Raw genomic sequence first — 72,089 nt, 5'->3', positions numbered from 1 at the left:
CACCCCCGTGCTTCACTGTTGGGATGGTGTTCGTCGGCTTGCAAGCATCCCCCTTTTTCCTCTAAACATAACGATGGTCATTATGGCCAAACAGTTCTATTTTTGTTTCATCAGACCAGAGGACATTTCTCCAAAAAGTACGATCTTTGTCGCCATGTGCAGTTGCAAACTGTACTCTGGCTTTTTTATGGTGTGGACTGTGGATATAACTGTGGATATAGATACTTTTGTACCTGTTTCCTCCAGCATCTTCACAAGGTCCTACCTGTTCTGGGATTGATTTGCACTTTTTGCACCTAAGTACATTCATCTCTAGAAGACAGAACGCATCTCCTCTAGATTGGTATGACGGCTGCGTGGTCCCATGGTGATTATACTTGCGTACTATTGTTTGTACAGATAAACGTGGTACCTTCAGGCATTTGGAAATTGCTCCCAAGGGTGAACCAGACATGTGGAGGTCTACAATAATTTTTCTGAGGTTTTGGCTGATTTCTTTTGATTTTCCCATGATGTCAAGCAAAGAGGCACTGGGTTTGAAGGTAGGCCTTGAAATGCATCCACAGGTACACCTACAATTGATTCAAATTATGTAATTTCGCCTATCAGAAGCTTCTAAAGCCTTGACATAATTTTCCAAGCTGTTTAAAAGCACAGTCAACTTAGTGTATGTAAACTTCTGACCCACTGGAATTGTGATACAGTGAATTATAAGTGAAATAATCTGTCTGTAAACAATTGTTGGAAAAATTACTTGGTAAACTTCCGACTTCAACTGTATCTGTTGCTTTTATACGTCTTACTACTCAAAAGTCATCTTTATTGTCGCTCAAAAAACTCCTGTGGCTTATTTTCAAATGGTTAAGTTTTGTTTCTAAATGTCTGCGCAAGAGTGAAGGTTTCCCGCGAGAGAGTAACTGTTAATGTGATTGAATGTTAACTACCTGTATTTGACATTGTGTTGTTATTTCACTAGATGTTTTTTTAGCACTAGATGTTTTATTTTTATTTTTTGGCAGTGAAACAAGATTTTAATTTAATTTAAATGTGAAACACATTTTTTTTGTCGTACCACCGATGGCATTACGCGTACCCCAGTTTGGGGATACCTGCTCTACAGGAATGATGGAGTCCATCCAAATCACCTTGCTCCTGGACTCTGTCCACGCATTTCAAGGCTGCGTTGAGACAATGACTTATCAATGACCCAAACTCAGTTAATACCTACCATTGTGTTGCTGACTTGTCGTAATGCAGCTTCAAATGAACATTATCCCTGGGGAGCTGGCAGACACAATGTAAGTAACTTAATTTATGTCCCCCTAACTGCCCTGAATACCTCTGTTGATCCTACAGTCATTGTATGCAGGAATCATGTGCCTATGAACCAGAGATACACTTTTAGCACTGAGTGAGTGTGCCCTAGTAGGTAGTCCACTGTGTGCAGCTCTCCATGCACTATCATCTCCAATATAAATAACATGAGCATGTCTACTTCTGATAAGCTTCCCAGTAAAGCATTACAAACAATCAAGCGTTCAAGAAAAGTGCAAAAAACAGCCCATATTAACATATGTTGCCTAAGAAATGGAGTCAATAACTTGCTAGTAACAGATGACGTTCATATTTTGACTAGCTCTGAAACTCACTTAGATAATACCTTTGATGATACAGTGTCCGCAGAATCTGATGTTGGCGAGTACACAAATGTACCACACCTGAGGTTATAATATCTACCAAAAAGACAGAAATACCAATGGGTGTGGTGATGCAGTCTATATTCAGAACCACATTCCTGTAAAGCTTAGAGAGGATTTCATGTTAAATAATGTTGAAGTAATAATCTGTATCACATAAAGCCCATACTTGTGGGAAGCTGCTATAGACCACCAAGTGCTGACAGTCAGTATCTGAATAATATGTGCTAAATACTTGATAATGTGTGTGATATCAACAGAGAGGTATGTTTTCTGGGTGATTTCAATATTGACTGGGTTTCATCAAGCTGCCCACTCAAGAAAAAGCTTCAAACTGTAACCAGTGCCTGCAACCTGTGTCATGACTGTCCTGTAAGGATCCAAATACAGTGCCTTGCGAAAGTATTCGGCCCCCTTGAACTTTGCAACCTTTTGCCACATTTCAGGCTTCAAACATAAAGATATAAAACTGTATTTTTTGTGAAGAACCAACAAGTGGGACACAATCATGAAGTGGAACGACATTTATTGGATATTTCAAACTTTTTTAACAAATCAAAAACTGAAAAATTGGGCGTGCTAAATTATTCAGCCCCCTTAAGTTAATACTTTGTAGCGCCACCTTTTGCTGCGATTACAGCTGTAAGTCGCTTGGGGTATGTCTCTATCAGTTTTGCACATCGAGAGACTGAAATTTTTTCCCATTCCTCCTTGCAAAACAGCTCGAGCTCAGTGAGGTTGGATGGAGAGCATTTGTGAACAGCAGTTTTCCACAGATTCTCGATTGGATTCAGGTCTGGACTTTGACTTGGCCATTCTAACACCTGGATATGTTTATTTTTGAACCATTCAATTTTAGATTTTGCTTTATGTTTTGGATCATTGTCTTGTTGGAAGACAAATCTCCGTCCCAGGCTCAGGTCTTTTGCAGACTCCAGCAGGTTTTCTTCCAGAATGGTCCTGTATTTGGCTCCATCCATCTTCCCATCAATTTTAACCATCTTCCCTGTCCCTGCTGAATAAAAGCAGGCCCAAACCATGATGCTGCCACCACCATGTTTGACAGTGGGGATGGTGTGTTCCTGGTGATGAGCTGTGTTGCTTTTACGCCAAACATAACGTTTTGCATTGTTGCCAAAAAGTTCAATTTTGGTTTCATCTGACCAGAGCACCTTCTTCCACATGTTTGGTGTGTCTCCCAGGTGGCTTGTGGCAAACTTTAAACAACACTTTTTATGGATATCTTTAAGAAATGGCTTTCTTCTTGCCACTCTTCCATAAAGGCCAGATTTGTGCAATATACGACTGATTGTTGTCCTATGGACAGAGTCTCCCACCTCAGCTGTAGATCTCTGCAGTTCATCCAGAGTGATCATGGGCCTCTTGGCTGCATCTCTGATCAGTCTTCTCCTTGTATGAGCTGAAAGTTTAGAGGGACGGCCAGGTCTTGGTAGATTTGCAGTGGTCTGATACTCCTTCCATTTCAATATTATCGCTTGCACAGTGCTCCTTGGGATGTTTAAAGCTTGGGAAATCTTTTTGTATCCAAATCCGGCTTTAAACTTCTTCACAACAGTATCTCGGACCTGCCTGGTGTGTTGCTTGTTCTTCATGATGCTCTCTGCGCTTTTAACGGACCTCTGAGACTATCACAGTGCAGGTGCATTTATACGGAGACTTGATTACACTTGACTTGACTTGATTTAGGTCAACATTGGATCATTCAGAGATCCTCACTGAACTTCTGGAGAGAGTTTGCTGCACTGAAAGTAAAGGGGCTGAATAATTTTGCACGCCCAATTTTTCAGTTTTTGATTTGTTAAAAAAGTTTGAAATATCCAATAAATGTCGTTCCACTTCATGATTGTGTCCCACTTGTTGTTGATTCTTCACAAAAAAATACAGTTTTATATCTTTATGTTTGAAGCCTGAAATGTGGCAAAAGGTCGCAAAGTTCAAGGGGGCCGAATACTTTCGCAAGGCACTGTAGGTCAAATCAGCTTTGCAATAAATAACTTCAACAAGACCCACTCTCACCCGCAGAGGGGGGGGAGGAGGGAACTGGTGGGGGTTAACACCTCACATCCTGTTGTAAATCAAGGACAGAACATTCAGTATCTCCCTCTCCAATATTCACACGAGGAATGTGCCTTCGCATTAATGTAAATCAAGGACAGAACATTCAGTATCTCCCTCTCCAATATTCACACGAGGAATGTGCCTTCGCATTAAGAAGACTTTTCCTGACAAAACTCTAACACGTTCAAAAGCAACTACTGGAACAACATTTCTAACATAGAATGTGGGGAATGGGCAGAGGTGATCTAAAAGAACGTGATGTCATTAAAAATGTTATGAAGGAAATACTGTAACTTGGAAAGTATACATACTACATGTATGAAGTTTCCATCCTCTACGTTGTGCATGCTATATGAAAAATTATGAAAGTGTTTTCATAAATGCCCCTTTTGAATGAACTGTATAAAATGATAGGTTAAGAATGAACATATCAGACCAGAGAGACGTAGAGCTACAGCTCACGTTTAAAGTGGTTTGAACTCTGAATCTCAACAACAGGTAGAGAAGATAAAGTCACCTCCTGGACAATCACTGGTAAGCTGTGATAAGTAAAGTATCTAGAAAAGTGAATTGAAATGGAACCATTCTACTACTCTTTTGAAACCATTGTATTCCGTTACTCTCATCACCCCACTGGGAACCATCAACATGACTGGCTAGCCTATCTTCAAAGAAGCTTCAGGAGCGAATGGAAGTAGAATGAACTTTAGCTCTGTTCAGGATTACACAACAACTCACCGGATACCGGACGACTGCAGAGGAGAACAACAGTAGAAGACGGGAAAGGCCCAACACCTTTCCAAGGCGGCAAGGTTCCGAAAGAGATACACGGTGAACCAAGGCATGTTTATGTAAATACATTCATGATTTCTTACTCCACGCGAGCGGCGGTTTGTGTGCAAAGTATAAGTGAGAGTAGTTTCTAAATTTACCAACGTTAAGTGTCTCTGTCCCTTGCTCTCTCTCTTGACATCTCCTATCCTGTAGTACTATTTAGTTAGCTAGTAAATAAATAATTAAACCAATCTGTGTCGAACTGAATCATAAGTAAGGCTCAGGTTTTGCAGATGCAAGGATATGCCTGTTGAGAATGATGATATGATACGAGGTTATGATTAATAAGTTGACTGTTTATGGATGTGATAGGTAAAGAACTTAGAGTTTAAAGGTAAAGTCACGATCAGTCAACCTACCAGGGCAGTTACAGCATAGGAATTAAATCCTCAACATGTATTGATCAAAACTTTACTAATGCTGCAAAAATTTGCCTTAAAGCAGTATCCAAATCCATAGGATGTAGTGATCACAATATAGTAGCCATATCTAGGAAAACCAAAGTTCAACAAACTGGTCCTAATATAGTGTATGAGGTCACACAATAAGATTTTTAGTGATTGTTATGTTAATGATTTAAAGCATATTTACTGGTCTGTAATGAGGAGCAACCAGACACTGCACTTCACACATTTACGAAATTGCTTATTCCCGTTACTAATAAGCATGCACCCACGAAGAAAATGACTGTAAAAACTGTTAAATCCCATTGGGTTGATGAGGAATTGAAAAATGTTATGGTTGAGAGGGATTAGGCAGAAGGTATGGTAAGTAAGTCTGGCAGCACAACCAATTGGCAAATGTGCTGCAAATTGAGAATTCATGTAACTAAATTAAATAAAAAGAAGAACAAACTATACAATGAAACAAAGATAAATTTTTATAAAGAATGACAGTAAAAAGCTTTGGAGCACCTTAATTCTTAGTACTACCCCTCCCGGATCCGGGAGAATTGTCATCAACTGACACTAATTAGCAACGGACAAAAAAATATTACGAGAAAATATTACTAGAAAATATTCATATTCATGAAACCACAAGTGAAATATATTGAAACACAGCTGAGCCTTTTGTTAATCATCTTTTCATCTCAGATTTTTAAATTATGCTTTACAGCCAAAGCAAGACAAGCATTTGTGTAAGTTTATCAATAGCCTAGCATAGCATAATGTAAAGCTAGCAGCAGGCAACTTGGTCACGAGAATCAGAGAAGCAATCAAATTAAATCGTTTACCTTTGATGAGATTCGGATGTTTTCACTCATGAGACTCCCAGTTGGACAGCAAATGTTCCTTTTGTTCCATAAAGATTATTTTTATAGCCGAAATACCTCCGTTCGTTCTTCACGTTTGGCTGAGAAATCGACCGGAAATTGCGGTCACGACAACGCCGAAAAATATTCCAAATTAGATCCATAATATCGACAGAAACATGGCAAACGTTTTTTATAATCAATCCTCAAGGTGTTTTCAAATATCTATTCGACAATACACTGCTCAAAAAAATAAAGGGAACACTTAAACAACGCAACGTAACTCCAAGTCAATCACACTTCTGTGAAATCAAACTGTCCACTTAGGAAGCAACACTGATTGACAATACATTTCACATGCTGTTGTGCAAATGGAATAGACAACAGGTGGAAATTATAGGCATTTAGCAAGACACCCCCAATAAAGGAGTGGTTCTGCAGGTGGCAACCACAGATCACTTCTCAGTTCCTATGCTTCCTGGCTGATGTTTTGGTCACTTTTGAATGCTGGCGGTGCTTTCACCTAGTGGTAGCATGAGACGGAGTCTACAACCCACGCAAGTGGCTCAGGTAGTGCAGCTCATCCAGGATGGCACATCAATGCGAGCTGTGGCAAGAAGGTTTGCTGTGTCTGTCAGCGTAGTGTCCAGAGCATGGAGGCGCTACCAGGAGACAGGCCAGTACATCAGGAGACGTGGAGGAGGCCGTAGGAGGGCAACAACCCAGCAGCAGGACCGCTACCTCTGCCTTTGTGCAAGAAGGAGCAGGAGGAGCACTGCCAGAGCCCTGCAAAATGACCTGCAGCAGACCACAAATGTGCATGTGTCTGCTCAAACGGTCAGAAACAGACTCCATGAGGGTGGTATGAGGGCCCGACGTCCACAGGTGGGGGTTGTGCTTACAGCCCAACACGGTGCAGGACGTTTGGCATTTGCCAGAGAACACCAAGATTGGCAAATTCGCCACTGGCGCCCTATGCTCTTCACAGATGAAAGCAGGTTCACACTGAGCACGTGACAGACGGAACAGAGTCTGGAGACACCGTGGAGAACGTTCTGCTGCCTGCAACATCCTCCAGCATGACCGGTTTGGCGGTGGGTCAGTCATGGTGTGGGGTGGCATTTCTTTGGGGGGCCGCACAGCCCTCCATGTGCTCGCCAGAGGTAGCCTGACTGCCATTAGGTACTGAGATGAGATCCTCAGACCCCTTGTGAGACCATATGCTGGTGCGGTTGGCCCTGGGTTCCTCCTAATGCAAGACAATGCTAGACCTTTTGACTGGAGTGTGTCAGCAGTTCCTGCAAGAGGAAGGCATTGATGCTATGGACTGGCCCGCCCGTTCCACAGACCTGAATCCAATTGAGCACATCTGGGACATCATGTCTTGCTCCATCCACCAACGCCATGTTGCACCACAGACTGTCCAGGAGTTGGCGGATGCTTTAGTCCAGGTCTGGGAGGATATCCCTCAGGAGACCATCCGCCACCTCATCAGGAGCATGCCCAGGCGTTGTAGGGAGGTCATACAGGCACGTGGAGGCCACACACACTACTGAGCCTCATTTTTGACTTGTTTTAAGGACATTACATCAAAGTTGGATCAGCCTGTAGTGTGGTTTTCCACTTTAATTTTGAGTGTCACTCCAAATCCAGACCTCCATGGGTTGATAAATTTGATTTCCATTTATCATTTTTGTGTGATTTTGTTGTCAGCACATTCAACTATGTAAAGAAAAAAGTATTTAATAAGAATATTTCATTCATTCAGATCTAGGATGTGTTATTTTAGTGTTCCCTTTATTTTTTTGAGCAGTGTATATCAACCGGGACAGTTGGCTTCTTAATAGGAAAGAGAGAAACAATGGCCACATTTGTCTATTACGCACAAATCACTCTGAGAGCCACCAGCTGACCACTGACGCAATGTTGTCGTTCAAGCACATTTTTCAAAATAAAAGCCTGAAACTATGTCTTGTGACACTAGACACATTAGGGAAGCCATAGAAAAAGGAATCTGGTTGATATCCCATTCACTGCTCATTAGGGACGCATAGGAACAATTTTGGAAACTTTAGATTGTTTTCTATCCTAAGCTGTCAATTATATGCATATTCTAGCATCTTGTCCTGACAAAATAGCCCGTTTACTTCGGGAACGTTATTTTTCCAAAAATGAAAATAGTGCCCCTTAGTTTCAAGAGATTAATAAATGACATTTTGGGCAAAAAGGCAAACAGCTCCATCATTCATTGAATTAGATGGTTAATTCATAACAAAACCCACTGATATTGCCAACTACTTTAATGATTTTTTTCATTGCTAATCTTGCCAAATTTAGGAATGACATGCCAGCAACAAATGCTGACACAAGTACATCTGACCAAATTAAGAAAGACAAGCATTTTCATTTTGAATTCTGTAAGGTGAGTGTGAAGAGGTGAAATAATTATTGTTGTTTATCAACAATGACAAGCCACCGGGGTCTGACAACTTGGATGGAAAATTACTGAGGATAATAGCAGACGATATTGCCACTCCTATTTGTCATATCTTCAACTTAAGCCTACTAGAAGGTATTTGCCCTCAGGCCTGGAGGGAATCAAAAGTCATTCCTCAACCTATGTATAGTAAAGACCTCTTCACTGGCTCAAATAGCAGACCAATCAGGCTGTTACCAACCCTTAGTAAACCTTTGAGAAAAATGGTTTGACCAGATATAATGCTATTTTACAGTAAACAAATTGACAACAGACTTTAAGCATGCTTATAGGGAAGGACATTCAACAAGCACAGCACTTACACAAATGACTGATGATTGACTGAGAGAAATTGATGATAAAAAGTTTGGAAGGGGGCTGTTAGACTTCAGTGCGGCTTTTGACATTATTGATCATAGTGTGCTGCTCGAAAAAAAACATATGTGTTATGGCTTTACAATCCATGCTGTATTGTAGATAAAGAGTTACTTGTCTAACACAACACAGAGGGTGTTCTTTAATGAAAGCCTCGCCAACATAATCCAGGTAGAATCAGGAATTCCACAGGGCAGCTGTCTAGAACCCTTTCTTTTGTTCAATCTTTACTAACAACATGCCACTGGCTTTGAGTAAAGACAGTGTGTCTATGTATGCGGATGAGTCAACACTATAAATGTCAGCTACTACAGCGACTGAAATCACGTATAGAAGAGCTGCAGTTAGTTTCAGAATGGGTGGCAAGGAATAAGTTAGCCCGAAATATTTCAAAACTAAAATCACTGTATTTGGGACAAATCATTCTCTAAACCCTAAACCTTAACTAAATCTTATAATGAATAATGTGGAAATTGAGCAAGTTGAGGTGACTAAACTGCTTGGAGTACTCCTGGATTGTAAACTGTTGTTGTCAAACCATATTGATACAACAGTAGCTAAGATAGGGAATAATCTGTCCATAATAAAGCCCTGCTCTGCCTTCTTAACAACACTATCAACAAGGAAGGTCCTACAGGTCCTATTTTTGTTGCACCTGGACTACTGTTCAGTTGTGTGGTCAGGTGCCACAAAAAGGGACAGGAATATTATGATTGGCTCAGAACAGATCAGCACGGCTGGCCCTTAAAACTACACGGGGAGCTAACATTACTGATAAGCATGTCAATCTCTCATGGCAAAGTTGAGGAGAAATTGACTTCATCACTACTTGTTTTTTTAAGAAGTGTTGACAAGCTCAGACACCCATGCATACCCCACAAGAAATGCCACCATAGGTCTCTTCACAATCCCCAAATACAGAATAGACTATGGGAGTCCCACAGTACTACATGTAACTCTATTCCACATCAAGTAACTGATGCAAGCAGTAGAATCAGATTGTTTTTAAATTATCAAATACACCTTATGAAACAGTGGAGACTGTGAAGAGACACACACAAAGGTACAGACACACGCATACGCACACAAGTGCTAGCACACACATGTACATTGTAAAATTGTTGTATGGTGGTGTTATACATTTTGCATTGTGGATATGTAGTGGCGTAATGATGTTATATACAACAATGTACTGTTTTATCTGTTGCTCCAGACTTAGAAAAAACTGCCTTTGCACCCCATGTATGGAATAACAAGTTCCTTGCAACTAGTTATATTGATGACTCTCGAGCAGTTCAAAAGATGGATTGAGGACATCTTTGTTGAGGAATGTGATTGTTTTTCTTAAGTGTGTATTTTTGTATTCTCTTGTATTTTGTCAAATGTGTGAAATTGTAAAATGCAGGACTGCCTTATGAAAGACACCGGTCCTTTTTGTCAGTGGGACTCCCTGTTGAAATAAAGGTAACATCAAATATAATCCAGTAAAAAAAAATCACAGCATTTTTAATAAAGTTGTTAGCGGCACATTATTGTGGTCTCAAACCAGTGAGCATAAAGTACATTCTTCAAGAATATGAGCACTCTGGAATTATTTACACAATGAAAGTCATAATTGCTGCAGTTATTTAAACCATAAATGCTGTGAATGACACCTCCTCACCGGGACCAATTTACTCTTCTCTCTGCATACATCTGAGAATCAGGATGAACCAACATCACCCATGGTGATGTAAAAAAGAGTAAAAAATGTGCCAAATTCATATGATGGGACAGTTACGTTTCAATTTCCATTGCGTCGCTGTAAAGTTTAAACAAAGGACATTTCAGATTCACTCTGCCAGCTAGATGCTGGCGTAGAAACAGTGGGGTAGTGGTAAAAAATAGCTCATCCCAGGTTGCAGTGAAAAAAGCTATGCTCCCTATACGTTCAATACATTTTTCTGTAAAAGGTGGATAAACGCTCACTTAAAATGAAGGTGAGTAAATTATGTTTACTCCACAACACTGTGGAATAGATTATTAATAATGTATGCCTACACAATCTTCCAATGGGATGATCATACCACTAAACGACACCACCGTTGCTTGTTTTCAAGTAGTTTACAGAACTATAGTTTAATAGTGGATTCCAAATCAATTGTGGGGAAGGGATGCGAGGCCTCATTTTCCCATTGTATTGAGAAAAACAAAAGCCATATGGAGAATGAGTGAGAGAATGCCAATGAATGCTCTGACTGCTGCGAGAGGGAAACCTTGTGGTCTGGTGTTACCATGGCCACTGGGAGAAAGAGGATGGAAACAGAAAAATGGTTCCGACATTACATTTATTTAGACACACTTTGACATTCAAATAAAAAACATTTTATTAATAATATGGAACACTAAAATACAGGACACAAGTGTATTAAAATACATTGAAAAAATCATAGCCATGCCTTTTTACATGACCAGAATTTAGATTTGAGTGTGTTCTTACATAGGGAATTTGGTTTTGTCCTAATTAAACAGTTCACATCACTGTCCGGGTGTGGTGAGGTGGACTAGGAGGAGAGAAACACATTGTGCATTGAGCCCTGTAAGAGCTTTTTATTAGTTAGCCCAACTGTGCAATATTTTGGTCTGTGTAATAATACATACATAAATAAATAGTTAATCACAATACTTGCAACCTCACCACATCAACGCTCTAAAAATCTCCCAATGGTACACTCTACAGATCACAGGCAAGCCAAGCACTGCAGTAGTCTGGGTACTTGTCTCTTTAGCTATTCCACTCCCTGTACTCTATGTCATTTGCCAAAGATGAAGATTGGCAATGACAAGGAGTGGCAAGGAGTGGAATGTTTCTAAAGAGACCTGTACTCAGACTAGCACTGTTGCACACGATTGGCAAACACCACACAAACACATACACACACACACACATTGAAGAATGAGCAACAACAAAAAAATAGATCAGATCTTCTTCTAGTCCATGGGCTCAAACAGCTTCATTCTCTCTTGGACAGAAAGACCCTCCTTCAGACTCTGACAGACAAAGAGATGACACAGATGAAAAAAAGGAAGAAATGAGGCACAAGATCAGTGTTTTGTTTTTAGTTATTGCAGTGTTATCAAATTGGGATTGAGTGAAAGTTACAGTGGCTTGTGAAAGTATTCACCCCCTTGGCATTTTTCCTATTTTGTTGCCTTACAACCTGGAATTAAAATGCATTTTTGGGGTGTTTGTATCATTTGATTTACACAACATGCCTACCACTTTGAAGATGCAAAATATTTTGTATAATGAAACAAACAAGAAATAAGACAAAAAAATGAAAACTTAAGCGTGCATAACTATTCATCCGCCCAAAGTCAATACTTTGTAGAGCCACCTTTTGCAGCATTTACAGCTGCAAGTCTCTTGGGGTATGTCTCTATAAGCTTGGCACATCTAGCCACTGGGATTTTTGCCCATTCTTTAACTTCTCTAGCGTAGGGGGCAGCATTTGGAATTTTGGATGAAAAGCGTGCCCAAATTAAACTGCCTTCTACTCAGGCCCAGAATATAGGATATTCATATAATTAGTAGATTTGGATAGAAAACAATCTTAAGTTTCCAAAACTGTTAAAATAATGTATGTGAGTAAAACAGAACTGAGAAAAATCCATTCAAGGAAGTAGGATTTTTTTGTCTGTTGTAGTTTTCTATTCAATGCCATTACAGTATCCATTGACTTAGGACTCACATTGCAGTTCCCATGCCTTCCACTAGATGTCAACAGTCTTTAGAAATTGTTTTGGGCTTGTATTCCGAAAAATGAGGGAGTAAGAGCAGTCAATGAGTGGACCCTGCCGTGTCACAGAGCTTTTTCATGCGCACGACCGAGAGAGTACCTTTCTTGTTTAGCTTTTACATTGACAACGTTATTGTCCAGTTTAAATATTATTGATTATTTAGGCTAAAAACAACCTGAGGATTGAATATAAACATCTTTTGACATGTTTCTATGAACTTTACGGATACAATTTGGATTTTTTGTCTGCCTGTTGTGACTGCGTTTGAGCCTGTGGATTACTGAAGAAAACGCGTGAACAAAACTAATGTCTTTTGAGTGCAACCATAAGAAGATCATCAAAAGTAAGGGATTAAGTTTATCTCTATTTCTGACTTGTGTAACTCTTCTACTTGGCTGGTTACTGTTTGTAATGATTTGTCTGCTGGGCTATGTTCTCAAATAATTGTAAGGTATGCTTTCGCCGTAAAGCATTTTTGAAATCTAACAACGTGGTTGGATTCACAAGAAGTTAATCTTTAAATCTATGTAAAATAGTTGTATCTTTTCTGAATTTTTTATTGAGTATTTCTGTATTTGAATTTGGCGCTCTGAAATCTCACTGGATGTTGGCATACCCTAGAGAGGTTAAGGCAAAACTGCTCCAGCTCCTTCAAGTTGGATGGGTTCACTGGTACACAGCAATCGTTAACCTGTTAAATCTATGGGGGCGCTATTTCATTTTTGGATAAAAAGACGTGCCCGTTTTAAGCGCAATATTTTGTCACAAAAAGATGCTCGACTATGCATATAATTGATAGCTTTGGAAAGAAAATACTCTGACGTTTCCAGAACTGCAAAGATATTGTCTGTGAGTGGCCCAGAACAGAAGCTACAGGCAAAACCAAGATGAAACTGCAACCAGGAAATGAGCAGGATTTTTGAGGCTCTGTTTTTCATTGTCTCCTTATATGGCTGTGAATGCGACAGGAATAAGCCTGCCCTATATATTGTTTCCCCAAGGTGTCTGTAGCATTGTGACGTATTTGTAGGCATATCATTGGAAGATTGACCATAAGAGACTACATTTGCCAGGTGTCCGAACGGTGTCCTCCGTCGAAATTGGTGCGTCATCTTCAACTGCACGTCTTTTTCCAAGCGATTCACCGGAGAAAGTAGACTACCACGAACGATATATCAATGAAGAGATATGTGAAAAACACATTGAGGATTGATTCTAAACAGCGTTTGCCGTGTTTCAGTCGATATTATGGAATTAATTTGGAATACAGTTCGCCGTTTTGATGACTGAATGTTCGGGTTTTTTTGGTACCGAAACGTGATGTACAAAACGAGGCGATTTCTCCTACACAAAACATTTGCTATGTAACTGAGAGTCTCCTCATTGAAAACATCCGAAGTTCTTCAAAGGTAAATGATTTTATTTGAATCCTTATCTGGTTTTTGTGCAAATGTTGCCCGCTAAATGCTACGCTAAATGCTATGCTAGCTATCACAAATGCTTGTTTTGCTATGGTTCAAAAGCATATTTTGAAAATCTGAGATGACAGTGTTGTTAAGAAAAGGCTAAGCTTGAGAGCTAGCACATTCATTTCATTTCATTTGCGATTTCATAAATAGTTAACGTTACGTTATGCTAATGAGCTTGAGGCTATAACTGGATACAGGTTTTTTTCATAGCCAAACGTGAACAAAACGGAGCAATTTGTCCTACACAAAAAATATTTTTTTGAAAACCTGAACATTTGCTATCTAACTGAGAGTCTCCTCATTGAAAACATCCGAAGTTCTTCAAAGGTAAATGATTTTATTTGAATGATTTTCTTGTTTTTGTGAAAATGTTGCTGGCTGAATTCTAGGCTTTTAGCTGTGCTAGCTATCAACACTCTTACACAAAATCTTGTTTAGCTATGGTTGAAAAGAATATTTTGAAAATCTGAGATGACAGTGTTGTTAACAAAAGTCTAAGCTTGAGAGCAAATATATTTATTTCATTTCATTTGCAATTTTCATGAATAGTTAACGTTGCGTTATGCTAATGAGCTTGAGGCTATAAATAGAATCCCGAATCCAGGATTGCTCGATGCAAGAAGTTAAGTCATACCACAGATTCTCATTTGGATTGAGGTCTGGGCTTTACATAGGCCAATCCAAGACATTTAAATGTTTCCCCATAAACCACTCGAGTGTTGCTTTATCAGTATGCTTAGGGTCATTGTCCTGCTGGAAGGTGAACCTTCGTCCCAGTCTCAAATCTCTGAAAGACTGAAACAGGTTTCCCTCAAGAATGTCCCTATATTTAGCGCCATCCATCATTCCTTCAATGCTGACCAGTTTCCCAGTCCCTGCTGATGAAAAACATTCCGACAGTATGATGCTGCCACCACCATGCTTCACTGTGGGGATGGTGTTCTCAGGGTGATGAGAGGTGTTGGGTTTGCGCCAGACATAGCATTTGTCTTGATGGCCAAAAAGCTACATTTTAGTCTCATCTGACCAGAGTACCTTCTGCCATATATTTGGGGAGTCTCCCACATGCCTTTTGGCAAACATCAAACGTGTTTGCTTATTTTTTTCTTTAATCAATGGCTTCAGTCTGGCCACTCTTCCGTAAAGCCCAGCTCTGTTGAGTGTACGGCTTAAAGTGGTCCTATGGACAGATACTCCAATCTCTGCTGTGGAGCTTTGCAGCTCCTTCAGGGTTATCTTTGGTCTCTTTGTTGCCTCTCTGATTAGTGCCCTCCTTGCCTGGTCCGTGAGTTTTGGTGGGCGGCCCTCTCTTGACAGGTTTGTTGTGGTGCCATATTCTTTCCATTTTTTAATAATGGATTTAATGGTGCACCGTGGGTTGTTAAAAGTTTTAGAAATTATTTTATAACCCAACCCTGATCTGTACTTCTCCACAAATTTGTCGCTGACCTGTTTGGAGAGCTTCTTGGTGTTCCAGACTCTGAGGCTTTTCAGAACAGAACAGGTGTATATACATACTGGTGTATATACTGGTGTATATACAGGTGTATATACTGAGATCATGTGACACTTAGATTGCACACAGGTGGACTTTATTTAACTAATTATGTGACTTCTGAAGGTAATTGTTGGCACCAGATCTAATTTAGGAGCTTCATAGCAAAGGGGGTGAATACATATGCACGCACCACTTTTCAAAAAAGAAAATTTGAGAATTTTTTTCAACAAGTAATATTTTTCCATTTCAACAATTTGGACTATTTTCAGTATGTCCATTACATGAAATTCAAATTAAAATCCACTTAAATTACAGGTTGTAATGCAAAAAAATAGGAAAGGGGGATGAATACAAGGGGGATGAATACTTTTGCAAGGCACTGTACCTCGCCCCTGACCTCTCACCTTTGACCTGACCCCTCTGATTTGCCTGGTGAGTGTCGACCTCTCCTTCTTCAAGAAATCAGGGTTGCTTGTCAACTTCACTATGTCTACAGTGTATGCATAGAGAGAAGTCCTAAGTCACTATACATGCCAGTAGGATTATTCGTACGTGTGCATGCAGGTGTTTGTGTGTGCATGTCTTACCGTAAGCCTGAGCAGAATTGGAGCTGTCGCCGCCACTGCCCTCATCCCTGGGAGACCCTGTTGCAGTCTGGGGCTCCTCTCGCAGTTTGGGAATGTCACATTGGACCTTGGACCGGCTGAAGCTCAGCTCAGCATACAGGGCTTTGAGCTTGTCTTTGGCGTATGCCTTATCCTGCATACACATATTGGGAAGATTGAAGTTTTGCCAGATTTCCTTTGACGGTCTATTGACAAAAAAATCTGGTGAATTCGAGTGGATACACATGGTTTCAGAACCCCCATGGAACGGGGAGCCAATCATTTATTTTAGACTACTTGAAACTAGAGATGTGCACTGTTAGTTGAATATACAAATCGAATGAATATAATTTGTCTTTGCTTTTATAAGATAAGTTTAATGCTAGCTAGCAACTTAACTTGGCTTACTGCATTCGCGTAACAGGCAGTCTCCTTGTGGAGTATAACGAGAGAGAGGCAGGTCGTTATAGCGTTGGACTAGTTAACTGTAAGTTTGCAAGATTGCATCCCCCGAGCTGACAAGGTGAAAATCTGTCGTTCTGCCCCTGAACAAGGCAGTTAACCCACCGTTCCTAGGCCGTCATTGAAAATAAGAATGTGTTCTTAACTGACTTGCCTAGTTAAATAAAGATTAAATAAATAAATAAATCGGCCAAATCGGTGCCCAAAAATACAGATTTCCGAATGTTATGAAAACTTGAAATCGGCCCTAATTAATCGGCCATTCCGATTAATCGGTCGACCTCTAGAGTGGACACACCTTGCAGTTATGGAGCGTAACAAGACTGTGAGACAGAAACCCACAAGGGACACTGAAAGATAAAGCATCAAGACAACAACAGTAATGACACAACCACCTCATTCTTCTCTCTGCAGATTCTCAAGACACAATACAGAATTCCCCTGCAAAGGGCTACTATTGACAAGAATGATCTGTCAATGGGCTAGGGGTTAACAGATAGTACTTTGAGATGAGATAGGGAGTTTTGATTGTGCAGGGTTGTGCTTAGACAGTAAATGTATTGTTGTGTATGAGAGCGATTGAGGTGCCATGCCGCCTTCCAAAGACTTTTCACACCTTCTTTAGCCCCCCTAGCCCATTCACTTTGTTGACTTATCTTTCCTCTCAAAAGCAGCTCCCAATGTCCCCTCATTGTCCCTAAACAATACTCTAGCCGGTCCCATTCGGGTGATGCATTTACCAACAAAGGTGTGTTGCCATCTGTCCCTTCCACAAAAAGTGTAAAATGCTAACACCACAACTCGTCTGCAGGAGGACCAAAAATGTGGTGGTTAAGAAGCAATTGTTTCCAGAAAACAGGATCCCCATTATAGTCAATGGGAGTATGGCGATCTTCGTGGTCAATATTTTTTGTAACACAATCATGTATGAATATTTGCTTCTATTTAACCAGATGTATGTCCTTGAACCACTTACTTTAAAATCCCACACTGAAATGAGGATATGAGGATAATTGTTTTTGCTACTGGTTTTTGCTATTTTTATGATCGCACCACTTTCCAGTGTTTGTTCTTCGGGTATGGGATACAGTTTTGATAGCAAGGACAAACATGGCTTGTTCAGGATTTAACTGCACTATTCTCTATTCCAAGGAGGACCATTTGTTTGGCAAGTCTGAAAAGATTTTCACATTCATATTTTCACGTCAACTAAGGCTAGGCTTAGGCTACTAGAGGGTTAGCTAACAGATAGCCTAGCTACTAATGCTCCAATTTTATGATTTTATGTTCCAATTTTATGTTAAATAATGAGCAACATCAGAAGCATTGTACAGTGCATTTTCTTGTTTGCTCGTAGCAAGTATGTTCATGAGTCATGAATACAGGTTTGTGACAGAGGTCTCATTTAAAAACATTTTTTAACCATTATTTAACTAGGCAAATCATTAGCTAGATAATGTTAGCTAGCTAGCTAGATAATATCATTTGGAAGACCCCATTTGCGACCAAGCTTTAACTTCCTCACTGATGTCTTGAGATGTTGCTTCAACATATCAACATAATCTTCCTGCCTCATGGTGCCATCTATTTTGTGAAGTGCACCAGTCCCTCCTGCAGCAAAGTACTCCCACAACATGATGCTGCACCCCCCCCCCCGTGCTTCACTGTTGGGATGGTGTTCTTCAGCTTGCAAGCCTCCCCATTTTTTCCTCCAAACGTAATGATGGTCATTATGGCCAAACAGTTCTATTTCTGTTTCATCAGACCAGAGGACATTTCTCCAAAAAGTACCATATTTGTCCCCATGTGCAGTTGCAAACTGTAGTCTGGCTTTTTTATGGCGGTTTTGGAGCAGTGGCCTCTTCCTTGCTGAGCGGCCTTTCAGGTTATGTCGGTATAGGACTCGTTTAACTGTGGATATAGATATGTTGTACCTGTGTCCTCCAGCATCTTCACAAGGACCTTTGCTGTTGTTCTGGGATTGATTTGCACTTTTTGCACCAAAGTATGTTCATCTCTAGGAGACAGAACAAGTCTCCTTCCTGAGCGGTATGACGGCTGTGTGGTCCCATGGTGATTATACTTGCGTACTTGTCACGATCTGACCTTTATTTCCTTTGTTTTGTCATTATTTAGTATGGTCAGGGCGTGAGTTGGGGTGGGCAGTTTATGTTTGTTTTTCTATGATTTGGGTATTTCTATGTTTCGACCTAGTATGGTTCTCAATCAGAGGCAGGTGTAATTAGTTGTCTCTGATTGAGAATCATACTTAGATAGCCTGGGTTTCACTGTGTGTTTGTGGGTGATTGTTCCTGTCTCTGTGTTTGCACCAGATAGGGCTGTTTTTGGTTTTCCACGTTTATTGTTTTGTAGTGTTCGCGTTTTTTTTAAATTATTAAACATGAATCAATATAACCACTCTGCGTTTTGGAAAACCGTTACAGTACTATTGTTTGTACAGATGAACATGGTACATTCAGGCGTTGGGAAATTGCTCCCAAGGATGAGCCAGACTTGTGGACGTCTACAATTTTTTTCTGAGGTCTTGGCTGATTTCTTTTGATTTTCCCATGATGCCATGCAAAGAGGCACTGAGTGATGAGGGAATTTATATGTTTAAAGTAATAACTAAAGGATTCCACCCTGAAATCATATAATTGTATGAAATGTGTTAGTAGTCATAATTCCATAATATGTGTGTTGCTGTGTAGTGGTGTGAGAGTTGAGAGAACAAAGGACAACAGGAAAGAGGCTCCTTCCAAGGTTACCCTAATCTAGGGAGGGAGGGAACTGCATGGAACTGCCAGATTGGTAGTGATAAATGAGGAATGTGGACTGTGGGGAAAGATACAGCCCACCTACTGTTTGTGTGTCTGTGTGTGCGTGTAAGTAGTTGGGGGGTGGGAGTTATAAAATGACATGTCTTTGCATTTTGGACTTTAGAACGTTCTCTGAATAAACCTTACGGACCTTTTGCAGAAGCTGAGTCTTTGCCTAATTATTATTAAACCCAGGGTCTTACAAACTTCGGGGATTGGTCAAAGCTTAAATAATTGTTTAGTTATCAACATTGGGATTGAAAATTCTCGTGACACTGAGTTTGAAGGTAAGCCTTGAAATACATCCACAAGTACACCTCCAATTGACTCAAATGATGTCAATTAGCCTATCAGAAGCTTCTAATGCCATGACATAATTTTCTGGAATTTTCCAAGCTGTTTAAAGGCACAGTCAACTTAGTGTATGCAAACGTCTGATGCACTGGAATTGTGATACAGTGAATTATAAGTGAAATAATCTGTCTGTAAACAATTGTTGGATAAATTACTTGTGTCATGTACAAAGTAGATAAAACTCTAGTTTGTAAAAAATAAATTTCTGGAGTGGTTGAAAACAGGTTTTAATGACTCCAATGTAAGTTTATGTAAACTTCTGACTTCAACTGTAGATATGGTTAAAGTGACTATGCATATATGCTAAACAGAGTGTAGCAGCAGCGTAAAAGAGGGGTTGGGGGGTGAGCACACAATGCAAATAGTCCGGGTAGCCATTTGATTACCTGTTCAGGAGTCTTATGGCTTGGGGGTAAAAACTGTTGAGAAGACTTTTTGTCCTAGACTTGGCACTCCAGTACCGCTTGCCATGCGGTAGTAGAGAGAACAGTCTATGACTGGGGTGGCTGGGGTCTTCGGCAATTTTTAGGGCCTTCTTCTGACACCACCTGGTGTAGAGGTCCTGGATGGCAGGCAGCTTAGCCCCAGTGATGTACTGAGCCGTACGCACTACCCTCTGTAGTGCTTTGTGGTTGGAGGCCGAACAATTGCCATACCAGACAGTGATGTAACCAGTCAGGATGCTCTCGATGTTGCAGATGTAGATCCTTTTGAGGATCTGAGGACCCATGCCAAATCTTTTTAGTTTCCTGAGGGGGTTAAACAATAGGTTTTGTTGTGCTCTCTTCACTACTGTCTTGGTGTGCTTGGACCATGTTCGTTTGTTGGTGATGTGGACATCAAGGAACTTGAAGCTCTCAACCTGCTCCACTACAGCCCCGTAGATCAGAATGGGGGTGTGCTCAGTCCTCCTTTTCCTGTAGTCCACAATCATCTTCTTAGTCTTGGTTATGTTGAGGGATAGGTTGTTATTCTGGAAAACTTCTGCAAAATTAATGATGTGTTGGAGTCGTGCCTGGCCATGCAGTCGTGGGTGAACAGGGAGTACAGGAGGGGACTGAGAATGCACCCCTGAGAGGCTCTAGTGTTGAGAATCAGCATGGCAAATGTGTTGCTACCTACCCTCATCACCTGGGGGGCAGCCCGCCAGGAAGTCCAGGATCCAGTTGCAGAGGGAGGTGTTTAGTCCCAGGATCCTTAGCTTAGTGATGTGGGTACTATGGTGTTGAACTCTGAGCTGTGGTCAATGAATAGCATTCTCACATAGTTGTTCCTTTTGTCCAGGTGGGAAAGGGCAGTGTGGAGTGCAATAGAGATTGCATCATCTGTGGGTCTGTTTGGGTGGTATGCAAATTAGAGTGGGTCTAGGGTTTCTGGGATAATGGTGTTGATGTGAGACATTACCAGCATTTCCAAATACTTCATTGCTACGGACGTGAGTGATACGGGTCTGTAGTCATTTAGGCAGGTTGCCTGTGTATTCTTGGGCACAGGGACTATGGTGGTTGCTTGAAACATGTAGGTATTACAGACTCAATCAGGAACATGTTGAAAATGTCAGTGACGACACCTGCCAGTTGGTCAGCACATGCCTGGAGCACACGTCCTGGTAATCCGTCTGGCCCCGCAGCCTTGTGAATGTTGATCTGTTTAAAGGTATTACTCACATCGGCTACGGAGAGCGTGATCACACAGTCGTCCGGAATAGTTTATGCTCTCAGGCATGCCTCAGTGTTGCTTGTCTGGTAAGCTCGTGTAACTGGGCAGCTCGTGGCTGTGCTTCCCTTTGTAGTCTGTAAAAGTTTTGCATGCCCTGCCACAAAAGACGAACATAGGAGCCGGTGGTGTAAGATTCAATCTTAGCCCAGTATTGACGCTTTGCCTGTTTGATATTTAGTCAGAGGGCATAGCGGGATTTCTTATAAGCTTCCGGATTAGAGTCCCGCACCTTGAAACCGGCAGCTCTATCCTTTAACTCAGTGTGAATGTTGCCTGTAATCCATGGCTTCTGGTTGGGGTATGTACGTACAGTCACTGTGGGGACGACGTCCTCGATGCGCTTATTGATAAAGCCAATGACTGATGTGGTGTACTCCTCAATGCCATCGGAACAATCCCGGAATGTTCCAGCCAAAACAGCACAAGTCTCTGAATGTCTTTGAGTGGCTACCCAGAGCAGGGACTTCAACCCAATCGAACATCTATGGAGAGATCTGAAAATAGCTGTGCAGCAAAGCTCCCCATCCAACCTGACAGAGCTTGAAAGGAACTGCCGAGAGGAATGGGAGAAACTCCCCAACAATTTTTACAGTATCAGTCAAAAGTTTGGACACACCTATTCATGCCAAGGTTTTTCTTTATTTTTACTATTTTTTACTATTTTTACTAATTTCTACATCAAAACTATGCAATAAGAAATATGGAATCATGTAGTAACTAAAAAAAGTGTGAAACAAATCAATATATATGTTATATTTGAGATTCTTCGACCCTTTGCCTTGACAGCTGTAACGGATTTCCTCCTCTTCGTCTGAGGAGGAGTAAGCATCGGACCAAAGCGTAGCGTGGTAAGTGTACATGATGCTATTTAATTAAAACTCAGAACACCAAACAATAAATGACAACGTGAATTTACAAAACCGAAACAGCACCAAACACTCACACGGAAACAAACACCCACAAACCAACAGTGAAACCCAGGCTACCGAAGTATTATTCACAATCAGAGACAACTAACAACACCTGCCTCTGATTGAGAACCATACTAGGCCGAACACAAAAACCAACATAGAAAAACAAACATAGACTGCCCACCCCAACTCACGCCCTGACCATACTAAAATAAAGAATAAAATAACAGAACTATGGTCAGAACGTGACAACAGCTTTGCACACTCTTGGCATTTTCTCAACCAGCCTCAATTAACAGGTGTGCCTTGTGGAATTTCTTTCCTTCTTATTGTGTTTGAGCCAATTTGTGTTGGGGTGGTATACAGAAGATAGTCATATTATGGAAAGAATAGCTCAAATAAGCAGAGAAATTACAGTCCATCATTATTTTAAGACATGAAGGTCAGTCAATCTGGAAAATTTCAAAGACGTTGAAAGTTTCTTCAAGTGCAGTCGCGCTATGATGAAACTGGCTCTCATGAGGACCACCACAGGAAAGGAAGAACCAGAGTTACCTCTTCTGCAGAGGATAAGTTCAGTAGAGCTACCAGCCTCAAAAATTGCAGCCCAAATAAATGCTTCACGGAGTTCAAGTAACAGACACATCTCAAAATCAAAGAAACCACTACTAAAGGACACCAATAAGAAGAAGAGACCAAGAAACACGAGCAATGGACAGTAGACCGGTGGAAATCTGTCCTTTGGTCTGATGAGTCCAAATATTTTGGTTTCAACAGCCATGCCTTAGGTGAATGGATGACCTCCGCATGTATGGTTCCCACCGTGATGCATGGAGGAGGAGATGTGATGATGTTGGGGTGCTTTGCTGGATTCAAGGTTTATTTAGAATTCTAGGCACACCACAGCATTCTGCAGCGATACGCCATCCCATCAATCATTTGATTTTCAACAGGACAATGACCCAACACACCTCCAGGCTGTATAAGGGCTATTTGACCAAGAAGGAGAGTAAATGGAATGCTGCATCAGATGACCTGGCCTACACAATCACCTGACCTCAACCCAATTGAGATGGTTTGGGATGAGTTGTATCACAGAGTGAAGGAAAAGGGGAATGGGATACCTAGTCAGTTGAACAACTGAATGAATTGAACTGAAATTTGTTATTTCATAGTTTTGATGTCTTCACTGTTATTCTACAATGTAGAAAATAGTCAAAATAAAGAAAAACCCTTGAATGAGTAGGTGTGTGCAAACTTTTGATTGGTACTGTATTTTTAATAAATACCAACAATTTCTAAAAACCTGCTTTTGCTTTGTCATTATGGGGTATTGTGTGTAGATTGATAAGGGGTAAAAACAATTTAATACATTCTAGAATAAGGTTGTAACGTAACAAAATGTGAAAAAACGGAATGGGTCTGAATACTTTCTGAAGACACTGTAGCTGTGCAGCAACGCTACCCATCCAACCTGACAGAGCTTGAGAAGATCTGCAGAGAAGAATGGGCGAAACTGCCTCAATACAACTGCGCCAAGATTGAAGCGTCATACCCAAGAAAACTTGAGGCTGTAATCACTGCCAAAGGTGCTTCAACAAAATACATTACTGTGTAAAGGGTCTGAATACTTATGTAAATGTCATATTTCAGTTTTTTTATATATTTGCAAAAATTTCTAAAAGCATGTTTTTGCTTTGTCATTATGGGGTATTGTGTGTAGATTGATGATTATGTTTTTATCCGTTTTAGAATAAGACTGTAACGTAACAAAATGTGGAAAAGGTCAAGGGGTCTGAATACTTTCCGAATTCACACTTGATCTCACACGCCCATCTAGAAGAGGAGAGGTAGGCTACTGAAGATGAAGCAGCGAATTTTGAGTGTGTGTGAATAGTACGACAAATATGTTTTTAATAGGTCGGCCTAGGCATACAAAGAAGAAAGATGACCATTTCCAATTAATCTGCAAGACAACATAAACATTTTAATTACAAAATCATCAGATTCAAAAATCAAGTTAAACAAAACTGAGTGAGTCTATACAACTTATTATGTGACTTGTTAAGCTCATTTCTACTCTTAAACTTACCTAAACTTATTTAGGCTTGCCATAATAATTCCACTTTGACATTATAGGGGTATTGTGTATAAACCAGTGACAAAAATCGCAATTTAATCCATTTTAAATTAAGGCTGTAACACAACAAACTTTGGAAAAAGTCTAGGGGTGTAAATACTTTCTGAAGGCACTATACATTCGAACAAAGAACACCGTGGTTAGAGCGTTGGACTAGTAACCTGAAGGTTGCAATTTCAAACGCCCGAGCTGACAAGGTACAAATCTGTCATTCTGACCCTGAACAGGCAGTTAACCCACTGTTCCTAGGCCATCATTGAAAATAAGATTTTTTTCTTAACTGACTTGCCTTGTTAAATAAAGGTAAAAGTAAAAAATTGAATTTAAAAAAACGTCACAAATAGTGTGTCCCCATTTATTGAGTACGGAGACAAATAGCAAAGGTGTCTGGGGCAGTATTTGAAGTACCTAAATATAGTGTAACCTACCAATCAATGAATATTAAGTGCCATGAAGGGCACAATCTTACAATGTTGCAGTCCAGAAATGAAAGCTTTATGATATATGCCAAAAGCCTGGGCCTCTGATGGAGACTATAGAACTGTCATAAACACCTGCTTCACTATTCCCCCTTTTCTCTAGGCGCATTTGTGTGCCCAGGCCCCATAGGCATATCGAAAGCTGACCGATGTAAAGAGAGAGAAGTGCCTTAACAGAATGCAATCTAAAGCTTGTGTGGTCCAAAGACGGGAACTCTAACACCTATGGCAAAAGAATGGGCTCCTGACGGAGACAATATAATTCTCCCAGCAGAATGTTACAATAGTAGCAATAGTCACCTGTTAAACTGATTCTACATTCAATTTAGACTTTAAGTCTAAATTAGTTGGTGTTCTTCAACCCAAAAGGCACTCGACTGTGTAAAACAAAATCCACAAAGGAAATACAACAGGCAAATGCATATGTGGTCCCAATGTCTAAGTAGTGACGGCAGGGCTAGTTCAAACTGTAGTAGGATGGTTCTCCTCACAGGTGAGTAAATCAGCCCAGGCTTGGTGAATATAGCACTTGGTTGATCTCTGGGAGCAGGACACTGGAGAGCTGAATAGAGACAAATGTGAGAGACAAGAATGAATAAAATATTTAATCACGGCTAAGGAATGTAGTTTATGATTTGAAAGGTTTTTATAGTTTTGAATTATTACTTGGAATAAACTAGGGCTGACCCCATTTAGTCAACTGGTCAATTGTTTGGTCGATAGGCTGTTGATCGTCCAAGATTATTTTAGTCGAGCAGCTGCAAATAGATTGTTCTTTTTAATGGCACACACCTTTCTGATTCAGTCTGTCTCAGTGAACTAATCCATTGTGGAAGCCGCAGGGATGGCACGGTCCAAGAAGAAGGGGAGTGTGGATAAAATGCACAAGGCACGTCTCTCTCCAGAATGCGCTCTCGCCCGCCATTTTGAACGCATTCATTGTTTCATAACTTCATTGTGTGAATTGTTTGCCATTTGATTGTTAGATTCTATCAATTCCCCCATACACTGAATATATAAAACATTTAGAACACCTGCTCTTTCAAAGACATAGACTGTCCAGGTGAATCCAAATGAAAGCTATGATCACTTGTTGAATCTACTTCAATCAGTGTAGATGAAGGGGAGGAGACAGGCTTCGGGATCGGTGTCCCTTCCACGGGACGGTTGAGCTAACGTAGGCTAATGCGATTAGCATGAGGTTGTAAGTAACAATAACATTTTCCAGGATATAGACATATCTGCACTGTCCAATTTATAGTAGCTATTACAGTGAAATAATACCATGCTATAGTTTGAGGAGAGTGCACAGTTTTGAACATGAAAAGTTATTAACTGGGGGCGCTATATCACTTTTGGATAAAAAGACGTGCCCGTTTTAAGCGCAATATTTTGTCACAAAAAGATGCTCGACTATGCATATAATTGGTAGCTTTGGAAAGAAAACACTCTGACGTGTCCAGAACTGCAAAGATATTCTCTGTGCGTGCCCTAGAACGTGAGCTACAGGCAAAACCAAGATGAGACGGCATCCAGGAAATGAGCAGGATTTTTGAGGCTCTGTTTTTCATTGTCTCCTTATATGGCTGTGAATGCGAGAGGAACGAGCCTGCCCTTTCTGTCGTTTCCCCAAGGTGTCTGCAGCATTGTGACGTATTTGTAGGCATATCATTGGAAGATTGACCATAAGAGACCACATTTACCAGGTGTCCGCCCGGTGTCCTGCGCCGAAATTGGTGCGCAAAACTCAGCTGCAAGTATTTTTCCATGGAATTTAGAGAAGAAAGCAGGCTTCCACGAACGATATATGAATGAAGAGATATGTGAAAAAACACCTTGAGGATTGATTCCAAACAACGTTTGCCATGTTTCGGTCGATATTATGGAGTTAATTCGGAAAAAGTTTGACGTTGTACGTGACTGAATTTTCGGTTCGTTTCGGTAGCCAAATGTGATGTACAAAGCGGAGCGATTTCTCCTACACAAAGACGCTTTCAGGAAAAACTGCACATTTGCTATGTAACTGAGAGTCTCCTCATTGAAAACATCCAAAGCTCTTCAAAGGTAAATGATTTTATTTATTTGGTTATCTGGTTTTTGTGAAAATGTTGCGTGCTAAATGCTACTCAAAATGCTAAGCTAGCTTAGCATACTCTTACACAAATTAGTGAATTGCTATGGTTCAAAAGCATATTTTGAAAATCTGAGATGACAGTGTTGTTAAGAAAAGGCTAAGCTTGAGAGTAGGCGCATTATTTTCATTTTATTTGCGATTTTCATAAATCGTTAACGTTGCGTTATGCTAATGAGCCTGAGGCTTTAGTCACGATCCCGGATCCGGGATGGGGAGTTTCAAGAAGTTAATAAACAAATTAGGCACATTTGGGCAGTCTTGATACAACATTTTGAACAGAAATACAATGTTTCATTGGATCAGTCTAAAACTTTGCACATACACTGCTGCCATCTAGTGGCCAAAATCTAAATTGCAGCTGGGCTGGAATACGGGATTATGTCCATTATGTCCTTTCTCTTGTATTTCAAAGATGATAGTACAAAAACAAAAAAATAGAACGGTTGTTTTTTCTTTGTATTATCTTTTACCAGATCTATTGTGTTATATTCTCCTATATTCCTTTCACATTTCCACAAACTGCAAATGGTTTCCTTCTAAATGGAACCAATAATATGCATACCCTTGCTTCAGGGCCTGCGTTACAGGCAGTTAGATTTGGGTATGTTATTTTAGGCGAAAATTAAAAAAAAAAATAATAATAATAATTTTTAAGCCTTGAGACAATTGAGGCATGGATTGTGTATGTGTACCATTCAGAGGGTGAATGGGCAAGACAAAAGATTTAAGTGACTTTCAAAGGGGTATGGTAGTAGGTGCCAGACGCACTGGTTTGTGTCAAGAATTGCAACGATGCTGGGTTTTTCCACAATCAAAAGTTTCCTGTGTGTATCAAGAATGGTCCAACACTCAAAGGAAATCCAGCCAACTTTACAATAGTGGGAAGTATTGGAGTGGGCCAGCATCCCAGTGGGATGCTTTTGACACCTTGCTCCGACAAATTTAGGCTGTTCTGAGGGCAAAGGGGTAAATACTATGTATATGGAAAAATACACCGTTTAACATTTAGACTAATCAATTGGTCGGAAGAACAGACTACTCCCAGTCGACCAAGATACTTTTTTGTCGGGGACAGCCCTAGAATAAACAGATAGCTAAAATGGGCCTTGTCCCAGAATAACATGCTAGCTAGTGATAAAGCTATCTGCTCCTGCTAGCTAGCAACATATCTACTTGTTGTAACTGGCTAACTAGCAAGCTAGCTACATTACCAAGGTTGCTGCATTCTAAGTTGGGACTCTATTTACAGCTCGCATTGATGATATCACATTTCTATAACTAGTTAGATTACAGATAAATAAAAATACTTACCTGATAGCAGCTTGTCGGACAGAACTCACCAGCTGTCTACTACCTTAGATGCGGATAATGTGATTGGCAGACTTGATCAGCAGAGATAGTACCATGGATAAGACACAAGTTTTGATTGGTTTACAGATTAGTACCTGGTGGTGTTTGCCTGTCCAGCAAGCAAACATAATAGTATTTAGAAGAATACTTTCTTTTTTTTGACACTGCCAACAAACGGAAATGTGTTCAGAAGAATATAAATATATAATATATAAAAACCAGCTCCTCTCTGGAAAAATCAATCATCTCAAAAACCAAAGCAAATAGCTTTCTACGGTCCACCACCAAGCATGGCTCCAGTCAATTTGAGTGGCTCCATGCACTAACTGATTGTGCCACAGACAAACCGTTAGTGTGATGCTCAGGCCCAGTCAATGCGACAACAAGAGCCTTCTTTTTGTTGACCAATAAGTAGACTAAACCATTATAATGCAATTTTGTGTGGGCCCAATTGAACATTTCCAGGGGAAAACTATTGTGAAACACTATCATTTCACTATTACTTTAGATATATTGAAGACATTTTCTGAAATTACAATGCAAAAATATTACATGTTGCTCCTATTTCAAATATCTGGGTGTCCGACAAAGATGTATGATACTATATGAATAGGGAAATTATTTCAAATCCCATCCCTCCTTGAAACACATTGGCCGGATCTGAATACCCATACTAGCCTACTACATACTTAAACTGCATACTAATTTCAGCGTTTGTTCTAGAATAATTCACTCAGCTTTTCCGACTCAGCTGTTTGACAACACCTGCTAATCAGATAAATTGATGGGCTGTACCAAAATTAACGAATGGTGGGAGTCAACGCAATCACGCATTAGATTATGCATTTGGAGTACTATTTTCGAAATTCCACATACTATTAAACAACTATTTAGTACGCTCTTATGGGTATTCGGACATAGTCATTGTTAATTTTCCATCGAAAAAAATGTAAAAAGCATCTGCAGAGGGCATTGATGTAGAGGGCAGATCATTGGGGGTGGTCGGCGTTTACCTCTCCTCTCCTATTTGGGCGTGCGAGATCAAGTGCCCAGGCCTAGTATATGTGCAGTCTCAATGAAATAGAGTAGGCTGTCTATGGAAGTTATGTTTCAAAGGAAACCACATATGATTTGACTGTAGTTTACTACAGTGTCTGTAAATTAATGTTGTTAATGGAAAGAAGTGGAGGGCGCTCAACCAACATGAGTCGAGGTACAATCAAAAGATTGGATCATTTCTCGGAGTATTTTCTAAATGCTAGGAGGTGAATGCATGTACCCTGTGAACAGCTTTCAGTTCCTCCTTCAGAGAGTTGGTCTCCTGTTTGAGGCACTGCAGCTCTGTGTCCCTGACCCGTAGGATCACCTGCAGCGTAACACAACAAATGGAGGTTAAAAAAATACATAAGTGTTAAGATAATGTGTCAATTGAGGTTTAATAATAATAATAAAATGTACCCTTTGGAGTGCCGGATACAATTATGGATACAATTTTGGAGGATCCAGCACATATCTACTTTTGAATAATCCGCGAATTATGTAGTATGAATAGACTGAGTGAATGTGTAGTATGAATTCTTCTATAATGTGAGTACCTCCAGTTCGTAGAGGTCTTTCCCCTGTAAGGCAGTGGCCGGTTCCTCGCTGAGAAGGGAGTGCTTGCAAGAGATCTCCTCAGTCAGCCTCTGAGTCAGCTCCTGAGGAGAGGGGGATGAGTGTCAGACACCAACATCAAAGAAGCTTCCCTTTTGCCAACCATCCATGTTGAGTCTATGAAAACTTTGGTGTCCTACTACATTCTTTTCAATGATTTCCCTGGAGATCATTTACATTTTTTATTTATTAGCCTTTATTTAAAACAGAAGAAACAAGCGGAGACAGAGTATATTTTACAGTTGTGCCCTATGATACAACAATAAAAACAACACAGCAATTAATACGAATTTAAAACCAAACAAAATTATAACATGTAAAAAGTACAAGATGGAGATTAAAATGATTAAAATAAATAAACTTCAAGGCAGACCTGGTGTGTTTTTAAATACTTTGTGCTAAGTGCTCTCAGAAAGTATTCACATTCACATATTTGTTGTGTCACAAAGCGGGATTCAAATTGATTTGTCATTTTTTTTTGTCAACAATCTACACAAAATACTCTGTCAAAGTGGAAGAAAAAGTATAACATTTGTAAAAGAATTAAGAAAAATAAAACACCATATCTTGATTAGATAAGTATTCAACCCCCTGAGTAAATACATGTTAGAATTACATAGGGCAGCGATTACAGCTGTGAGTTTTGAGGTTAAGTCTCTAATAGCTTTGCACACCTGCATTGTACAATATTTGCACATTATATTATTTCAGATTCTTCTAGCTCTGTCAAGTTGGTGGTTGTTTATCAATGCTATACAGACATGTTCAATTCTTGCCATAGATTTTCAAGCCAATTTAAGTCAAAACTGCAACTAGGCCAATCAGGAAAAGTAAATGTTGTCTTGTTAACCAACTCCAGTGTGTATTTGGCCTTGTGTTTTAGGTTATTGTCCTGCTGAAATGTGAATTTGTCTCCCAGTGTCTGTTGGAAAGCAGACTGAACCAGGTTTTCTTCTAAGATTTTGCCTGTGCTTAGCTCCACTACGTTTCTTTTTACCCCTAAAAAAAATCAAGTGCAGCTACCATCATGCTTGAAAATATGAAGAATGGTTGTCACACCCTGACCTTAGTATTCTTTGTTTTCCTTGTTATTTTGGTTAGGTCAGGGTGTGACATGGGTGATGTATGTGTTTTTTGTCTTGTCTAGGTTTTTTTTGTATGTTTATGGGGCTGTTGCTCTTCTAGGTATATTGTACAGTGCCTTGCGAAAGTATTCGGCCCCCTTGAACTTTGCGACCTTTTGCCACATTTCAGGCTTCATACATAAAGATATAAAACTGTCTTTTTTTGTGAAGAATCAACAACAAGTGGGACACAATCATGAAGTGGAACGACATTTATTGAATGTTTCAAACTTTTTTAACAAATCAAAAACTGAACGTGTTCTCGCACACCCCGAGAGCTTCTGGCCAGCGGGGTGGTGGCACCGGGATCCTCATCTCTCCCAAGTGGTCATTCTCTCTCTCTCCCCTTACCCATCTGTCTATCGCCTCCTTTGAATTCCATGCTGTCACAGTTACCAGCCCTTTCAAGCTTAACATCCTTATCATTTATCGCCCTCCAGGTTCCCTCGGAGAGTTCATCAATGAGCTTGATGCCTTGATAAGCTCCTTTCCTGAGGACGGCTCACCTCTCACAGTCCTGGGCGACTTTAACCTCCCCACGTCTACCTTTGACTCATTCCTCTCTGCCTCCTTCTTTCCACTCCTCTCCTCTTTTGACCTCACCCTCTCACCTTCCCCCCTACTCACAAGGCAGGCAATACGCTCGACCTCATCTTTACTAGATGCTGTTCTTCCACTAACCTCATTGCAACTCCCCTCCAAGTCTCCGACCACTACCTTGTATCCTTTTCCCTCTCGCTCTCATCCAACACTTCCCACACTGCCCCTACTCGGATGGTATCGCGCCGTCCCAACCTTCGCTCTCTCTCCCCCGCTACTTTCTCCTCTTCCATCCTATCATCTCTTCCCTCTGCTCATACCTTCTCCAACCTATCTCCTGATTCTGCCTCCTCAACCCTCCTCACTTCCCTTTCTGCATCCTTTGACTCTCTATGTCCCCTATCCTCCAGGCCGGCTCGGCCCTCCCCTCCCGCTCCGTGGCTCGACGACTCATTGCGAGCTCACAGAACAGAGCTCCGGGCAGCCGAGCGGAAATGGAGGAAAACTCGCCTCCCTGCGGACCTGGCATCCTTTCACTCCCTCATCTCTACATTTTCCTCCTCTGTCTCTGCTGCTAAAGCCACTTTCTACCACTCTAAATTCCAAGCATCTGCCTCTAACCCTAGGAAGCTCTTTGCCACCTTCTCCTCCCTCCTGAATCCTCCTCCCCCTCCTCCCTCTCTGCAGATGACTTCGTCAACCATTTTGAAAAGAAGGTCGACGACATCCGATCCTCGTTTGCTAAGTCAAACGACACCGCTGGTTCTGCTCACACTGCCCTACCCTGTGCTCTGACCTCTTTCTCCCCTCTCTCTCCAGATGAAATATCGCTTCTTGTGACGGCCGGCCGCCCAACAACCTGCCCGCTTGACCCTATCCCCTCCTCTCTTCTCCAGACCATTTCCGGAGACCTTCTCCCTTACCTCACCTCGCTCATCAACTCATCCCTGACCGCTGGCTACATCCCTTCCGTCTTCAAGAGAGCGAGAGTTGCACCCCTTCTGAAAAAACCTACACTCGATCCCTCCGATGTCAACAACTACAGACCAGTATCCCTTCTTTCTTTTCTCTCCAAAACTCTTGAACGTGCCGTCCTTGGCCAGCTCTCCCGCTATCTCTCTCAGAATGACCTTCTTGATCCAAATCAGTCAGGTTTCAAGACTAGTCATTCAACTGAGACTGCTCTTCTCTGTATCACGGAAGCGCTCCGCACTGCTAAAGCTAACTCTCTCTCCTCTGCTCTCATCCTTCTAGACCTATCGGCTGCCTTCGATACTGTGAACCATCAGATCCTCCTCTCCACCCTCTCTGAGTTGGGCATCTCCGGCGCGGCCCACGCTTGGATTGCGTCCTACCTGACAGGTCGCTCCTACCAGGTGGCGTGGCGAGAATCTTTCTCCTCGCCACGCGCTCTCACCACTGGTGTCCCCCAGGGCTCTGTTCTAGGCCCTCTCCTATTCTCGCTATACACCAAGTCACTTGGTCTGTCATAACCTCACATGGTCTCTCCTATCATTGCTATGCAGACGACACACAATTAATCTTCTCCTTTCCCCCTTCTGATGACCAGGTGGCGAATCGCATCTCTGCATGTCTGGCAGACATATCAGTGTGGATGACGGATCACCACCTCAAGCTGAACCTCGGCAAGACGGAGCTGCTCTTCCTCCCGGGGAAGGACTGCCCGTTCCATGATCTCGCCATCACGGTTGACAACTCCATTGTGTCCTCCTCCCAGAGCGCTAAGAACCTTGGCGTGATCCTGGACAACACCCTGTCGTTCTCAACCAACATCATGGTGGTGGCCCGTTCCTGTAGGTTCATGCTCTACAACATCCGCAGAGTACGACCCTGCCTCACACAGGAAGCGGCGCAGGTCCTAATCCAGGCACTTGTCATCTCCCGTCTGGATTACTGCAACTCGCTGTTGGCTGGGCTCCCTGCCTATGCCATTAAACCCCTACAACTCATCCAGAACGCCGCAGCCCGTCTGGTGTTCAACCTTCCCAAGTTCTCTCACGTCACCCCGCTCCTCCGCTCTCTCCACTGGCTTCCAGTTGAAGCTCGCATCCGCTACAAGACCATGGTGCTTGCCTACGGAGCTGTGAGGGGAACGGCACCGCAGTACCTCCAGGCTCTGATCAGGCCCTACACCCAAACAAGGGCACTGCGTTCATCCACCTCTGGCCTGCTCGCCTCCCTACCACTGAGGAAGTACAGTTCCCGCTCAGCCCAGTCAAAACTGTTCGCTGCTCTGGCCCCCCAATGGTGGAACAAACTCCCTCACGACGCCAGGACAGCGGAGTCAATCACCACCTTCCGGAGACACCTGAAACCCCACCTCTTTAAGGAATACCTAGGATAGGATAAAGTAATCCTTCTCACCCCCCCCCCTTAAATGATTTAGATGCACTATTGTAAAGTGGCTGTTCCACTGGATGTCATAAGGTGAATTCACCAATTTGTAAGTCGCTCTGGATAAGAGCGTCTGCCAAATGACTTAAATGTAAATGTAATGTAAATATTTCCATAAACCTTTTAACTAGCTATAGTAAATATAAGACAAGGTTAATAGCTTGGCTAGCTAAATACACTACATGAACAAAAGTAGGTGTACACCTTCTCATTGAACATCTCATTCCATATTCATGGGCATTAATATGGAGTGTGTGTCCCCTTTGTCCCCGCTAAAACAGCCTCCACTTTTCTGGGAAGGCTTTCCACTAGATGTTGCAACATTGCTGCTGGGACTTGCTTCCATTCAGCCACAAGAGCATTAGTGAAGTTTTGCACTGATGTTGGGCGTTTAGGCCTGACTCGCAGTTGGCGTTCCAATTCATCCCAAAGGTGTTCGATGGGGTTGAGGTCAGGGCTATGTGAAGGCCAGTCAAGTTCTTCCACACCGATCTCGACAAATTATTTCTGTATGGATCTCGCTTTGTGCACGGGGGCATTGTCATGCTGAAACATTAAAGGGCCTTCCCCAAACTGTTGCCACAAAGTTGGAAGCACAGAATCGTCTAGAATGTAATTGTATGCTGTAAAACTAATTAGCTAGCTAGCTAATGAACCAATTTTAGCTGTCTGGCAGCGAACATGTTCTTGTTGTGTTCAATAACTTTAGCTAAATAGTAATTACATATTACACCTAACATCACATTTTGATAACATGCACCAAGTGTAGAACAACTTTGCGACAGACGAGTAGGTAACTAGTTTCCTGCGTCACATGTATTGGGCGGACTGACTAATCGGATTGCAGAAGTGCTGACAAAAGCGGGCATAGCTAGGATCTATTGTCCATCCGATCAGAGACACTGTGCTCACAACATCTATCTCCTAAATAGCGTCGCTGGTGTATTTTTTTCAAATCTTTGAACAAATTGCGCAATATATGCCATTTTTACCAGGTGCTACTCATCAAACAGACTATAACAAGAATGTAGCCAACTTTCAACAACCTTTTAGATAAGAAAATATCTGCTTACCATTCTGTCATGTGTCCTCCTTTTGCCTTTATATATGTGTCTTCACACATGATATGGGGGTAATCCCGGGCCAGTTTCCTAATGGGAATTGAAACTTGTGCAACTTCAGTTTAAGTTTTATGTCCATATATATATAAATTGCAAAAAAGTTCAAATGATTGAGTGACAGGTTAGTGCAAAATATGTTTATCTGCTGTGCTGTCAGCACAATGGACAGAGCGTGCCGCGGTGTGTTTAAGGGGGCTATGGAAAGCCACTGAGGCGGTTATTTATGACTCCTTTGGGTTGTCATAAAAAGAAAAAAAGAAAAGCCTAAGTGAACAACGTGATTTGACTCCGCCTGTAATATTTGCCACTGCCACGATGGATTTCAGAAATTGGCTTCGCCAAAGTAACCAAACAAAGTGAAAGTAAAGGGAGACAACTGGCTACTGTGTCAGTGGTTGTTAAATGTTATGACAGCATTGTGACATTCCTCTCTGACATCGAATGCACGCAATCGTGCAAAACAGAAGTAAGACTCAAGGCTACAGGGATACTGAAGGCAGTGACTGACCCCGGCTTTAAGTTTACAGCCACCATAGTGCACAGAATCCTCAGTCTTCTTGATTCTGTAAACAAATTACTCCAGGCAAAAGCAACAGATCTTTACACTGGAGTCAAAGTGGTCCACAGTGAGTTGAGAAGCTGAGGTGTGACAATGAGTTTGAAGTAATTTAGCCAATGTTTAATGCAAGTGACGCACCACCAGCTCCAAACAAATGATGACATTATGTCAGTACAAATCTCTAGCAATACGTGGTGGACAGGTCAGCAAGACAGATGAGAAGAGACTGAGTGTAAAAGACTGTTCTTGGATGCTGTCATTAGTGAAGTGTCAGGACAATTTTTTATTTTACCTTTATTTAACTAGGCAAGTCAGTTAAGAACAAATTCTTATTTTCAATGACGGCCTAGGAACAGTGGGTTAACTGCCTGTTCAGGGGCAGAATGACAGATTTGTATCTTGCCAGCTCGGGGATTTGAACTTGCAACCTTCCAGTTACTAGTCCAACACTCTAACCACTAGGCTAACCTGCCGCCCAAGTGGAATTCTGCTAACTTAAACTGCCAAGTGGTGGAGACCCTGTGTGCCCTTGACCCAGAGAGCCATGACTTTCTAGATGTGAAAATGGTGAAACATTTGGTGGTGTTGGGTTCTGAGAATATGAAATGTTACTTATTCATGTCACTGATGAGGTTGAGGGTCTTCACCAATAGTTAACGGTTACATAGTGGGTGCAACTAAGCTTGGAATGTGTTGAGTGCAGGGAACCGATTACATGTGGCAGGCATTGATAAGGGGAGACGGTTGGAGATCTTAGAAACTAACAATGTCACTGAGGGAGAGAGGGTAATATATAACGTTTACATTATGTCAGGATATGTTATTGTTAGCCATCAGGGATCCTCTGGGAGAAGAGACAGTCTGGTATCAATAACCATGACAGACTTGAGTTGGGGAGGAGTGAGCACTTTGGGGTAGAGGTCAGGTCAGATGTGAGGAAGAACATATATAACTAAGGTTCTGTCTAGCCAACAGGGATGCATTGGCTGTTCGATTGTGGAGGAGGAGACAGCCTAGGAGAAAGGGTTAAATATCAATGCTTCTGTGAAATGTTTTTTTGTTGTCTGAATTACAGCTGTAACGACCCTTTGGGAAGAATTAAACTTGGTTAAGCTTCTCTCGTGTCCGTGAGTTATTCAATCTGAAAAATAAGAACCTAACAGTGGAAACTGAGTTTAGTTTTTTTGCACACTAAAATCGCCCACTCCTGGTCAAATGAGGACAAGTGGACCCCACTTGATATCCTGAAAAGATTCTCTGGGCCTCTCTCCACTATGCCGACCGTGCTTACTGCACTGACACGTGGATGACACAACTACATGCGAGAACTAATTTTACACGTGTTCAGTCAGAACAGAAGAAGCATGCTATGCCCGAGGAAAGCTCATGTAATCAAACTGGCATTTGAGGGGGATCTTACCAGAATATTTCGGAGAGAATTGAAATAATCAATGTTTCATGAGCTGAAATAAAAAAATCCTAGAATTTGTGCACAAATTTGCTTACATCCCTGTTGGTGAGTATTTCTCATTTACCAAGATAATCCATCCACCTGACAGGCGTGGCATATCAAGAAGCTGATTAAACAGAATGATCCTTACACAGGTGAACCTTCTGCTGGGGACAATAAAAGTCCAATCTAAAATGTGCAGTTGTGTCACACAACAAAATGCTCAAATTTTGAGGGAGCACGCAACTGCCATGCTGACTGCAGGAATGTCCACCAGAGCCGTTGCCAGATAATTTAATGTTAATTTATCAACCATAAGCCGCCTCCAATGTCATTTTAGTGAATTTGGCAGTATGTCCAACACGGCCTCACAACCGCAGACTACTTGTAACCATGCCAGCCCAGGACCTCCACTTCCGGCTTCTTTACCTGTGGTAATCGTCTGTGACCAGCCACCCAGACATGAAGCCCTTTTGTGGGAAAATATTCTTTTGATTGGCTGGGCCTGGCTCTCCAGTGAGTTGGCCCTCAAGTGGTTGGACCTATGCCCTCCCAGGCCCACCCATGGCTGCGCACCTGCCCAGTCATGTGAAATCCATAGATTAGGGCCGAATGTATTTATTTCAATTGACTGATTTCCTTATATGAACTGTAACTTAATAAAATCATTAGTTGTTGCATGTTATGTTTATATTTTTGTTCAGTATAGAACCATGGAGAGTTACCGCGAGTCACAAAGAAAACAGGAGCTGCCTCCACTATTCCAGCACCATTTCAACTTCAACATTTCAACATAATCAAACCACCTATGGTTAGTCTAATACAGTGACAACTAAAAGTGGCTGTACATTGTACTGATTTGTGTGTGTGTGTGTGTGTGTGTGTGTGTGTGTGTGTGTGTGTGTGTGTGTGTGTGTGTGTGTGTGTGTGTGTGTGTGTGTGTGTGTGTGTGTGTGTGTGTGTGTGTGTACCTGCAATTAGAAAAAACATGTTGACTTACCCTACTTGTAGAAAAACACCAATACAATCCTCTTTCATGTTGCCAAAACGGTCTATAACTGTCATATAGTACACACTTTTAGTTTTTGTTGTCCTAGGCTACCTGCCTAAAATGCTTGCTTGCTAGCCTAACTTCCTTTCATGGGCAACGATGAACCAGGCCACCTAGTTAACATTAGCATACTACAAATAGCTACATTTTGAACTTCCATCCTCTCAGGCCAGGGGCACAATGTATGAATTTATAGTTGGATCAGAATCTCTGTAATAATAATTGGCAAGTACGGAGAATTAAGTAAAACCACAAGTTCAAATCCCTATCTCCATCCATGGCTAATATAGGAAAGGGGCAATTTTAGGTAGATAGCTACCTACAGGACAAGGACACAACGAGATGTAACAATTCAAGTTTTTTTCGTTCAATGAAGTTTGGCTTCTGATGTGATTGGTCTGAAGCCAAATCCAAACTGGCTTTCGTTGACACATTTTTGTGGTGCGCCAGGATGATTCACGACTGACCTCACTCAGTTTTTCAAGAATGCTGATTGGCTATTATTTAAACAATAGAGATACATTCTGCCTTTGAGAAGTAAAGGAAATGTATGAATCACAGAGACAAAATATACGTTATTTGGTATGGGGTTTTTTTCCATTTTTTTCTTGGTCAATTTTTGGGGAATACAACATGAATACATGCCATTGGCATCAAGGAGGCTGAAGCTCTTCTGAAAAGGTGGAGAAATAGTCCAGCTGGTTGGTTGTCAAAATCTTAGTGGTGTAGCCAGTGGTGCCATTTCAGCAAAAACCTAGGGGTATGGAATGGCAATATGACTTCCTTAGCCACCAGCCTAGATTTCCAATGGCCTTGCTTTAGTGTGTAGGGCTCTGTCCATGTTTCGGGAGATTTTGCGCCAACCTGTCACTTCTTGATCAAAAGCACTCAATGGTCTCACTCAATGACACCCCTGGGTAAAGCTAGTTTCATCATAGAAATAGATACATTCTATTACGGTTTTCTTGGTAGCCTATTGGTTTCCGTGGTTGTAAATAGAACTGTACATATTGGAAACGTGTTTATGGCAAGCTGGTATTGCTTAATTGATTATGTGGGTAGAATTGTATCCAGAGAAGTGTATTGTGCCATATCACAACGTGTTGCTGTACTCATGAGCGCCATTATTTTCCAGGTTTTAAGCGGGCCTATATGCCTATTTATTAGGCAATACAGCTGAGCATGGCTGCATCTCACTGTAGTAGGCTGTAGTTTATGTTTTAGTTATTTGGATCTCCATTCACCTTTTTGTTTATGTAGATGTAGATTGTGTCCTGCCTTTATCAATCTGATATTTAGTTTACTGTTAATGTAACTATCCTAAATGTAGATTGTGTCCTGCCTTTATCAATCTGATATTTAGTTTACTAGGCCTACTTGGTATCGCTGTTTTGTTCTGTGCCTATTCATTTGTTCGCATTCACAGTTGTGTCATTATTCTAAGACAAACTGATATTCAGTGTTTTTGTTTGCATGCATGAATAGCTAAGCTACAACTTTCCGCATTTAGTTTTAATTATTTTGGTAAGACAGGTGTGTGTATGGCTGCATTCACAAAGGCTGTTTGTTATAGAGGAATTCACCTATCTTCATTACCAAAACGGCCTTACTTTACTGCGTAGGGTGCTGTTTATTGTGCTGATACAGTGCAGTGGATATAGGTTACAGATTTTGCCCAGCCTGTCCCTTCAAAAGCACTCAATCAATGGTTTCGGAGTCTCTGCATTTGAACTTTATGTTTATTGTGGTATAGCGTGATAGTATAGTGTGAAATAAGCAGAATTCAACACACAGTGCCTTCGGAAAGTATTCAGATCCCTTGACTTTTTCCACATTTTTGGTAGGTTACAGCCTTATTCTAAAATTGAATTAAATATGACATTTACACAAGTATTCAGAACATTTACTCAGTACTTTGTTGAACCACCTTTGGCAGCGATTACAGCCTTGAGTCTTCTTGGGTATGACGCTAAAAGCTTGGCACACCTGTATTTGGGGAGTTTCTTCCATGCTACTCTGCAAATCCTCTCTAGAACTGTTAGTTTGGATGGGGAGCATTGCTGTACAGCTATTTTCAGGTCTCCTCAGAGATGTTCGATCTGGTTCAAGTCCGGGCTCTGGTTGGGCCACTCAAGGACATTCATAAACTTGTCCCGAAGCCACTCCTGCATTGTCTTGGCTGTGAGCTTAGAGTCGCTGTCCTGTTGGAAGGTAAACCTTTGACCCAGGCTGAGGCCCTGAGCGCTCTGGAGCAGGTTTTCATCAAGGATCACTCTGTGCTTTGCTCCGTTTATCTTTTCCTGACTAGTCTCCCAGTCCCTGCAGCTGAAAAACATCCCCACAGCATGATGCTGCTGCCGCCACCATTCTCATATGTAGGGATGGTGCCAGGTTTCCTCTAGATGTGACTGACACTTTGTATTCAGGCCAAAGAGTTCAAACTTGATTTCTTCAGACCAGAGAATCTTGTTTCTCATGGTCTGAGTGTTTTTAGGTGCCTTTTGGCAAACTCCAAGTGGGCTTTCATGTGCCTTTTACTGAGGATTGGCTTCTCTACCATAAAGGCCTGATTGGTGAAGTGCTGCAGAGTTAGTTGTCCTTCTCGAAGGAAGGTTCTTCCATCTCCATAGAGGAACTCTAGAGCTTGGTCATAGTGGCCATTGGGTTCTTGGTCACCTCCCTGACCAAGGCCCTTCTTCCCCGACTGCTCAGTTTGGCTGGGAAGCCAGCTCTAGGAAGTCTTGGTGGTTCCAAAGTTCTTCCATTTAAGAATTATGTAGGCCACTGTGTTCTTGGGGACCTTCAATGCTGCAGAAATGTTTTGGTTACCATTCTCCAGATCTGTGCCTTGACACAATCCTGTCTCGGAGCTCTACAGACAATTTCTTAGAACACATGGCTTGGTTTTTCCTCTGACATGCACTGTCAACTGTGGGACCTTATATAGACAGGTCGTATTGCCTTTCCAAATAATGTCCAATCAACTGAATTTACAACAGGTGGACTCGGATGATCAACGGAAACAGGATGCACCTGAGCTCAATTTCAAGAACCTGTTTTCGGTTTGTTATTATGGGGTATTGTGTGTAGATTGCTGAGTTAAAAAAACAAACATTTTAGAATAAAGCTGTAACAAAATGTTGAATAAGTCAAGGGGTCTGAATACTTTCCGAAGTCACTGTATATGCCATATCTCATAATCGATTGGGGTTACCCGAAAAAAAACATGTTCACTGTGATAGTATGTCTATTTTTTCATAGATCTGTGTTATTCCACAAAGTTATATCTAGAGCATTGTAGTGCTGCAGTGAGGCGGAGGGCCGCAGCTGGGACATAGCTCTACTTAGCTCTAATAGAGTGAGAGAGCTGTGCACTGTGACAGCCAGTCCAAAACTGAGTCAGAGGTTTAGGTACTTTGACAAATCTCAGAAATGTGCTGTTCCCCTTTAATCTACCAATGAATCATCAATCTACCAATCATCATCAGCACCTTCCCCCACTTGTCTTGTGCACCTCTGTTGTATTGGTCTGACGTTTTGGCAATAAAGAGATTGTGTTTGTAAGTCTTTTTGGGATAGTTTTCCACGCAAGTGCGACACACATCGACCATTGATTTGAAGGTTGTAGTCTTTCTTCTTCTCGGTGAAGCCATTAGCTAGCTATATATGGCTAGCTAACTGTGTCCTTTGCTAGTTAGCTGGCTGGAAGGTAGGGCAGATAGTTTTTTTCTTTTTGAGGCCAGTGGGAATAGGTGAATCCGAAACCACTCAATTGCCCCTACCAACTCACTCAGAGGATCCTCCGTTGTCACGTGTTGCTGACCAAACTCGAAGGGTGACTTCCAAAGGGTGGTGAGAGGACCAATAAACCCATCAACTTCAGGATTTTCCACTTTTAAATAGTAAAACAAGCATGAAAATCGAATTATCGAGTTGAATTACTACATCCATTGAATTACTCAAATAATTGTAGCTGTTCACAAAGATGATGATTGGGAATTGTTGTATTTTACTTCCCTATTGGAATTGTCTTTTTGGGCCCGACTTAAATTAAACTGCAACACCAAAGCTGGCTTGTAGGTACAGTCGAAAGCATGCTTTGAGACCGGAACCCTGGGGCTAATGGGCCTCCTGTTGCCAGCTCACTTCACGGCAAATATTTTCCTGGCAGACCCAGCATTCGAACTCAACCCAGGTCTGCCAAATAAACATAACCCAGGTCTGGTGGTCATTGATCTAAACTGGCACACTGGGTGAGTACATGCAGTGTACTATATGGGTGTCTGGTGGTGTCTTGCCTGCTTGTGGATGCTGAGCACCTGGTTCTCCCTCTGGCACTGTAGCAGGGCCTGTCTCTCGGCCTCCAGGGCCTGATTCTGCTGGGCGCACTCCAGACACTTCTGGGAGTACTGGCCCGACAACACCTCCAGCTCCCTGTGCAGAGACCGCAGCTCAACCCTAGACGATGGGGCAAAGGGGAAAGTCGGCAGTTATACAAAGGTGCATGTACTTTGCATTGAAACAAACATGTAACACTCACACACACACACACACACACAGTGCATGCATGCACACACACACTTTAAAAAAGCCAGGTGCATGAATACAAAAACACCCAGATAAGAAAGAGACATACAGTCTCAGTCAAACGTTTGGACACACCTACTCATTCCAGGGTTTTTCTTTATTTTTACTATTTTCTACAATGTAGAATAATAATGAAGACATCAAAACGATTAAATAACACACATGGAATCACGTAGTAACCAAAAAAGTGTTAAACAAATCTAAATCTAATTTATATTTGAGATTCTTCAAAGTATTCACCCTTTGCCTTGATGACAGCTTTGCACACACTCATATACACTGTGGCAGTGTCCGAATAGCCATACTTGCGTTCTAAATAGTAGGCATTTTGGGTATGCAAACAAATAAAGTTTTATAGTATGTTAAATTTGGAAAATGTAGTGCTTTAAATGCCAGGATGTCATACTCATATCAGCTTCTCATCTAGTAGAATTCACTGTACACTATTAAGGAAGAGAATTGTCTTTAGAAATGTGTGTTTGACAACAGCTGATAATCAGCTGAGGAGACACACTGTACCAAAATTAATGAATGGTGGGAATCAACGCAATTGTGCATTAGATGATGGATTCTCAGTAGGATGAGCCTAGTATGATGATATTTGTTGCTTGCTGTATTTGTTTTTAGTAAACAGTACGTTCTAGTATGCAGTTTAAGTAAGTAGTAGGCAAGCCAGATTTATTTTTCACACACATAGTCACTCACTCATACTGGGAGGGAAGGTCCGTGATGTCAGAGCTCCCTCCACTCTGACTCCTCTCCAGCTCCTCCCGATGAGCATTCCTGATTGCCTCGATTGCTACACCCAGGCCACAAACACAGGAAGTGAACAGACATGTTGCCACATGCTGCCCCCCCCCATCCCACTTCAAGGGGCATGTTCAGCAGGATACAACGTTGTGAAACATTCAGATGGAAATATGCTAAGTGGAACAAACATGTCACTCTAATGAATCATGTTGGCTCTATTAATTTGAGTCTTTTAACCATGTTTGGCTACAGAACATGGGACAGATGTTTACCTGCGACAGTGGCGGCTGTCTCCTCCTCCAGTAGGCAGTCTCTCTCCTGCAGGAGCGTGGCCACCTCCCTCTGGTGCTGCCGTTGCAGATCCCCCACCAGCTTCTGGTGTACCTCCTCCATGGCAGTGAAGCCACGCTCACAGGAAACCTGCAGGGTATGAATTTCACACTTACATGTATATACTTTTTAACACCTACTTTTATGGAGTATTTGGTATGATGTTGGTACTGATGTATATCAAAGCATTAGCATGTACAGTGCCTTCAGAAAGTATTCCCCTTGACTTTTTCCAGATTGTGTTACATTACAGCCTTATTCTAAAAGTGATTAAATATATTAAAAAATATCCGCCATCTACACAAAATACCCCATAATGACAAAGGGAAAACAGGTTTGCAGAAATTATTGTTAATTTATTACAAATAAAAAACAGAAATACCTTGATTACATACGTTTTCAGACCCTTTGCTATGAGTCCCGAAATTGAGCTCAGGTGCATCCTGTTTCCATAGATCATCCTTGAGATGTTTCTACAAATTAATTAGAGTCCACCTGTGGTAAATTCAATTGATTGGACATGATTTGGAAATACCTGTCTATATTAGGTCCCACAGTTGTCAGAGCAATAGCCAAGCCATGAGGTCAAAGGAATTGTCCGTAGAGCTCCGAGACAGGATTGTGTTGAAAGACATATCTGGGGAAGGTTATCAAAAAATGTCTGCAGCATTGAAGGTCCCCAAGAACACAGTGGCGTCCATCATTCTTAAATAGAAGAAGTTTGGAACCACCAACATTCTTCCCAGAGCTGGCTGCCCAGTCAAACTGAGCAATCGGGGGAGAAGGGCCTTGGTCAGTGAGGTGACCAAGAACCCGGTTGTCACTCTGGAGGTCTGTCAGAGTTCCTCTGTGGAGATGGGAGAACCTTCCAGAAGGACAACCATCTCTGCAGCATGCCACCAATCAGGCCATTATGGTAGAGTGGCCAGACAGAAGCCACTTCTCAGTAAAAGAAACAAAGGCTCTCTGACCATGAGAAACAAGATTCTCTGGTCTGATGAAACCAAGATTGAACCCTTTGGCCTGAATGCTGGCATCATCCCTACAATGAAGCATTGTGTTGGCAGCATCATGCTGTGGGGATGTTTTTCAGCAGCAGGGACTGGGAGACTAGTCAGGACTGAGGGAAAGATGAACACAGCAAAGTACAGAGATCCTTGATGAAAACCTCCTCAGACTGGGGTGGACGTTCACCTTCCAACAGGACAACTACCCGAAGCACACAGCCAAGACAATGCAGGAGTGGCTTCGGGACAAGTCTCTGAATGTACTTGAGTGGCCCAGCAAGAGCCCGGACTTGAACCCGATTGAACATCTCTGGAGAGACGGGAAAATAGCTGTGCAGTAACGCTACCCATCCAACCTGACAGAGTTTGAGAGGATCTGCAAATAAAAATGGAAGAAACTCCCCAAATACAGGTGTGCCAAGCTTGTAGCGTCATACCCAAGAACACTCAATGCTGAAATCACTGCCGAAGTACTTCAACAAAGTACTCAGTAAAGGGTCTGAATACTTATGTAAATGTCAAATTTCAGTTTAAATTTTTAATACATTTGCAAAAATTCTTAAAAACAGTTTTTGATTTTTTTGTTATGGGGTATTGTGTGGAGATTGATGAAGGGAAAAAACTATTTAATACATTTTAGAATAATGTTGTACTTTCCAAAGGCACTGTACATAAGTCAATGTGTTTGTGTAAACATATTGGGTATTTGAGTGGGGCTGTGTTGTACCTTGATGTTTTCAAGGTCTCTCTGATAAGCTTCCTTCATGGCAACTTCATCCCCTTCCAGATTCCGTCTCCCCGCCTCATCTTTCATGGTGTTTACCTGCGTCTCAAGCACATGGATTCGTTTCTTCATTGTTTCCATAGACACCATGTCTATTTTGCAGGCTTCATCCAGATTAAGTTTATCTGCCGGCAGGGTGGAATCCAAGGTGAAGTCTGGGTAGAAGGTGGCTTTTTCGGGAGTAGTGTTAGGGGTGGTCTGTGATGAGCGGGACTCGTGTTGTGCATCTGTTGCAACACAGGCAGACTGGGCATGGTGGCTGTGCAGACGTATCATTTCCTCCTCATGGATCTTCTGGAGCTCCTGCATCTTCCCTTGGAACTCCTCCTCCAGCTTCTGCACCTGCTCCTCGTGGCGATCCTCGATGCTCTCGATATCAGCTAGGAGTACACTCACCTTACGCCGGGTCTCGCTCTCTGCTGCGGCCCTCCCTTGCTCCACCTGCTCCAGCTTCTCCTTGAGGGCCTGGCTGTCCTCCTGCAGTCGCGACAGGGCGTGGCTAAAAGTGCGGCGGTCCTTGCTGAGCATGGCCTCTTGCTCCTGACACAGCGCCCCTAGGCTGTCGAATGCCCCTTTGCACTGCTGCAGTTCCTGTTCGTGATCCAGCTGCAGGCGGCATGCCACATAGGTCACCTGGGACTGGACCAGCACCTCCGGCCAGTACAGGGTCAAGTCCAGGGTTCCAACAGAGTCAGGGTCATCCAACCAGCATCTACCTTTCGCCGCACTACTCTCCCCCTTTGAGCCACTGCTGCTGGGGATCTCCTGACAGAGTTGGTGCAAGACCTTGGCCCTTTTCCTCAGCTGGACTGCAAGTCTTTCTGTCCAGTCATGTTGTTTCTCTGTCTTGTCCCCACTCCAGACTGATTGGATCCTCTCCAGCAGGTTGTCTGTGAGGCCTCTGGACTTCAACTGGACCTGTTCCTCATAAGGAGCCAGCTCTGGAGGACTGACATCAGCCAGACCCCTGGCCTGACCAGAGCTCAGATTGTTATCCCCAGCGCCGCCACACTGTTCCTCTGACTGAGAGCTCCGCCATAGCTGCTCCCTGGTCGGGTTGTCAGAGTGCAGTTCTTCTTGTATCGGCTCTCCCTGGTAGCGATGCTGTAAGGTTAGAGAGATGTAAGCTAACTCTGCTCTGGCACAGACCCTGCCAATGGCGCTCTCCTCCGACTCAGTGTCGCCACCTACTGGTTCCCTACAATCCATTCCGAGGGCCATTCTTTTCAAAAGCACGTCAGCATACATGTGTGCCAAGTCACCTTCATCTCCACCAAGGAGGGCTTCATTCTGGCAAAATAATGTATCTTGGCTCTGCATTGCCGACGCCATCTTCTCCAACGTAGACGCTTCCAGGGCTAAAGCTCTACCCAATGTTTTCATTCCAGCTTCCTCTCCTTCTGGGCATGACATTGGGGCATACGTGCCTGTGCTCATTTGCTCAACCTTGTCCTCTGATAGTGTCTTGTCATCAATCAAGTCTTCCTCCTCCCTCTGAGCTCGGTGGCACTCGTGCCATTGCTCATCGGCAATTATTCCTCCTTGCCTGAGGCAGGCAGCAGCAGTGACCAGCTGCATCTCCAGGGCACAGAGCTCGGCTTCTAGGTCAGGGTTGCTACCTTCACCAGGGTTCCTCCTCAGCAGGGCTTGGATCCTCTCTCTGCAGGCCTGCACACTGGCCAGGGCCGCCTGACACTGCCCACCCAGCACCCTGGTTCGGCCCTCCGTTTCCAGGGCGAAGCGCCTGCTCTGCTTGGCCTGGTTGTGAAGAAAGAGGCTAAGCCGCTGGGTAGCGGCCCGGCTCTGGGTGAGCTGGGAGAGAACGTGGGGGTCGGTGGCTGCACTGCTGCACCACTGACCTTGTGGCTCCTCCAGCCTCTGTGTGATGTCTCTCAATTTCTCCTCTGTCACATACAGCTTGGTCTCCAGGACCTGGATCACTGACATGAACCTGTCCGGATCATCTCCAGCTGTAACAATGTACTGGTAGGCCGGGTCGACAGAACATGAGCCAGGTCCAGAGTGGCTTATTGCAGGGATGCTGCTGCTATTTGTCTGTCCTCCGTCTGTATTGTAGGAGTGGTGGATGGTCTGGGTTTCCCGTGAATTCAGACCGTTGGATTTGATATTCAGTCTGTTGTCAGTCACTTTGAAGAGAGGAAGAGAGGAACAACAGGTGCATGCTTCCTTCACCTCACTCAGTTTCAGCTCCGTCTCTTCCAGGCTGCTCCCAAGGGCGGCCATCTTAACCAAGGCTTCACTCAGCTCCCGCTCCTTCCTGTCCAGCAGCCTCTTGTAGTCCTCCCTGGCATCGCTGGCTGCCACCTCCCTCTCCTGCGCCTGTCCCAGAGCCCGCTGTAGCTCCTCTGAAACACTCTCGTAGGAGTGCTCCAGGTTGTAGTAGTCAGTCTCCTCAGTCTGTAGGCGTCTCTGCAGCTGAACCACCTCCCCGTCTGCCTCGGCCAGCTGGTTCTGCAGCTCTTGGCAGCGTCTCTCCAGCTGCTCCCCCTCCCCCTGTAGCCTCCCTATAGCCGCCAGCGTGCGGGCCAACTCCTCCTGCAGCTGCTGCTGAGCCTCCGCCACCTCTCCTTCCCTGGCCCACGGCTGACGCTGCCCGTTCCACAATGTCTCCGCTTGCTGCTCAGCCTTTTGCAGCTGCTCCTGCAGGTCCTGGGAACGGCGCTCCGCCTGGGCCAGGTTGGCCCCCAGGCTTCTGCGTTCCCTGTCCTGGCTCTCCTGCAGGAGGCCCAGGTGCTTCTGCAGGCGCACCTCCTTCTCGGCCTGTGCCTCCTCTTTTGCTCTCATCTGGGCTGACACCTCTTGTAGTCGCTGGCGCAAACACTCCAACTCCTGCCGGTGTTCGTGCTCCCCCTCCTCCCGCTGCTTCCGAGCGCTCTGACGCTCCTGCTGCAGCTCCGAGTGTGCCAAGACTGCAGCCTCCCCTGCGCTTAACGCCCGCGCCTGCAAGGCGATGAACTCGGCCCTCCGCTGCAGTTCAGCCTCACGCACCTCCTCCTGGCTCCTCCTCTGGGCCTCCAGCTCGAAGCGCAGGTCCTGGTTCAGCTTCTGAAGACGCTGCCACGCGCATGACTGTGCGGAGGAGGACTGGTTGAAAGATGTGGGTAGGCCATTCTAAAAGAGATTGATGGGAGATTTGGTTCCATTGTTACGATGAAGCTAAACCAAGCGTACCTTAAGTATTATAAAGTATTTGACCCAATTCAGATACAGGTATGGTCTGACCTGTAGTAGGCGGTTCTCCCTGGAGCGTTCCCTCTCCTGCTGCAGCTGTTGCTGCAGACTGATGTTCACCTGCTTGAGTCTGGACAACTCTCTCTGGGTCTGCTCCAGCTGAGGGCACACACACAGAAACATGCTCACACACACACACACACACACACATGCCTGAACACACACACACACACCCAAATGCATCCTCGAACACACACATACATACACTCACAAACAAGACACAGTAACTTAAATCACACTCCTAACACACCGTTACACACACATACTCTAGCTCACCTCTTCAGTCTGCTGTTCATAGGACTGCTGCTCCGTCTCTTCTTTGGTTTCATCAGAGTTATTGATGGGAACCTCTCTCAGCGGTGTGGAAGCCACTTGCTGCTCCATCACCACCTCCACCCGTACACCGGCAGTGCCATCACAAGGGGTGGGGCTAGGAGTGTTGCCAAAGCCATCACCAAGGGCAACGCTAGGGACATAACTAGGGGTGTGGCCAGTGATATCGTCATCGCCACAACCAATGGGCAGCTCTGGTGTAGAAGAGGTGGAGCTGTTGTCCACCTCAGAAATGGTCCTTTTTTCAAAAACCTTATTTTGAGCATGAACTAGTGTTGTGGATGCTGTGGGTGTTTTGGTCCCAGCAACACTTCTTTCCTCTAGGGGTGTGGCCGTGAATGGAGCCTGGGGTAGCATGGTTGGACCTGCCCCCCTTTGTAGCACCTCCGCCTCTTGTGAAGCTACAGTGTCCCTGAGGCACTGAGAAGAGTACGAGGAGGAGCAAGAGTTAGAGGCAATCAGAGAGGAGGCAGAGGAGACTGGCGATGGGCTGCCGCCGTCAGCGGTGTCCCATCCTACCACAGGACGCGACTGTCCACTGGGCTCCGCCTCCTTCTCTACTCCCTGGTGGTGCTGATGGTGGCTAAAATCAGCCCAGTCAAAGGTTTTGTAGCGTCCCTCCCGGCGACGCTCGCGGACACTACGGTTCTTCCTCTGATCTGGATCCACATCTTCCTCTGCAGAGCGTGTCTCCATAGGGCCTAGCGCTGGTGGCTCCTTCTGCTGTGGAAGAGAACTGGAGGACAGAAAAGAAGGCAAAGGCATGGTCAACTGTTGTCAAATGACATCATAACAATCTAGGTAAGCTTTCTCTTCACCTAGCCACGACAAAGGGACCAAGTCAACTGTTACAATCTACATAGGGTATGCCAGAACTACTTTCATTTACATTTTAATCATTTAGCAGATGCTCTTAACCCTAATTTCTCCTGTAAATTGCTCTGGATAATTGCCTTGCTCAATGGCACAGACAGATTTTTCACCTAGTCGGCTCAGGGATTCAAACCAATGCTCTTAACCGCAAGGCTTTCTACCACCCAAAATACTTTCAAATACTTGAACTGTGGGTTGATTTCATTTTCTAGGCACAATGGAAGCAATGGAATGTCCAAAAGTGCAAACTCCAAACTAAGTCAAGTGCACATCAAACTCTACATATTTTACGTAATGTATTTGACCCAGGTCTGGTGTGTGTACACAGATACAGAAATACAGGTAACACTTTACTTGACACCCAGCATCATAACATGTTATGACACAGTCATAACCATGTCATATGTCATAATAGCTGACATAACTTGTCATAACCTGTTATAATATGGTCATAACACTGTCATGACACATATATTTAGGCCTGTTGTGACATATATTGCATATATTTATGATGTCTACTTTTTTTTAATAGACCATATTAAATTATCATTGTAATTTCGCACACATTGATGTCAGACATGCACCTACCCCAATGCTCTGTTACATGATTATGATGGTCATAATTCTGCTTCACAATGTCATAAAGTGTCTTTTTTCAGTCCAAGTAAAGTGACACTGGATGGTCATAATGCTTCATGACAGTGTCATTTTATTTAAAATATGATGAAAAAACATGACTGTAAAGAATTCACTTCTGCGAACAGGCCTTTCTAATTGACCTGGCCTGGGTATCCTGGAATGACATTGACCTCCTCCTGTCAGTAGAGGATGCCTGTTTATTCTTTAAAAGTGCCTTCCTCACCATCTTAAACAAGCATGCTCCATTAAAAAAATGTTGAACTAGGAATAGATATAGCCCTTGGTTCACTCCAGACCTGTCTGCCCTTGACCAGCACAAAAACATCCTGTGGCATTCTGCATTAGCATTGAATATCCCCCGTGATATGCAACTTTTTAGGGAAGTTAGGAACCAACACAGGCAGTTAGGAAAGCTAAGGCTAGCTTTTTCAAACAGAAATTTGCATCCTGTAGTACAAACTCAAAAACGTTCTGGGACATTGTAAAGTCCATGGAGAATAAGAGCACCTCCTCCCAGCAGCCCACTGCACTGAGGCTAGGAAACACTGTCATCACCGATAAATCCACAAAAATTGAGAATTTCAATAAGCATTTTTCTACGGCTGGCCATGCTTTCCACCTGACCCCTACACCGGTCATCAGCCTTGCGCTCCCCACAGCAACTCGCCCAAACCTCCCCCACCCAAATCCAGATAGCTGATGTTCTGAAAGAACTACAAAATCTGGACCTCTACAAATCAGCCGGGCTAGACAATCTGGACCCTCTCTTTCTAAAATTATCTGACGAAATTATTGCAACCCCTATAACTAGCCTAATCAACCTCTCTTTCGTATCGTCTGATTCCCATAGATTGGAAAGCTGCCGCGGTCATCCCCTTCATCAAAGGGGGAGGCACTCTAGACCTTAACAGCTACAGACCTATATCTATTCTACCCTGCCTTTCTAAAGTCTTTAAAAGCCAAGTAAACAAATAGATTACCGATCATTTTGAATCTCACCCTACCTTCTCCGCTATGCAATCTGGTTTCACTGCTGGTCATGGGTGCACCTCAGCCAAGCTCAAGGTCCTAAACGATATCATAACCGCCATCGATAAGAGACATTATTGTGCAGCCGTATTCATCGACCTGGCTAAGGCTTTCGACTCTGTCAATCACAACATTCTTATTGGCAGACTCAACAGCCTTGGTTTCTCAAATGACTGCCTCACTTGGTTCACCAACTACTTCTCCGATAGAGTTCAGTGTGTCAAATCGGAGGGCCTGTTGTCTGGACCTCTGGCAGTCTCTATGGGGGTGCCACGGGGTTCAATTCTCGGGCCAACTCTCTTCTCTGTATGCATCAATGATGTCGCTCTCGCTGCTGGTGATTCTTTGATCCACCTCTACGCAGACGACACCATTCTGTATACCTCTGGCCCTTCGTTGGACACTGTGTTAACTAACCTCCAGATGAGCTTCAATGTCATACAACTCTCCTTCCGTGGCCTCCAACTGCTCTTAAATGCAAGTAAAAATAAATGCATGCTCTTCAACCGATCGCTGCCCGTACCTGCCCGCCCGTCCATCACTACTCTGGACGGTTCTGACTTAGAATATGTGGACAACTACAAATACCTAGGTGTCTGGTTCGACTGTAAACTCTCCTTCCAGACTCACATTAAACATCTCCGATCCAAAATTAAATCTAGAATAGGCTTCCTATTTCGCAACAAAGCATTCTTCACTCATGCTGCCAAACATACCCTCGTAAAACTGGCCATCCTACCGATTCTTGACTTCGGCAATGTCATTTACAAAATAGCCTCCAACACTCTACTCAACAAATTGGATGCAGTCTATCACAGTCCCATCCATTTGTCACCAAAGCCCCATACACTACCCACAACTGCGACCTGTATGATCTCGTTAGCTGGCCCTCGCTTCATACTCGTCGCCAAACCCACTGGCTCCAGGTCATCTACCAGTCTCTGTTAGGTAAAGCCCCACCTTATCTCAGCTCACTGGTCACCATAGCAGCACCCACCCGTAGCACGCACTCCAGCAGGTATATCTCACTGGTCACCCCCAAAGCCAATTCTTCCTTTGGCCGCCTCTCCTTCCAGTTCTCTGCTGCCCATGACTGGAACGAACTGCAAAAATCACTGAAGCTGGAGACTCTTACCTCCCTCACTAGCTTTAAGCAATAGCTGTCAGAGCAGCTCACAGATCACTGCACCTGTACATAGCTAATCTGTAAATAGCCCATCCAATCTACCTCATCCCCATACTGTATTTATTTATCTTGCTGCTTTGCACCCCAGTATCTCAACTTGCGCATTCATCTTCTGCACATCCTACAATTCCAGTGTTTAATTCCTATATTTTAATTACTTTGCCACCATGGCCTATTTATTGCCGTACCTCTCTTATCCTACCTCATTTGCACATGCTGTATATAGATTTTTCTACTGTATTATTGACTGTATGTTTGTTTATTCCATGTGTTGTTGTGTCAAACTGCTTTGCTTTCGCAGTTGCAAATGAGAACTTGTTCTCAACTAGCCTACCTGGTTAAATAAAGGTGAAATAAAATAACAATAAAAACTACAACAACAAGGATTTAATCATTTTTGGGTAGGAATAGATGTGGGTTTTGGCACTCTTATGTAGGTGTCCTAATCAGCCATAAAATAACACAATATATGTCACAACAGGTGTAAATATGTGGGTCATGACAGTGTTATGACCATATAATGACAGGTTATGACAGGTTTAGTCAGCTGTTATCACATTATGACATGGTTTTGACAGTGTTATAATGTGTTATGACACTGGGTGTCAAGTAAAGTGTTACCCAAATACATCTAAAGGTCAAGGGTCACGAGGCCCAAGGATTCAACCTGGCTCTGAGAGTGGACAGTTCCAGCAGCCGCAGGTTTTTCCTAAAGAGTAGCATGGAAGACATAGGACAAAGTAGGAAAGAAGAGCCATCAGACTTTGTGTATCATAACAAGCACATATCAGGGGATTGAGGTGTTCAGTGCTGGATGCCATTTTGATTTGTTCATTTTTACTCTTTGATTTATAAACTTGCAGTTTGCACATTATTGAAAAACTGAAGCAAATTGTGTCATGTTCTGTTTAGAGCGTTGATGTTGTCTTTTTGTCTTGTCGGTCTTGTTTTGTGATTGAAAATCAATAAATCATAAATAGTTTGTCTCAACCAGAGAAGACTCCTTTACCTTGTGACGACCAGGGCCACGTTGTGCCTCACGTTCTTCATCACTGCCTGGACCCAGTTCCTCCGGATCCCAGAAGTCATGGCACACAGGGTGAACGCTCCCTCCGCAGTCTTTATGAGGAGGGGGGAAGACTCAATCACTGTGATTTCAGTGTGCTTTTTGTCATTAACTATCATACCCTGTCCTGTCCTACCCTTGAATAATTAATTTCATAGAATATTTTCACCCTGAACATGCACTACACACAGAACACAAAATAAATATCTGATCTAAGATACACCCCAATGAACCCTTTATTATTAACTTTTAATACCATCCCACACACCCCTTGACAGCCCTACTGCATAGAACAGGTAAACTGCCGGGCTATAACAAATCATCTCAACTGACTGAGGATTAACCAATCAAAGACTCCAAATGTGACTCGTTTCAGGTAACTAGGCGTATGCCGTAAGTCACAACTTCACAGGAGAGGCATTTGAACGTTTATTTTAATTTTTTTATCAAAATGCATTTTTCAGCAGAAATGACTTCTGGAACATTTGATCTTTCATTTGCCTTAATAACAAACTTGTATGCCATCTGTAAATATGAATAAAGTTGTTAAATTATGAGCCTAGTTGGTTTAGCCACAGAAAAAAACAGGAACCTTCCCGCTAGCCATAATTGGCTGAGACAATGAAAGGGCTGAACATGCTGAGAGATGAGTTTCAGATTGTTCTGCCATGTAGCATCTTCTGTCTATAAAATGAGCTGCTCCTTATGTGTGGATAATCCTTCCTTCTGCAGTTTTGTTTAAAGATATAGCATTAGCTATGGAGAACTGAAAATGTGTTGCTAATGCTCAGGCCCTATCGACAACGGTCAGTGGGAAAAAAATGTGATGGACTACTTTCAGTAGGATGATCGTACCATGATGACTCAGGAAATCCCTGATTTAGGTAAAAACATTTTAATTGATGAAGACATTGTAGAGTCAGTCTTCTGATGACAGCGATGGGGAAGAAACATTGATCAACAGTGTTGTTGTCACGGAAGAAGTTTACTGAGTTTTGAAATCTGTACAAATAAATTGAAAATTAAACAGGACGTCGTGTTTAATGAAAGGTGTTGCAGTCTGCTATTGAGCGTTCATCCATGCATACGGGTAAGAATCAAGCTACAGTTTCAGATATTATACATTTCTAATTTTGTCAGAAAGTTGTTTTCATTGGAAGTTAAAGTGTACTGTTAACATTACGTGTATGATCTGTATAGTAATATTATCTCAGCAAGCCATTTGCATTGCTAGTTATAGCCTAATGTTACCTAGCTAACTAGCTAACATTGAACTTATTTGGTTAACTTTAGCTAGCTATGACCCTCGGTTTGTATTGCTAGTACTCTATGGATTGGGATTATGGTTCATTGTTTAGCTAGCTACATGTCTAAACAAAAGACCCCCAAATAAAGCGTACTGTTAGCTTTCTAGCTGAGGTTAGATGACTGAGCTCGGTAGCTAACATTACGTGTATGATCTGTGTAGAAAATATTATCTCAACAATCCATTTGCATTGCCAGTTATAGCCTAATGTTAGCTAGCTAACTAGCTAACATTGAACCTATTTGGTTAACTTTAGCTAGCTATGACAATTAGTTTGTATTTCTAGTACTCTATGGATTGGGATTATGTCTCATTGTTTAGCTAGCTAGCTAAACAAAAGACTCCTCTTCACCAGATGATTACATGACCCATCAAGTTAACAAGGTGCGTCTGACAGTGATTACTGTTTGTATAATAGCACTATTGTATAATAGTGCTAAAGTATTTGTGTCTGGAATTTATCTTTAGGCATCAGTAGAACAAGCCTGGCTCTCCTCTACCAGTCATACAAGTGGTCTGGATATACCATTTTGTAGCTCTGTCTCTACCTTTATCCAATGTAAAAAAAATATTAATAATAATCAAATTTTGCTACATAAAACTGAATCAAAGCGGTCGGTCACAAATGTCAACTCACGTGTATCTGGAAGCCGTAGTTCCTCTGAACTGGGTAGTCTGTGATGTCATAACAAGTAGAAAGGTTAATCTCGCCATCCAAATCAGCAGCCTGAAATTAAATATGATAGAGAAAGACCGTCGAAGTTAAGAGGATGCTGTGATGCGCCCACACACACACACACACACACACACACACACACACACACACATACACACACACACTCGCTCATTCTCTCTTTCTCTCTCACACATAAAATAATACAAGTCTAGTGTATTCTCAAACAACATTTAAAATAAGGCTGTGGCAGTGGATCTGACGTTTTCAGGATCGTTATACCGCAGACAAAAAGATCTGGAGCTTCCCGAAGATTCTGGGATTGTGACCTGGAGAAAAATGGGGGAGGGCCATGCTTTTTCAATTTCAGACAGTGGGAGGGTTTAGTATTATTTATTTTTTAAATCTAGTCCAGGTGTCAAGCCCTGACCTTAGAGAGCCTTGTTTATTCTCTATTTGGTTAGGTCAGGGTGTGACTTGGGTGGGCAAATCTATGTTTCTATTTCTTTGTTGGCCTAGTATGGTTCCCAATCAGTGGCAGCTGTTTATCGTTGTCTCTGATTGGGCATCATACTTAGGCAGCCTTTTTTCCCACCTTAGAGTGTGGGATCTTGTTTGTGTGTCGTTGCTTTCTGCTTTACGTTAGTTTTTGTATTTTGTTGTTTTTTCGGTGTCATTTAAATAAAATAAAAAATGTACGCCTACCACCCTGCACCTTGGTCCAATCCATCTTTAAACGATAGTGACACCAGGGGACAGTCATGTATTTTATAATAGATTCAATGTCAATATTGCTTAGTTTTTAAGAATTAGTTGCTTATTGATGTGTGCCCGATGCTGCCCCTCATCCCTGATTCTTTGCTGGGCGTGCAATATTAAGTGCGCCAATATTTAGTGTGGTCTCAATCAAATGATCCATAGCCTATACTGTAGGCTACAGGCCAAGGCTACTGTATACGAAGTAAGGGAATTCCCCCCTCAAATGGACAAAAATGAATGGGAAACCATTGGCATAGTACAAACCATGTACATGATGGACAATACCACCCAAATCGGCGTTGATTCATGCAAAATGTTTTACAAATGCCATATGGCAATTGCCAGTTGTAAACACTTCAAAAATCCAACAGGTGGCGTGTGCGCTCCACCTTGGTTTTTCATATAGGAAATGGACCCCAAGTCAACATCCAAAAGCCACATTTTTAAAAAATGAGTTTTTTGTCAAAAACGTATCACCCCTTAAAAAAGTGCTTTCTGGACCGTTTTTCGAAATTCTTTCACTTTTTTTGTCAATTACACGTGTAAGAACTGTATGAATATACTTTTGTCCAATTTTATTATCATAATTTTTTATTTTGTTTTTACTTGCGCATTATTGCATGTGTTTTCTCCATTTGCAATATGATTTCATAGGAAGTAAGAAGTCAAAAGTCAATAATTGCAAAATTTCATAAAAAACTTCACACACCCCTAAAAAAGTGCTTTCTGGACCGTTTTTCGAAATTCTTTAGAATTTTGTGTCAATTACACACGTATAAGAACTGTATCAACATACTTTAGTCATGTTTTATTATCATAATTTTTTTTTTTACTTGTGCATAAGGCATATGTTTTGTGGGGGCCAATGTTTTCTCACTTTTGCAAAGTCACTGAATTGCAAATGTTTTCTCACTTTTGCAAAGTCACTGAAAATTCGTGCAGGAATGCAAAATTGACTGGCCTGATGAACTCGGGATGGCTGGGCAGTGATTCTGGTACCTCTCCATCGCTCATTAGGGTTGATTTCAGAATGTCCATTTGGTGATGTTTTCTCACTCTTGCTAAGTCACTGTGCATTTGCAATATGGTTAACTGGGCATTCACCATCACTAATTTGTCATGCCATAAAAATTGTGCAGGAATGCCAAATTGACTGGCCCGATGAACTCGGGATGGCTGGGCAGTGATTCTGGTACCTCTCCATCGCTCGTTTGGGTTGATTTCAGAATGTCACTTTTGGTGATGGTACCTCACTGTTAAAACATATTGCAAATGTTTTCTCACTTTTGCAAAGTCACTGAAAATCGTGAAGGAATGCAAAATTGACTGGCCCGATGAACTTGGGATGGCTGGGCAGTGATTCTGGTACCTCTCCATCGCTCGTTAGGGTTGATTTCAGAATGTCCATTTGTTTATGTTTTCTCACTCTTGCAAAGTCACTGTGCATTTGCAATATGGTTAACTGGGCATTCACCATCCCGAATTTGTCATGCTATAAAAATTGTGCAGGAATGCCAAATTGACTGGCCCAATGAACTCGGGATGGCTGGGCAGTGATTCTGGTACCTCTCCATCGCTCGTTTGGGTTGAATTCAGAATGTCACTTTTGGTGATGGTACCTCACTGTTAAAACATATTGCAAATGTTTTCTCACTTTTGCAAAGTCACTGAAAATCGTCCAGGAATGCCAAATTGACTGGCCCGATGAACTCGGGATGGCTGGGCAGTGATTCTGGTACCTCTCCATCGCTCGTTTGGGTTGATTTCAGAATGTCACTTTTGGTGATGGTACCTCACTGTTAAAACATATTGCAAATGTTTTCTCACTTTTGCAAAGTCACTGAAAATCGTGAAGGAATGCAAAATTGACTGGCCCGATGAACTTGGGATGGCTGGGCAGTGATTCTGGTACCTCTCCATCGCTTGTTAGGGTTGATTTCAGAATGTCCATTTGTTTATGTTTTCTCACTCTTGCAAAGTCACTGGGCATTTGCAATATGGTTAACTGGGCATTCACCATCCCGAATTTGTCATGCTATAAAAATCATGCAGGAATGCCAAATTGACTGGCCCAATGAACTCGGGATGGGTGGGCAGTGATTCTGGTACCTCTCCATCGCTCGTTTGGGTTGAATTCAGAATGTCACTTTTGGTGATGGTACCTCATTGTTAAAACATATTGCAAATGTTTTCTCACTTTTGCAAAGTCACTGAAAATTCGTGCAGGAATGCAAAATTGACTGGCCTGATGAACTCGGGATGGCTGGGCAGTGATTCTGGTACCTCTCCATCGCTCGTTAGGGTTGATTTCAGAATGTCACTTTTGGTGATGGTACCTCACTGTTAAAACATATTGCAAATGTTTTCTCACTTTTGCAAAGTCACTGAAAATCGTGCAGGAATGCCAAATTGACTGGCCCGATGAACTCAGGATGGCTGGGCAGTGATTCTTGTACCTTTCCATCGCTCATTATGGTTGATTTCAGAATGTCACTTTTGGTGATGGTACCTCACCGCTTAAACATATTGCAAATGGACAAGAGTCACCTGCAAGTCACCGTCCATCAGTCAATTTGATATCATTCTGACACCAAACTGATACAAACTGACACCAAACCCACTTTTCCCAACTCGTTTAGGAGCCAAGTATCACATACTTCAGAGCTGGCCCAAAATTCACAACGCCTTCGGTTCAAACCATAAAAAAAAAACATAAAACACGTAGTTACGTTCTAGCTGCGGGTCCATTTCTTGTGTTATGTGTAGGCCTAGCTGAGGCGACCCCGAATCCCAAGTTTCGGCTCGATAGGTCATTTGGTGTCCGAGTAAAACCCTAATTGGTGCTAAAAATCCACTTTTTTCAATTACTTGCTACGGGGTCCTTGAATGAGCTATCGGACAGAAACGTTGGGTTCTGTCTCTATGGGCCGAGACGGTCACAATGCACCTAGTCTTGTGACTCTGGGACATTTCTAAATGTCGCTATTTTCGTAATGGTCAAAATGAATTGAAGTCATTGCAAATGTTCGAGGCTGTTTCTCGGTCCGAGAACCTTCTAGAGCGCCGTAACTCACCACACACTATCGACCTGAGGTCTAGAACAGGATTCTAAAGTTTCGGAACTCTAGGTCTGACGGTTCTTTAAAAGTTCCAACAAGGTTAACTAATGCAGGGAGTGTTTGTCTCTACGCACCCCAATGGGTCCCTACTTCCAAGCTGTGTGTGTGTGTGATTTAGTTTTCCTTTGAAATTGTATGGGAAAAATGACTGATTTACAGTTCATGGGGGTTGCCTAATCACATATATGAAGTTTTGGAAAGATCTGATTTTTTTAACCCCTCGAAACAGCCCATGAGACACCAATTATGGCACTTCCGGTTGGCACAGGAAGCTATAACTCAACACACATCCTCATTGGGGGTATTCTATTACAGAATCCTGAGTTTTAAGTCTTTACCATAAAAACTGACTGATTTACACAGGGTTGAATGCACTATGTCTATCAAACTGCAGGCAGGTTATGGGTATACACTTTTAGGGCGATTTTAACCACTTCCGGTTGGTCCAGGAAGCTTAGAATCGACACAGGTAGTCCTTATAGTGGCCTGATGGACTGGTACCGAAGACAGGTTCATACAGCATTCATAACCCATATAGACTCCAGGTTGAATTTAGGGGAGCAGGCAATGTATTCCTATGGGGAGAGAAGTCAATGCAAACTGTTTTTATGTAAACACCTTCTTTTAACTGTGAAGGGTTAATGTCACACGGTCAAGGTTAGGCTTGCACAGATCGGGAGGACCTTAGGAACATTCCTGTGTTTGAATTGTCCTTCTAAACCTAACGGTTCCGCCGCTGTCACCCAAAACCAAATGACGTTCTGGTGCAGGCTTCATTTTGGACCTATTTTTCTCATGGTCGCTGCGCTCAGACCGAGCAAGCTACAGTCAAGCGGGGCGCCTCGTTGGACTCGGCACAGTCTGGACACTATGGTGATGCCATTTTTTGTGTTGATTTCAGAATGCCATTTTGGTGATGGTCCCTCTCCGCTTAAACATATTGCAAATTAACAAAAGTCAACTAGCAAGTCAGTGTCCATCAGTCAATTAGATGTCATTATGACACCAAACTGATATCAATTGACACCAAACCCACTTTTTCCAACTCATTTAGAAGCCAACTATCACATATGTCAGAGCAGGCCCACAATTCACAGCGCCTTTAGTTTAAAATAAAATAATAAAAACTTAAAACATATAGTTACGTTCTAGCTGCGGGTCCAGTTCGGACATTATGTGTAGTCCTATGTGAGGCGACCCCGAATCCCGAGTTTCGGCTCGATAGGTCATTTGGTGTCCGAGTAAAACCCTAATTGGTGCTGAAAATCCACTTTTTTCCATGCCTTGCTATGGGGTCCTTGAATGAGCTATCGGACAGAAACGTTGGGGTCCGTGTCTATGGGCCGAGCCGGTTTCAATGCACCTAGTCTTGTGTCTCTGAGACTTTTCTAAATGTCGCCATTTTAGTAATGGTCAAAATGAATTGAAGTCATTGCAAATGTACGAGGCTGTTTCTCTGTCCGAGAACCTTCTAGAGCCACCTAACTCACCACGCACTATGGGCCTGAGGTCTAGAACAGGTTTCTAAAGTTTCGGAACTCTAGGTCTGACGGTTCTTTTTTAGCTCGAAAAAAGCTAACTATTGGAGGCACTGTCAGTCTCTACGCACCCCAATACGTCCCTCCATCCAAGTTGTGTATCTGTGTGATTTAGTTTTCCTTTTAATTTTTATGGGAAAAATGACTGATTTACAGTTCATGGGGGTTGCCTAATCACACATATGAAGTTTTGGACATATCTGATTTTTTTAACCCTTCCAAACAGCCCCTGAGACATCAATTATGGCACTTCCGGTTGGCACAGGAAGCTATAAGTACACACATGTCTTGATTGACATAGACACTTACAGAATCCTGAGTTTTAAGTCTTTACGTTGAGAATTGACTGATCTACACAGGGTTGAATGCAGAGTCATTTTCACCTTTGCTGGTGATGTACATCCAAATACCTTTTGGGTGAATTTAACCACTTCCGGTTGCTCCAGGAAGCTTAGAATCGACACAGGTAGACCTCATAGTGGTCTGATGGACTGTCATAGAAGACAGGTTCATAAGGCATTCATAACCCACATAGGCTTCAGATTGAATTTAGAGGTGAAGCCAATGTATTCCTATGGGGAGAGAAGTCAATGCAAACTGTTTGATGTAAACACCTTCTTTTAACTGTGAAGGGTTAATGCCACACGGTCAAGGTTAGGCTTGCACAGATCGGGAGGACCTTAGGAACATTCCTGTGTTTGAATTGTCCTTCTAAACCTAACGGTTCCGCCGCTGTCACCCAAAATCAAATGATGTTCTGGTGCAGGCTTCATATTGGGCCTACTTTTCTCATGGTCGCTGCGCTTAGACCGAGCGAGCGACGGTCAAGCGGGATATCTCGTTGAACTCGGCACGGCCTTGGGATTATGTTTATGCCATTGCCTGCTCTCTGTCTTTAAACACCATGCTTTGTCACTCCATCCTTGCTGTGTGTGTGTGTGAGAGCTTTTCTTTGACATCTGTTGGGAGAAATGACTGATTTTACAGTTCAGGAGGGTTGCCTAATCACACATATGAAGTTTTGAAAAGATCTGACCTTTTTAACCCTTGGATACAGCCACTCTGACACCATTTAAGGCACTTTCTGTTGACACAGGAAGCTATAAATAAACTCATATCCTCATTGGGGTATGCCTTTACAGAATCCTGAGTTTTAAGTCTTTACGTTAAGAACTGAGTTATTTACGGAGGGTTTAGTGAGTGTGTGTTATTTCAGAAAATCATAGAAAATCACAGAAATCTCGCAGAGTTCCGCAGCACACTTTAAAAATATTCGTATGAACACCCTGCAACTGGATATGTAACTGTTGAAAAAAAAAACTATATTTGAACATCACAAATCTGTCATTGTACGATTTCTCTTAAATGACGATAGATAAATGGCAGATTCTTTTGTTATTGACACCGGAGGCTCCTTGACTTTGACGTGAAGTGAAAAAATAATTTCTCTATTTTCATTTTGGACCTTTAATCCCAGAAAAATGGCCATAACTCAAAAACCGTTGAGGCCTAGACGCCATCTTGTTCGGGGCCAACTGCCCATTATGCCAAACCTATGCTCACCAAGTTTCGGCTTCGAAATGTTTTCAGTTTTCGAGATAAGGCCCGTCGTGATTCGTGATGTTTTGTCAAATTGCAGTATGATTGCTTATGCCCTCTTGTGGGATTTTCCGGGATAGCGGAAAAATGACCAAAATTTGATTATTTTATAAAACGAAAATCGAATGTCCGACAAAGTTCATTTGATGACTTCCCGGTAGGTCTGGCCTTGCCGCTTGGCCCGACGCCGTCCCCAAATTTAACAAATGTTTTCGGACGTCTAGTAAGGGACGGTACATTTGCAATATGGACTTTTTCACTAACCATACAGAAAATGTCGAAATGTTCCCTTAGGGTATGTGAATGCTCTGAGAAAGGAAATATAATAGTATTTGTCACATGCTCTGTATACAACAGTTGTAAACTTTACTGTGAAATGCTTACTTACGAGCCCTTTCCAAACAATGCAGAGTTAAAAAGGAATACAAAAAATACAAATAAGGGAAAAAAGGAAATAGTAACAATAAAATAACAATAACGAGGCTTGCCGTGGGTGTGGCAGCAGAGAGAACAGTCTATGACTTGGGTGGCTGTAGTCTGACGATTGTTGGGGCCTTCCTCTGACACCGTCTGCTATAGAGGTCCTGGATGGCAGGGAGCTAAGCCCCAGTGATGTACTGGGCCATACGCATTGCCCTCTGTAGGATCCTGCGGTGGGATGCCAAGCAGCTGCCATACCAAGCAGTGATGCAGGAAGTAAAGATGCTCTCAATGGTGTAGCTGTAGATCTTTTTGAGGATCTGAGGACCAATGCCAAATAATCTCAGCTTCCTGAGGGGAGACATGCCGTCTTCACGACTGTGTTGGTGTGTTTGGACCATGAAAGGTCCCGTGATGTGGACACAGAGGAACATGAAGCTCTTGAATCGCCCACTACAGCATTTTGGATGCAAATGGGGGTGTGCTCAGTACTCCATGATCAGCTCCTTGTTGTCCTGGCACCACACTGCCAGGTCTCTGACCTCCTCCCTGTAGGCTGTCTCATCGTCGTCGGAAAATCAGGCCAACCACCGTTGTGTCGTCGGCAAACGTAATGATGGTGTTGGAATTGTGCGTGGCCACGCAGTCGTGGGTGAACAGGGAGTACAGGAAGGGACTAAGCACACATCCCTGAGAGGCTCCCGTGTTGAAGGTCAGTGTGGCGGATGTGTTTTTGCCTACCCTCACCACCTGGGGGCGGCCCATCAGGAAGTCTAAGATCCAGTTGCAGAGGGAAGTGTCACCCAGGGTCCTTAGCTTATTAATGAGCTTGGAGTGCACAGGGCAGTTACAGGTCTAAGAAAATATACATCCTTCACAATTTTTTTGTGCTGGTGGGATGGTGTAAAACTAGGCTACACTACAGCTGCAATGGTATCCCAATCATGACCCCTGGTCTGCCCTGCTCTTGCAGATGTAAACCTTTGTGTGCCGTCTAAACAATGGGGGCACTTCAGGATGCGAGTATAAGGCTTCTTCCAAAAATAATTTTTGATTTGTCCCAAAATATTAATTCGGCCTATCTGTATATGCAGGCTACTGATTTCCCGTTCAGTTTGAAAGGGAGAGCACAAAGATGCGAAGGAGGACTGGAGCTACATTTTATTAGCTTGCTACTGCTATAATTGATTTGAATAAAAACAATATGTTTCGTTGCCAATGATGAAGTTTTATCAGAGTTATTGACCTCAGGGAGGTCATATTCAAGCCATATTCAAGTAACTTACATAACTTAGGCTATGTGCTAAAAGTAGGCTAATTTGAGAAGGCCTAATTCATTTAAACAGCCAGTCTTTGGTTTGATGCTCATGTGGTGAGCTATAGTTTGTTAGTCGAGTTAGATTCTCGATGGTGCTGCTGTAGAACTTTCTGAGGATCTGGGGACCCATGCCAAATATTTTCAGTCTCCTGAAGGGGAAAAGGTGTTGTCGTGCCCTCTTCACAACTGTCTTGGTGTGTTTGGACCATGACAGTTTGTTGGTGATGTGGACACCAAGGAACTCGAAATTCTCGACTCGCTCCACTACAGAGAGTGTCTGCGTTGACAAGCGTTAAAATAGAAGTCAGTTCTATTTGTGACGCTGAATGCTGTGTAAGTCCTGCCTCTCCCATCTCCTCATTGCTTTACAGAAGCAGATACCCTGGTGCACGCGCGTGTCTGGTTTGCTCATGGTGTAAGGCTCAGGTCTGAGCCTCTGGTCTGTCTTAGGCATGCTCTCTGCTATCCACTTTGTTTTAATTATAATTTTGTGTATAGTGGAGGGTCATTTATTTATAGAGGAGGGTCACTTTTCTTCCAGATGAAAATGTTAGTGAGGGCTATCCATTTTCATTTCAGAGGTCCGATTTTCTCCAGGTATCCCTCATTATAAATAACGTACAGTCCCTAATTCTTCAAGTCTTACCCATAGTAACCAACCATTTGATCTCAATCAGTTTTATGGGGATATGCATTTAGACATTGAGTTATACAGTGTTGTCGCACAGTATTGTTTTGAATGATGTACAGTGATCAAATGTTTGAGCAGATGCTGTTAACAAACTGTAGCATAGTCTACATGTGCATATTGCCTAGTGGTGCGCTCTGTTGTATTTTGGCCACATGAGCAAAATATGAGGTGTCTTACAGTAACGTTATACTATGCTATTACAGTGGGGCAAAAAATTATTTAGTCAGCCACCAATTGTAGAAGTTCTCCCACTTAAAAAGATGAGAGAGGCCTGAAATTTACATCATAGGTGCACTTCAACTATGACAGACAAAATTAGAAAAAAAATCCAGAAAATCATATTGTAGGATTTTTTATGAATTTATTTGCAATTATGGTGGAAAATAAGTATTTGGTCAATAACAAAGGTTTATCTCAATACTTTGTTATATACCCTTTGTTGGCAATGACAGAGGTCAAACGTTTTCTGTAAGTTAAGGTTTTCACACACTGTTGCTGGTATTTTGGCCCTTTCCTCCATGCAGATCTCCTCTAGAGCAGTGATGTTTTGGGGCTGTTGCTGGGCAACACGGACTTTCAACTCCCTCCAAAGATTCTCTATGGGGTTGAGATCTGGAGACTGGCTAAGCCACTCCAGGACCTTGAAATGCTTCTTACGAAGCCACTCCTTCGCTGCCCGGGCGGTGTGTTTGGGATCATTGTCATGCTGAAAGACCCAGCCACGTTTCATCTCCAATGCCCTTGCTGATGGAAGGTGGTTTTCACACAAAATCTCACGATATATGGCCCCATTCATTCTTTCCTTTACACGGATCAGTCGTCCTGGTCCCTTTGCAGAAAAACAGCCCCAAAGCATGATGTTTCCACCCCCATACTTCACAGTAGGTATGGTGTTCTTTGGATGCAACTCAGCATTCTTTGTCCTCCAAACACTACGAGTTGAGGTTTTACCAAAAAGTTCTATTTTGGTTTCATCTGACCATATGACATTCTCCCAATCTTCTTCTGGATCATCCAAATGCTCTCTAGCAAACTTCAGACAGGCCTGGACATGTACTGGCTTAAGCAGGGGGACACGTCTGGCACTGCAGGATTTGAGTCCCTGGCGGCGGAGTGTGTTACTGATGGTAGGCTTTGTTACTTTGGTCCCAGCTCTCTGTAGGTCATTCACTAGGTCCCTCCGTGTGGTTCTGGGATTTTTGCTCACCGTTCTTGTGATCATTTTGACCATACGGGGTGAGATCTTGCGTGGAGCCCCAGATCGAGGGAGATTATCAGTGGTCTTGTATGTCTTCCATTTCCTAATAATTGCTCCCACAGTTGATTTCTTCAAACCAAGCTGCTTACCTATTGCAGTTTCAGTCTTCCCAGCCTGGTGCAGGTCTACCATTTTGTTTCTGGTGTCCTTTGACAGCTCTTTGGTCTTGGCCATGTTGGAGTTTGAAGTGTGACTGTTTGAGGTTGTGGACAGGTGTCTTTTATACTGATAACAAGTTCAAACAGGTGCCATTAATACAGGTAAGTGGAGGGCAGAGGAGCCTCTTAAAGAAGACGTTACAGGTCTGTGAGGGCCAGAAATCTTGCTTGTTTGTAGGTGACCAAATACTTATTTTCACCATAATTTGCAAATAAATTAATAGAAAAATCCTACAATGTGATTTTCTTCCCTCATTTTGTCTGTCATAGTTGAAGTGTGCCTATGATGAAAATTACAGGCCTCTCATCTTTTTAAGTGGGAGAACATCCACAATTGGTGGCTGACTAAATACTTTTTTGCCCCACTGTATATTTGGTTCTGTTATGTAAAATACTGTGATCATTATGTGATGTTGCAGACATTGATTCAGCTTTGTCTAACGTTGATCTAACTTTGCCTGAGTAGCCTGTTCTCCACGTGTGTACTTATGCGCAGAACGTGATCCACACAAGTGCTGGCAGAAGCTTCAGGAAGCTCCAGATATTTTATTCAGAGGACTAAAGATCCCAAAAATGTCATATCCGTAGGCACTCCATTAAAATAACGATAACTGTCCATCCATACCTCCTCAGCAACAATATCTCTGTAGAACCTCAGGGTTTGGTCAGTCAGGACGAACCAGTGCTTCTTCCACTGCAAGATAGATAACAAATCAACAATGAAGGAATTGCAATTCACATTCACAAACACATACAGATACAAAGTTTATAAACACTAACCTGCCCTTTGTCAGTCAATCTGGTCATCCAGCCCTTTTTGAAGTTGAGGTCGGGCTGGGAGGGGGAAAGCCTTTATCATTTTTATTTAAAAATGTTTATAATAATGTAAATCAGTTTAGCCAAATGAACCTTACCCTATATTTGTAATATTAGGCCAGTTTCCCAGACACAGATTAAGTACACATATTTAGTTCTAGACTAAAAGTTATGCTCAATTGATAACCTCTTTGTCTGGGAAACTGGCACATTATGTATTGGACACACCCAGATCTAGTTTAAGAATGTGGAGGTCCCATCTGGACAGATTTACCGTTGCTGTGGTGGCTGTAGCTTCTGCTGCTCTCCGGTCCAAGGACTTGGAGCGGCGGTAGCAGGGCATGGTTGGTCTGGAGACATCCGGGGCAGAACGCTTCAGAGCAGATTCCAGGGCCTCATCCAACCACAGGCAGAGAGGAGAGAACTACAGTTGAGCACATGTCTACTTTTATCCCCAAAAATTACAAAATTTCAACCAAACTTCCACTGTGTTGCTTAATGTAGGGTGTGTGAAAACTCACTTTGGTGATGCCATTTAGTCTGGTAAGATGGTGCCGACAGGCAGCTCTGCTTCTAGCTCCTAAGCAACTTTGACGGTAACAAAGTTCTACCAACACGCTACCGAAGTTCTACCAACACATTGACTACAGTACTCGTGCTGGGAAAACACTCCACCACTGCAAGTCTCTCTTCCAGGATGTCTACAAGGCCCTACCCCACCCTTCCTTCGTCAAATCAGATCACAACTTTATTTTGCTCCTCCCTTCCTATAGGCAGAAACTTATACAGGAAGTACCCATGCTAAGGTCTATTCAATGCTGGTCGGACCAATGCTTCAAGATTGTTTTGATCACGCGGACTGAGATAAGTTTCGGGTAGCCTCGGATAATAACATTGATGAGTTCATCAGGAAGTGTATAGGGGGCGTTGTTCCGACTGTGACGATTAAAACCTACTCAAACCAGAAACTGTGGAAAGATGGCAGCATTCGCGCTAAACTGAAAGCGCAAACCACCGCATTTAACCATGGCAAGGTGACTGGGAATATGGTCGAACACAAACAGTGTAGTTATTCCCTCCGTAAGGCAAATCAAACAGGCAAAATATTCGCAATTCAATGGCTCAGACACAAGATGTATGTGGCAGGGTCTACAGACAATAAAGGATTACAAAGGGAAAACCAGCCACATCGCCGAGACCAACGTCTTTCTCACAGACAAGCTAAACACCTTCTTCACCCGCTTTGAGGACAACACAGTGCCATCGATGAGGCCCTCTCCCAAGGACTATGGGCTATCCTTCTCTGGCCGACATGAGTATTACATTTAAAGCTTGTTAACCCTCGTAAGGCTGCTAGCCCAGACAGCATCCCTAGCTGTGTCCTCCGAGCATGCGCAGACCTGCTGTCTGGAGTGTTTATGGACATTCAATCTCTCCCTATCCCAATCTGCTGTCTCCACTTGCTTCAAGAAGCAAAGGCTAACTGAACTAAATGACTATCGAATGTAGCACTCACTTCTGTCATCATGAAGTGCTTTGAGAGGGTAGTTAAGAACCATATCACCTCTACCTTACCTGACACCCTAGACCCACTTCAATTTTCTTACCACCCCAATAGATCCACAGACGATGCCATCGCCATTGCACTGTACACTGCCCTATCCTACCTGGACAAGAGGAATATCTATGTAAGAATGCTGTTCACTGACTACAGCTCAGCCTTCAACACCATGGTACCCTCCAAGCTCATCATCAAGCTCGGGGCCCTGATCTGAACTCCGCTATGTGCAACTGGGTCCTGGACTTCCTGACAGGCCGCCCCCATGTGGTGAAGGTAGGAAACAACACCTCCACTTTACTGATCCCCAACACAGGGCCCCCACAAGGGTGCGTACTCAGCCCCCTCCTGTATTCCCTGTTCACCCATGACTGCGTGGCCACACACGCCTCCAACTCAATCATCAAGCTTGCAGACGACACAACCATAGTAGGCCTGATTACCAACAATGACGAGACAGCCTACATGGAGGAGGTGAGGGCCCTGGCGGAGTGGTGCCAGGAAAATAACCTGTCCCTCAACGTCAACAAAACGAAGGAGCTGATCATGGACTTCAGGAAAAAGCAGAGGTAGCACGCCCCTATCCCCATTGACGGGACCACAGTGGAGAAGGTGGAACATACTGCTTTACTAATTTCATATGTATACGCTGTACTCTATTCTATTGTATTTTAGTCAATGCCACTCTGATATTGCACGTCCTAATATTTATATAGTTCTTAATTCCATTATTTAACTTTCAGATTTGTGTGTATTGTTAGATATTACTGCACTGTTGGAGCTAGGAACACAAGCAATAACATCTGATGAATATGTGTATGTGACAATACAATTTGATTTTATTTGATTTCACTTCCTTAAATATGATTCTAAATATTCTGAAATCGTTCAGTGGGGTCTCTCTAACATATCGTTAACATAATATCCAAAAAGTTAGATTTACATCTGATAATAAGCACCGTGCTCTGTTGACAAAGAGCGGTGCGGCTTTCTCGCTGATGCTTTTGAGGATATAACATTTTGTGGTCGTCCCCTTCCAAGTTGTTTCCGCAAATATCAAATTAGCCTGACACGAGCTGAATTAAATATAAAAGGCTTTGAAGATTAAAAAAAAGCTTGCGGGAATGCTCAGTGCTCCGTTGACGTTTCAAAGAGAGACGCTTTTTTTGTGAGACGTCTTCAAAAAAGAGCAGGAACTTCGCGTTATGAAAAGTGTATACTAAAATATGAAAATGCTACCTGTCATATCTCAAAATAGATATCTATCTTACCTCTATATTGTTTTATGTCCTCCGAATTTGAGAAGCAAGATGACGAATTCAATGGTAAACCTGTCAGGCAGCCTTAATTCTCGCACAGCCTATCTGACGCGATGCAATTTTTTTTTTGGCCATTGATTTATTCACCCTAATTTTGACCATCCTACAAGTGTAAAAAGTCAAATAAGTTTTGAACGGATTATGATTGAGACAAGAGGTTTGGAACATTGGTTTTCTTAGAGGAGTATCTACACAATTAACATTATTTTCCCCATTGGCCAAAATATGCAGTTTGATTGGACACTACTTAATGTCTCTTCAGTTTCAACAGCAGTTTCTATCTCCACATATCTCACAATTCAGGTACTTGATAGTACAAAGCTAAATTTATGTGATCGATATACTGGTAGTTTATTGCGCAATAATCTGTTTACCAAAAATGGTCGTTGTACCTGTTTTTTGCTTATCTGCATTCTGCTGTGTCGGGACTGGCTTGTCGTGTTGGAGAATGATGAGGAAGAGGAGGTCGGGTCAGATGAAGAGCTGGTGTCCATGTTGTCAACGTGATCACCCTCTAACTGGTCTATGACCTGCGACCTCCTGGTCCCAAAACAAACAAACACACACAGAGACACATATCAATGCTTAACTCAATTGACTTATTAAATGCAAAAGTACCCAAACACATTCCCTTAAAATACACAAAGAGAACAACACATATCAATGCTGAACTTAAACAACTTACATAACGCAAAAGTTCACAATCAGATAACTAAAAAAATGTACAGTTTACATGTTTAGAAATGTAATTTCAGCATGGTAATAATAAGGAATGCAGAGGCAAAATAATAGGTTGTGATGATAGGAATGGATTTGGTAATGTAGGGGTGATGGCTGGAGCCCCATGTTGTGGTTGGCGGATGGTTTGGAAAGAGGCCAGCGGGCAGGAACGGGCAGTCCCAGTAGGGCTGAGTGACATGTTTGGTGGGGCTCCAGAGACCTAAGACAGGGAAAACAACAAAGGAGTATGATTTGTGTTTGGAACGTATGAACATAAAAACAGAAGATACAAGTTTTGAGATGGTGAACACGACAGCTCATGTGGCAAAAAGAGACATGAGAGCATCAATTCTGCTCAGTCAGTCTGCTCTGTCGGTGATCAGCGACTTGAGAAGAATTTATGCTCTCAAACACCGCTGTGACTAAGAAGTCTGACCTGCGTTCCAAGACAAATAGCCTGTTGAGCTGGTCCCTGCCAGGGCTGTCTGCTCTACCCTGCACCAGACTCCCTGCCTGGGCCCCGAAGGCCCCCATCGTCTCCCTGTCATCCAGCCGTCTGGTCCTGTGCACATCAGCCAACCACACATACTTTGGTCTCCCCACACTGGGACCCCGGGGGTCGTCACCCTGGTCCTCAGCCCGGCCCATGTCCACC

The 72,089-nt window shown here is 42.7% G+C and overlaps 1 protein-coding gene across 1 annotated transcript; it reads right to left on the bottom strand.

The window, feature by feature from the left end:
- Positions 1-11,583: 11,583 nt before the first annotated feature.
- LOC135556826 (centrosome-associated protein CEP250-like) lies at positions 11,584-68,180 on the bottom strand. The gene is made up of 17 exons (XM_064990269.1): positions 68,112-68,180; positions 67,802-67,855; positions 67,647-67,715; positions 56,126-56,215; positions 54,126-54,235; positions 49,333-50,125; positions 49,048-49,155; positions 46,044-48,936; positions 45,748-45,974; positions 43,956-44,103; positions 43,639-43,732; positions 42,645-42,804; positions 30,029-30,130; positions 29,713-29,799; positions 16,048-16,219; positions 15,865-15,950; positions 11,584-11,743 (listed from the first exon to the last, which is right to left on the bottom strand). Exons 1-17 carry the CDS (start codon positions 68,178-68,180, stop codon positions 11,684-11,686), a joined length of 5,322 nt encoding a protein of 1,773 aa, XP_064846341.1. The 3' UTR covers positions 11,584-11,683.
- Positions 68,181-72,089: the final 3,909 nt, after the last annotated feature.

Source organism: Oncorhynchus masou, chromosome 15, assembly GCF_036934945.1.
Source record: "Oncorhynchus masou masou isolate Uvic2021 chromosome 15, UVic_Omas_1.1, whole genome shotgun sequence".
Classification (NCBI taxonomy): domain Eukaryota; kingdom Metazoa; phylum Chordata; class Actinopteri; order Salmoniformes; family Salmonidae; genus Oncorhynchus; species Oncorhynchus masou.
This window is presented reverse-complemented; position numbering and strand designations above follow the sequence as displayed.

Coding starts and splice junctions, on each gene's coding strand:
- LOC135556826 (XM_064990269.1), bottom strand. CDS start 68,180: ATGCCCTGCTACCGCCGCTCCAAGTCCTTGGACCGGAGAGCAGCAGAA. Junction 67,856..68,111: donor CTACAGCCACCACAGCAACG/GTAAATCTGTCC, acceptor TCCCCCTCCCAG/CCCGACCTCAACTTCAAAAA. Junction 44,104..45,747: donor GAGACCTTGAAAACATCAAG/GTACAACACAGC, acceptor CATACCCTGCAG/GTTTCCTGTGAGCGTGGCTT.